General features: G+C 43.0%; 2 protein-coding genes across 4 annotated transcripts in view; both read left to right on the top strand.

The window, feature by feature from the left end:
• The first annotated feature begins 5,540 nt into the window (after nt 1–5,540).
• On the top strand, nt 5,541–38,629 carry ITGA6 (integrin subunit alpha 6). 3 transcript variants are annotated; one of them, XM_065412868.1, is made up of 24 exons: nt 5,541–5,600; nt 7,160–7,433; nt 9,577–9,708; nt 11,145–11,261; nt 12,500–12,713; nt 13,389–13,582; nt 13,720–13,822; nt 14,740–14,844; nt 17,747–17,842; nt 19,470–19,531; nt 21,095–21,252; nt 23,357–23,515; nt 24,499–24,614; nt 24,731–24,920; nt 25,008–25,091; nt 25,338–25,417; nt 25,573–25,650; nt 25,758–25,860; nt 27,549–27,722; nt 30,453–30,551; nt 31,450–31,560; nt 31,645–31,743; nt 33,029–33,154; nt 38,031–38,629. In XM_065412868.1, the coding sequence occupies exons 1-24, from the start codon at nt 5,556–5,558 to the stop codon at nt 38,190–38,192; spliced, it is 3,081 nt and encodes a 1,026-aa protein (XP_065268940.1). In that variant the 5' UTR covers nt 5,541–5,555; the 3' UTR covers nt 38,193–38,629. The 3 variants fall into 3 exon arrangements, with proteins under 3 accessions (XP_065268940.1, XP_065268941.1, XP_065268942.1); XM_065412869.1 differs by lacking the exon at nt 11,145–11,261; XM_065412870.1 differs by lacking the exon at nt 11,145–11,261 and having other exon boundaries at nt 27,549–27,673; nt 30,449–30,551.
• Nucleotides 38,630–72,003: 33,374 nt separating this feature from the next.
• The window catches only part of PDK1 (pyruvate dehydrogenase kinase 1), a 27,681-nt gene continuing 27,595 nt past the window's right edge, over nt 72,004–72,089 (top strand). Inside the window, exon 1 of the mRNA XM_065413359.1 lies at nt 72,004–72,089. This exon is cut by the window's right edge and continues 32 nt beyond it. Within this exon, the coding sequence (XP_065269431.1) occupies nt 72,004–72,089 (86 nt within the window).

The following is a 72,089-nucleotide window of genomic DNA, read 5'->3' on the forward strand; positions in this document are numbered from 1 at the left end:
AAAAAATAGGGGGGGAAACTGAGATAGTTTTGAGTTCTATTTGTGTTACCACAGTTTTCATTAAAGTTATAAAGGATTCTGCAAGCATATAATGCTGCAGTTCCATCACACTCACTTGTTAAGTTTCTCAAGTGTTATTGATGAAAGCAGAAAGAAATTTATATTAAAGTAGTCTTCTAGTTAGTATTACATATAGACTGTTAAACTGGAAATCTATTGCTGGTTTGTTTGATTTGCTTGATATTGCAGTAGTTGTTTATAATTTTTTAAGCACTTCATTGGACTAGGTTTGATGAAACTAGGTTGCTTCCATTTATCTATTTGAAATTCAGACTTTTTTCAGTGAACAATGATCAGCAACAGTTCCCCCTAATAGTGTCTGGATGGCCAATTCCCACCTCCTCTCACTTATTAGCAATGTATACATACTGCAGATGTGTGTTTAAAAAAAATTAAAAAATCATGGGGCGGATCCTGCTCTAGCTGAAATCAATAGGAATTTTGCTGTTGTCTTTGGCGGTGGGGGGAGTAGTATAGTTCCCCATATACTTTTGGAAAAACAAGTAAGTTTTGTCTCCATAATTCTGTCTGAATAGAATGATTATTAGTGTTGTACAGCATTACTCTATAAAGTACTTTTAACTATAATGAGCCATGGCTTCAAGCACACACAAACAGACTGGTTGGCAGGGATTGAATTTGGGACCTAAGCACTAAGAAACGGGTCTCATTCATTTGAGCTAAAATGATACCTCGGTAGTGGGATTCAGTTAAATAGGTGTTCTTTCATGCAGACCTGGAGTTAAAACCTTGCTCCTCCAGTGCCGTAGCATTAAAACATGTATGTTCTCTTCAGATTTGGACATCAGGTTGGGAGAGTGATGGAGCAAATCCATATATTGTAAGTCAGCTGATGATCAGTGTTTGAGGTTGGAGGAGGAAACATAGTCATGACCAAAGGCACCCAGCTCAAAAAAGTAGTTGAATTATTGGTTCAACTAATGGCACTGTCACAGGGTCTCAGCCCTACCTGTGAGACTGACACTTTGTTCCGCAGGTTGGTAAAATGAAGGAGGTCTGGTGACTGTGGCTGGGGAGTGGTGGGGTCAAGTAGTCTGATCAGGCCTGGGTTAGATAAAACAGAGGCCTGTGGAGAGCCAGAGGGAGGAGGCCTGTGGAGAAGGCAGAGCTCTTCTTGCTGGTCAATATAATTAAACTCTGTGAGAACCATGCACTGGGATTGTGGGAGAAAAAGGATTCAGAAGAGGATCGCTCTCCTTCATAGCGGTCTGTAGAGTGAAGGTGAGAAGGCCAAACTCTAAGCAAGAAGTCCTGGGAGTTACTGCTGGGAGAGCAGACCGATAGGGCGGGGAGGCTGGGCCCAGCCTGAGACTGGGGCAAAGAACCTTCTTGGTTTGAATTCCATTTGTTTTATGCCCCCTTGTTGGCAGGACTTAATTAATTGGACCCCAGAAGGGGAATCCTGTTCATGGTATCTTGGAGTGTCTGGTATGGAGTGAGGTGCTCTTTGGAGAGGGGGAAAAGGAGGCAGGGCTGCTGCAGAGCCACCCCAGTCCATGAAAGTGGAGCTATGGAGGGGGCAGCCTGGCCAAAAGCACCAAAGTAATAATTCTCTCCATTAGTTTTAATTTGGAAAACTCAGATTCTTAATTACTGGGCTATGATTAGAGTTGAGGTTGAATAGTCGCCTTGTATTCAGTTAGGAGGTAACAGTTCAGCTTTATTTAGCATAAAGCAAACTATGTCCAATGATCCTTAACAGAAGTTTTGCCAAGGGTGATATGGTAAGACTACTATTATTAGTTCATTTAATTACCTTGCAATTTCATTGGCTAACAGAGTGCCCCTGGTAGTATAACCCCCCCCCCCCCCCCAAATGAATGTAGACTAATGCACCATTGAGTCTGATTCTGCAACACTCTATCCATGTGGAGTAGTAACTTATTTGCATTCATGGACCCTTTGAGGTTATTTGCCAGTAATCAGCCCTAAGTCTGCACAACTGAAATTGTAAAAAGTTAAGGTTCTGACAGCAGTGCTAACTTGCTATACATCTTCTATATTTTATGGCTTACATTTTATGACATAAATGGTAATATATTAAGTAGAAAAATCCGTTACAGAACCTGAACCTTTGAATCTCTGGTGAGCACCCACATGTTGCTCCTGTTAACTCAACAACCTTCAAAATCAGACTATATTTATGAAGGTGTCTAAATATGGATCTAGAAGCCTGACTGTAGGTACTTGTGTTTTAAAGGTTTAGTCAGAGCCATTATGCATTAAGGGGGAGCTTGCAATAAATAGGCAAATCATCCTCAGAAAAACTCAAGAACTCACTTAAACTCCATTTTCACAGTAAGCATTTGGTTTTTAATCTTTATTGTTTCCCCTGCCAAAATAAACATCATTTTTTTTTTTTAAATCCTCTTTTGTTCTGGTTCCTTGGGAAGAAGGGGTTTTGATCACCAGCAAAAGAGCTAAAATAGACTCCAGAATGCACACAGCTGCAGAAACAATTATATTTCTCAACATAAGCTCACATTTATTTGTTGTTGAAGTTCCTTTTATTAAAAAAAATGTAGAATAACAGTCCAATGACTACTCAAATGTAAAAAAGAGATGATCAATCTGTAATGATACTCACGTGCATCCATCAGAACTCATCTAGGCAACATACAATCTGTTTCATTTGGACTGCCTCAGCCAGGATGAAACTCGTTCTGGTGCATAAGGCCCAGCATCACTAGCTTTGTGTATCTCTCATCGTTAACTAGAGATTGAGCTTTACTTTGTGATGGTAGTACAGTAATTTCTATTATGGACTTCTGCTATTTAAGAATGGTATGCAGAGTGAGTAGAGTGCATTGTTCATGCATTGGGATGCTTGACTTGAACCTTTATAGTAAGTTTTGCTTGATTTATTGAACTAAAGATTAATTGAACGTTATTAGGAATGAAAGAAATTAAAATGTAAAGTTAATAGTTCTCAGCATGTTTACAATGACCTGTGCTGCAGTGCCTGAAACTGTCTTTTATCCCACTCTGCTGTGCTCTACAGGGCAGACATGTAGTGCTGCAGCATAGTTTAGTTCCAGCACATTTTAATACCTTTTTGGGCACTACTTGAAAATGCATTCTAGAATGTACCAATTGTATCGATCTAATCTACACCTGTTTCACTAGAGCCGGTTTATAATGTGCATGATTGTCTTGTGCATCTGATAAGATTTAAGATTTACAGCACCATTCAGCAGTAATTTATGCAAGATGATTCAAGATTTTTCTTGGTTCATGAACCTGGTACAGTAATAGTCTCGAAGGACAAACAGCAGCTGCCTAGGCAAAAACCATTTGAAAAATGTTTAGACTTTTGGGGACTACGCTATTGCAACCACAAGCTGATAGTACTTAGATACTGGATTTTTTTTAAAAAAAGGTAACCTGGAAAAGAAAATAAAGGTATGCTCTCTTTTTGCTCCTTTATGATGTGTAAAGAAGACCTGAAGCAATTTTAATAGAGCTGGGAATTTTGCATTGATTTTTTTTTTTTTTTCATGCAGGTTCTGAAAAACTGAAATCTTGCAAACTTTTTTCCCCATTAGGAAAATCTAAACAAAATATTATGTTTCAGGTTGAACTGAATAGAAGCATTTTAGTTTGAACCAATCAAAACATTTTGTTATGGGTCAGTTCAACATTAATATATGTGTGCGTGAGTTGCCATGTTGCCTCATGTGAGTTCTAGTTTGGGTGCCACATGCCCTCATTTTTTTTTCTGTGGGCTGGGCTTCCAGGCTGGCCTACATCTTCCATGATTCACCAGGGTCTGACCTCTTGTTGAATTGATATGATGTGTTGTGGGAATGGCATGCGCAAAGAAACTCATGGGAAATGTAGTCTGGCCGGGGAGCCCAGCCTCTGGACACAAGACACTCGAACTACAGCAAGTTGTGGCACATTATACCAAAGCAGGTCAGGAGGACACAGATTAATGTTGAGTTGAGCCAAAATTAAGCATTTCAATTCCAGAATGTCAAAATGTTTAGTTTTGATCAGAAATGTCAAAATGAAACATTTTGAAGCAAATTTTTGGAACTCAATCCTGTGAAAAATTTTCTTTCAATTTTTCATCCTGATTTGGGAAAACAAATTTCCAAATACTGTAACAGAATTTTCCATTGGATGTAAATTCTGATTTTCTACCAGCTCTAGATTTTTAAATTTTCAGGGTTTTTCAAGGTCACCTTCTGTTGAAGCTTAACTAGCCATAAAGAATCCAACTTGATTCTCAGATCTAAGGCTGAATTTGCTTGGATGGCAATTAAGGAAAAATATTTGTAAACTGAGTATATTTGATATGAAATCATTAGATGATAATTGGAGAACCTCACAATGCCATTGTTGCACAGTCAGTTTTCATAGAACCACCAGGCTTTGAGAGAGAGACAATTTTTAAATGATCTACTTAAAAAAAAAAAAAAAAAAAAAAAAAATAGAAAAATTGTCATGGTGTATGCCATCCTCCTTCAATAGTTTACAAATCAGATCTCTACTGACATATGATCAAAATAGCATCCCCTGATTCTACTCTTGTTGCTTCTCTCAAGTCTTAAGTCCCTCAAAATATATGATTTTCTATTTCTCCCTCAACAGATTGCTGGTTGGAGCACCTCGGGAGAGAGCCTTTCCATCTCAGCAAGCCAACAGAACTGGAGGGTTGTATAGCTGTGACATTACATCCCCAGAGACGCATTGCACACGTGTCCTCTTTGATGAGAACGGTAGCCTCTTCCATATTTTTCTTATCAGATGTAGGCTTCAATGGTCTTTCCCACTGAATATAGCATCTTTCTTTTTCTTAAAATCACTGATCACAAGGAAAACTTAATTCTTATTCTCTTTAAATGCTTTTCTTATTTATTTTTTGAGTGAAAACAAGTCTTAGCTTAATTGCTAAAACAATATTGTTGACTTTGAATCCAGATGTTTTGCTTATGATCATGTTCTTCAGTAAGTGTAAGTTATATCTTAATTAAAAAAAACACACACAACAAAATCCTTTTTCATTGATATAACTAATCCTCCTCATCAATTAAGGTTTTGTGGTATGGGTAAAGTGTATAGACAGTGCCACCTAAAGGCTGTTTCAGGTACTGTATGGAGTTGTTAACAAATACTGAATTAAAATTAACAAGGAGTCCTTGTGGCACCTTAGAGACTAACAGATTTATTTGGGCACAAGCTTTCATGGGCCATAACCCACTTCATCAGCTGCATGGAGTGAAAAATAAAGTAGGTTATGGCCCACGAAAGCTTATGCCCAAATAAATTTGTTAGTCTCTAAGGTGCCACAAGGACTCCTCGTTGTTTTTGCTGATACAGACTAACATGGTTACCCTCTGAAACTGGAATTAAAATTGTATGTTTATAATCAAAGCACAAAATGTTCTGACAAGAGTTAACCATAGTGTGTAAAACTGTGTTGTGATAATGCAGCTGATCCAGCAACGGAGAGTAAAGAAGACCAGTGGATGGGTGTAACTGTCCAAAGTCAGGGGCCAGGAGGAAAGGTGGTGGTAAGTCTATAGGACTTGAATATTTATTAGTATTTGCTTAGGCTTATGCTGCATGTTTTAAAGTTGTCTGCTTTTCTATACCTTTACAGAACTCTTTCTAGGTTTTGTTGCTATTAGGTTCCTAAACATAAGGAATTAAATTTTTTCCTAGAGGAATGAGGCACTGCAGATAGTCTGAAAGTTTTTTCCCCCCCCATCATGACAACTCAGAAAACAGCAGAGTTTTTGAATGATTTTCTAATTCTCTGAATTTTGAATTGGTTTGATTTCATGATCCCAGTAATCTAGGGTAGACAGTAGATACTAGTAAAGCATCTCTGTGGCTGGTGTTACTAAAGTGTGGTTTTAAAATGAAAGCATAAAGTACTTTTCAATTTTTTAAAAATGTTATCCTTCAAATTCTTTTGTATGAGTTCAGGAGAAATGTCACATTTTCTTGGACTTGTTGTCAGTATTAGTAAATACAAACCTCCGTCTGAGGTTCACCATGGGTGAGTGATAACTACAATGGAATTGATGGCCTCTAACAGTGGATCTGATGATTGTTTTCACTCCAGGATTGTGGAGTGAAATCACTTTTGTAATTCTACTTTCTGTTAAAGATGCTAATGATGATGAGTCATATACCCTTATTTTCAGTGGTGCAGAGGGAAGAAACTTTCATAAGATACCACAGAATGATGCCATAGAGCTTTGTATCTTAATGCTCTTATTGCTAAATACACTACTTATGGTAGTACAGTATATCAGCTATGGATCAGAAATGGGGGCATGGCGAGGAACCTTCCCCCATGTTGCTATGCTCATGCAAAACTACCACTTCCAACCTTACTACCCTCCAGAATTGTTTGCAGTGGCATTGTAGCCACCAGTTTCAGGATATTAGAGAGACAAGGTGGGTGAGGTAATATCTTTTACTGGACCAGCTTCTGTTGGTGAGAAGGACAAGCTCTTGAGCTCCACAGAAGAAGAGCTCTGTGGAGCTCAAAAGCTTGTCCTTTTCCCCAACAGAATTTGGTCCAATAAAATATATTACCTCACCTATCTCGGCTCTCCCTTACCTCCAAAACTGTTAGTTAGTAATGCTACTGGAGGCAGTATTAACTTGCATGGAGGGAGGGGCAAATTCACCTTGTCATCAACAGGGAACCAGTGACAGCCTGGCTTCTGCACAAACCATGCTGCCATTTCTGGGAGAAGCAAGCATGCCCCCCGCCCTCCAACCTATGTGAAATATTGAGTATGTGTATAGTAGTGCTGTGATCTGCAAGGTTTCCAATAACTTTACATGGGTTAGCACAGCCTATGTGGTGGTGGTGTTTTTTCTTCCCATCAGCATGCAGACGTTACAAGAGGATGTGACTTAACTTCTGAGTCTCTGTTGTCAATGTTCTTTGAGACATAAGTTCCTAGTTTGTATGCTTATTGTTGCTAGGGGAGCATGTGGCTTATAGAGAATGGCCTTCTCATTATTTGGCTTTAATGATAATTTTGCAGGAAAAAAATACGGAAGGCATAAAATATTTTGCTTATCTACAGTATCTTTGTTTTTCTTGCAGACATGTGCACATCGCTATGAGAAAAGGCAATATGTAAACACAGTTCAGGAATCTCGTGATATCATTGGAAGGTGCTACCTGCTGAGTCAGGATCTCACTATTAAGGATCCTAAGGATGATGAGTCTGCTATGGATGGTGGAGAATGGAGTTTTTGTGATGGCCGACTGAGGGGCCATGAGAAATTTGGTTCATGTCAGCAAGGTGTAGCTGCTACTTTTACTAGAGACTATCATTATGTTGTATTTGGTGCACCAGGAACTTATAACTGGAAAGGTATGACCCTCTCTTCTCCCATTCTAGATTTTTCAGCATTTACCCCGGTTTTGTAAATGCTAAATTATTAGCTCATGTCACATTAAAAACTTGTAAGGCAGAGCTCCCCAATGTATGGGTGCGCCCTCCTGATCGAGGCACAGAGGAACGTTTGGGATGGTGTGGCAGGGGGAGGGAGAGCCACCCAGCCCCGCTTCTGGCCCCGGCCCTGGCTGCCTGCCTGGGGATCCACTTCCAGCCACAGCTGCTGGCCCTGCGCCCATGGTCCCAGCTGCTGGCCTTGACCCTGGCCAAGGCTCCGCTCCCGTCCCCTGCCTCCAGCTATGGCCCCAACTTTGGCCCCCTTACCCCGTCTGCGTTCCCCCCCCTCCTGGAGTCGTGGCCTCACTCCAGGCCTCGGCTCTGAGCGGGCACGGGATAAAAAATTTGGGGACCAGTGTTGTAAGGGGAATTTTAAAAAATTGGAATAGCTAATGGACGGATTAGATAAGTTAACATGCTGTTGTAGGAAACCCCTACCTTACTGGTCTTAATTTTCATGCAGGATTCAGTGCTTGTTTCAAAGGGTGGAACTTTCACACTGAGTGTGTATATACATATTTTTAGCATTATTTGGCCAACATCTCATTTTTCTGCATTTGAGCAATTATTCAGACTAATGTCTGCACTAAAACTTTTATCCTAATTGAGATCATTCTTTTGTGTTTGTGACATCAGTCATCTTCTGTAGAAACTGGGGGTACCTTTCAACGTGTTTAAAACCTGCAGCCGTGAGTCTCAGAGCCTGGGTCTTCAGACTCAGGGTGGGGGGGCTCGTGCTATCATGCTAAAAACAGCAGTGCAGAAGTGTAGGCCCAAAGCCCAGGGAGGTGGGTGAGTTTCGGAGTCCAAGCTCCAGCTTTTGAGCCACAACGTCTGGACTGGCTCGTCCGCCTATGTCTGTAGTCAGTCTCTGAAACTCGCTGCTGCAGGTTTTTAAAACTCAGTGTAGACATACCCTAATATATCACACATTCAGTATGGCAGGATCATGGGAAGATGATAGCAGACAGAGCAAATATTTAAACATTCAAGGGCAAATCCTTATGTTTTTACTCCAGTAAAACTCCATTGACTTTAATGGGTGTTCTGCCTGAGTAAAAACTAAAGACTGTGGCAACTGGCACATATCACCTAGCAAATGTTGCAAAACTCAGAAAAATAATGGATAGATTTTTATCCTTTGGTTTATGTTGAGAAATTTTCAAATGCCCGGCCTGTTTTTTTTTTTTTTTTTTTTTTTGAGAGAGATTTCTTTTTGCACATCATTACACCAATAGCTGCAAAATACGTCCCTCCCCCTCCTTTAGAATGCCTGTCTGATCTTTGACTCCTGTTATACAGTGTTCTTTCACACACCTGTGTCTGGCACATGAACCATGCAAAATATTTGAGTTAAGCTCTGGCACAAGGTATACTTTTTGTGAAGACTTAATCTTCCAAATATCTGTTTCTGTCAAGAAAATTTGAACAAGCTGAAAGAGCATATTGAGTTCAGAGACTGCTTTGTTAATTGCAAAGAACTGCTATGGCAATACATCAGTTTTATGAATATGCTTTCATATCATGGAAAAACATGTCTGTACTTGGCAAACTGTTAAATATGCCTAACTAAAGAGAAGCACCCATTTTGATTAGGAAGAGGTGTGAGATGTAGCTCTTTTTCTCTTAAAAAAAGGATGTTACCTAATTTATATTATTGGCTGCATTTAGTGATAATTTGATAGTAAAATTACTATCAGTATTTTGAAATCTTGTGGATCTAGAAGCTTTCTCTATAATGCCTTTGCTGAAAGGGTGAAATGATATGCTGAGTGAAGAGGGTTGATGATCAGTTTATTCAGTGTTTTTGTTGACAAATTTAATAATGTATACCATATTTTCCAGATCATTGCATGGCACCATAAAGTTGCTGCATCATGAGACCCATATGTATACAATACCATGAGATTTTAAAACATAACTTCAGGCTGTGTGCTATTCTTCCTCCCAATTCAAACATGATCACAAGGACAATGTTGCTAATGTCAATCAGGAACCATATATCTATTATTTTTCTCTCTTGTCATTCATCCATTTTTATTTTACCATTTCATTCCTTCAGGGGTGGTTCGTGCAGAGCAAAAGAATCAAACATTTTATGCTTTGGATATCTTTGATGATGGGCCTTATGAAGTTGGTAGTGAGAGTCGCCGAGCTGAGAATCTAGTTCCTGTTCCAGCTAACAGTTATTTAGGTAGGATTAAGCACAGATGGTAAAACTCTTCAGACTTCTTGAACACTCGCTATCCAAATGGTGTGCAATACCATAAAATACAAGCAGAAAGCAATTATTTTATGCCCCTGTAAAATGCAACCCATATTTGGTCATTCACATCCTCCTCTACATTTACGGGCTAGCGTGAAGTATAAAATGATACTCCGTTGAGGTACCTATAAGAGCTACAAATGTAATGAGACATTTAAGAGCTGTGATGAGGACCTGCAAATTCTCAGTATGTGGTTATAATCACTCTCTAACAGTAAGTACTGTCTGTGGATTCATACTCCTAGATCACATGGCCACCAGCATGTAGAATTGGGAGCTGTAGTAAAGCCTGAGTTTCTGAGAATAACTGTTAAGTCAGCATTGTGTGTGTGTGTGCTGAGAGCATAAACATTGCACCCAACTACCAGTCCCATAACTCCTAAGGCCTCTTTGTACAGCTAATGGCTGTCTTAAATAACTCAAATACAACATGGCAATTACGGATACGTTTTTAAAAGCTTTAATCATTAGCATGGATTGACACTGATAAAAATGTAGTGTGATTTTCATGATGAAAAGCAAAAGAAAACTGTCCTGCTTAATGCAAACAATGAAGAGGAAAGGCCAAATGAGAGATGCTATTACAAACCAGAAAGAATAAAGGCTGAATGGGATCTTTGAAAAACTGAATAGTGTCAAGAGAAAGAAGTGTCTTTCTGCTCCAAATGCTGATTTGTGTGACACTTCTACACCAGTACTCTTTATGTTTGCAATGGGTTTAAGTACGTGCTAGTAAAATGGAGCCAGAAGAGCTGGTGATGGAAAGAGAGAGGGATTAATTCTTAGTATCATGTTGGGGAGAGAGCATTGCCAAGGAGAGAGCCACTTAGAGTGAAGAAATGAAAGTGAGAATGAGACTTGTTACAAGAAGAAATAGAACATCAGTTGCAGTTAAACAGGAATCAGATCAAGAATTTGTAGGTGCTGGAGACCATAAATAGTGATGGTAAAGAGATGAATTCATAGCATTTCTAAAGATCTAAATGATCCATTTGGATTGAGGCAGGAATGCAAGGGCTAGGGATGTTATGAAGGAGCTTTCATGCTGTTGTGAACAGAATAAGACTGCAATAAGCATGACAATAGTATTTTTGTCTTCCTGTTCATCAGCATTAAATTTTCATAACAAGGCTAATGTTGCATTTATATCCTGGAGGCTTTGTCACTCTAAAAACTCCTTTGCTTGATTTGACACGTCTTTGGAATCAAATTAACTTCCTCTTTCATTGGTAAGTACTGCAGTGCCAGCCTGGCATTAATTGGCAGTTGCTGTGCCCTAGGTTATATGTGATGTGCAGTTATTTTTACTGCCTAACTACCATATTTTTCTTCTTTGATCTCTTCCCCCCCATATATGTTCACAGGTCTTCTGTTTTTGACAAGTGTGTCTGATACTGATCCTGATCAGTTTGTATACAAAACATTGCCTCCCAATGTAAGGGTGGACAAATCCACTGGTGTGATGATGAATAGCTACCTAGGTTTGTTACCTGAGGTGACAGTATATATGGTCTTGGTCATACCTTCTGTGTGTGTGTGTGTGTATCCAGACTTTGACATAATCTTTATTTATTTAATTTCCCCCCCATTTCAAATTCATTCAAGTAAAGCATGTAACAGCAGGGATTCAGATGAAGGATAGCTTATAAAGTAAGGGGCTTTGGAGAGGACTTGATCTGTAATGTAGCTCTCAAAATATACTGTAGCCTTCTTACCAAGCTTATCTGAAACTCTGTCTTAATTCTGTAATTGAGAATCGGAACGGCAGTGGTGAAGGATACCAAGAAAAGGAGACTGGGGGCTTGATATTTACTTCCCTTCTAACCTAGATTTTTCCTCACAATTTGTATGACTTTTGATATTTAGATTTATAGCACAAATTCATGCATTATCCTAATATATGTATGCAGTAATTCTGTTAAAATATGTAAAATAATAATTCAATGTATTAACTTTAGAATTTAAACTGAATATTTAGGACTGCATGCTTTTTAAAATTTCCTTTATAGACATAATTAGCAAGTTATTGCTGATTTCACCACTACTGTATACAGCAGATTCTCAAATACTGTCTAACATTAACATAAAATACTGTGCTTGTACAATGTTTTGCATGTTTATAACAGAAAATAACATTTGTATGAAATTCATAAGTGTTCATTCTGTTAGAGGCTAAGTACTTAAGCTCTATTAAAGTGGTTAGATTTATTAAATTGGTTTTAAGTTATACATTTTTAAAAAAATATCCACCATAACCATGTGTAGTGTCTGTAAAATGTACAGATGGTTGGTGTGTTTGCGTGCATTTACACGCACATTATAGACACATACAAAAACACATCCATAGAGTATCGGATTTGTTTGACCAACCATCTGTACATTTTACAGACGCTACACATGGTTATGGTGGAGATACAGAGACATGTCTGTAATATTAAAAACTTTCACTTAGGGTCTTTTCTTTCTACAGACATTACATGGATATATGCTTCATATCATTCTGTATTCACACTTGTGTACTATTCCATTTATAAGGTGTTTATTGTTATAGCTGATTTAAAAGTAAATGAAATTGGTAGCATGTAGTGGATATACAGTATTTGCTAAACTTGGTTTCAGTAGTGCTACCAGGCACCACTTTAATATAGTGCATATATATTATTTTCAGCTCTAACAATAAAAAACTCTAGCTATTGGTTTTTGTTTTCTTTTGTTCTAGGTTTCTCTTTGGACACTGGTAAAGGTATCGTTTCCCAAGAAGAGACAACTTTTGTATCAGGTGCACCAAGAGCCAACCACAGTGGAGCTGTAGTTCTGCTGAAAAAAGATACCCAAATTCCGAGAGCACTCTCGCTTGTGCATATATTTGAAGGAGAAGGGCTGGCCTCTTCTTTTGGCTATGATGTTGCAGTTGTGGACCTCAACAATGATGGGTAAGGCTCTTGTTAAGCTCATGCTATTAAATCCTAATTTTGTATTGCTGCAGTGCATTGTATGTATAGCGTACCTAAAGATGACTTGCAAATGGAGGAAAATGTGGAGGAATGGAGTTGTGTGCCCTTCCCCCTGACTTTAGGATGTATAGGGAAGGCTTTCCAGTTTGCTTGTTTTTTCTGCTTGATTTTCACATTAGCAATATAGGGCATACTAAGTCTGGCCTTCCTTTTCAGAGAAGTACACTGGGTGCTGTCTCCAAATTTATTTGAAGGGATGTGACTATTGAATAGTTTAGACTTGTTTTCTACTCATTGTTAGAGCAATCCAGCTAGATGAAAAGTTGACTGAAACTTGAATGGGTTATATGTAAAAGAAACCAAGCAGAAAAAAAAATCACATTCAAGCAAAAATCCTTTTAGGTCTTCTTTATACAGCACAGAAAAGAGGGGGAAAGCCACAAACTCAATTTGTTTCTTTAATAAAAATTGCCAGGTTAATTTTTCACTATTGAACCAATTTAATGTGCTTCCTAGTGACCTTTGCTCAGCAGCTGCCTCTTTGTCTGACCAACTTACTTACATTATATTCAGCCTGTAGTTTTTAACTTGCCAGGAATTTTCACTTATTTCTCAGAATTCTTTTAAAATTTCTGTACTTTGTTTCATTTAAAGTTGGCAAGATATTGTTGTTGGAGCCCCACAGTATTTTGACCGAGACGGAGAAATTGGGGGTGCTGTGTACATCTACATTAACCAACAAGGCAAATGGGAAGGGGTAAAGCCAATTCGTCTCAATGGAACCACTGATTCTATGTTTGGTATTGCAGTTGAAAATATTGGTGATATTAATCAAGATGGATTCCCAGGTGAGAAAATTGACCTGCGAAGATGAATGTCCATATATTTTTTTTCTAAAACTAGATTCAGAGCATCTTACTTTATCATGACTGTAACCATTCATCGGGATAACATTTAGCTAAATCTCCTAATTCCTTTTCAACAGATATTGCAGTGGGGGCACCATATGATGATTTTGGCAAGGTGTTCATATATCATGGATCCAAGAATGGAATAAATACAAAGCCAGCACAGGTAATTAAACACCCGTTACCACCTGTGCTCAGCCTTGCAGAGCATTATAAGCATCAGAAGTTTTGTTCCACAAAAGTATATAATACTGGGCAACCTCCACAATAGGCATTGCTCTGTGCACTTTCTGCAGGCCCAGATCCTTGGCTACAGCAAAGCTCAAGAAGGTGTCTGCGCAAAAGTGGCTTTTAGCTCCTTTTTCTGCTTCCCCCAATCCTGGACTGGCTGTGTGTTAAAGGAGCCTGAGGATTCCCAGGAAGCCATTGTGGCACACAACAGTCACCAGGGCACAGGGAAGCCCAGCCATATACTCTTTGCTGGCAGCAGGGAGGGGTGATGGTAGAGGATATATCATGGTGCTTAGATACCACAGTGATGGGAAGCTGCATAAAACCCTGAGATGGACATCTAAGCTACCCAATGATCCTACTACACTGGTACGATCTTCCTGGCTGGCTACCGTGGCTTTAGGGTTAATTTGCACTCCACACAGTGGCCATATTGCAGTGCATGCTTTGTGCCAATCTGGCCTATAATATTTAAGGGCCAAATTCAGACTTTCCTTGCATCTGCCAGACCTAAGGTCTGGAACGGGAGCAAGTGCCACCTGAAAGGAGCACTTCTTCAGAGGCATGGCATTTTGGAAAAGTGCAAGTCATCTGCTGCTTTTACATAACTGAGAACACAGGTTCAAAAGGGAAGAGTGCAAGTGAGCATGTTCTATTCACCAGCCAGTTATATTTTTCTCATGCTGGATTCCCCAAATGGTGGAAACCCAATGCACAAACAGAACAGAGGAAAGGAACATGTGGATTTGTATGCCCCACTTCTCCAGATTTCCTAGATTTTTGGAGTATAAAGCAATGATAATTACTTAAATGTCTTATTCCCAACAATCTGTTTGATTTTAGATTCTTGATGGCAAAAAATCCAGTGTTCAATATTTTGGTTATTCTATTACTGGAAATATGGATCTCGATAGAAACTCCTACCCTGATATTGCTGTTGGGTCACTTTCAGATTCTGTCTCTGTTTACAGGTGTGTACTGTATATAGTATTTTAACTAAATCTAGATTGGTTTTCTAACGAACTGCTTTGAAGAGATGAATGGTTTGATTCAGGTTTGTAATGCATTTTTTTTTCCCTCCAGAGGTTGAAAATTATGCTGGGGAAGAATACACACATATCAGTCTGATCTCTTTTGGGTATGTCTACACTGTACACTTAGCCCAGGCTCTGACTCAGAGTTGAGTCCAAACTACCCTTCCATCCACACACAAATCAGTTTGACTTGGATCAGCAAGCACTCAGGGCCTGGTTCCAAGGATCCTGGTAGGGGGGTGGGTCAGAGCCCAAGTCCCGCTGGGACTGAGGTCTAAGCTCTGTCATTTTGCAGTGTGGATGCTGCTCAAGTCACACACCTGGGTGAGAGGATGGTGTAGAGCAGTATAGACACATTAGCATATTATCGCTTATTAGCATGGCTGTGAGAGCCAGATCCAACACTAAACACAGGTTTACAATGTAGTGTGAATGCTCAAGCATGGACTTGGAAACACTGAGTCCACAGGCCTGAGTCTCGCAGACCTGGGCTTAGTGTGCAGTGTAGACATACTCTTCTACAAAACTGGCTGAAAGATAACCTAATATCCCTGAGGTTTAGCTTTTGTTATGCGTTTCTCAAGAAAACGTAGCAATGTTTAAGAGAACTGTAGATTATGAGCTCTTGGAATGATGCATGTAAGGTGGGATAATTATAGTGGCTATTGGGCAAATCCTGCATGCATGCATGCATGCCCACCATGACCAAGTAAGGCCTTAACACTGAGGAATCTGTGCATTTCTGCTGTGTGAGGGGTGAAGGGGCTGAATTCAGAAAGCCCATGTAGGTAGCTCTTAAACCTGTGACATGTGGAGCTCTGCTCCATGGGGCTCCCTTCACACCAGTGTGCAAGGAGATATTGTGTGAGCGACAGGGTCAGTGGATCTACTATTGCCTACCTATCATCCCTTGATTGGGGCAGGGACCACCTTTTACTCTGTATCATGTTGAGCATAATGTGGGACCCCCATGCTGACTGGGGCCTCTAGGTGCTACCATAATACAAATAATTATAATCTTCCCCCCAGGCTCTCTTGCAGATGCGGGTGCAGTAGATGTAGGGTGTACTGAAGCCCTCAGGTTACATTAGTGGCCACAGAACAGTTTGGAATCTGACCTCTTGCTGACCTCCTAAGCCTATAGCCTGGTTACTCAGGCTTTGCACTGGGGATAGGATTTGGCTTCAGAAAGATCTAATTTTGCCATTTAATGTAATTCCTGTCGTCATACGGAACCACTAACATAAGTAGGAAGGGGAAACACGGGTAAGACTTTGAGGTCTGAGTCAAGTTTGAGGTCTCAGTCCTTATCTTCAAGGCACTCCTGGCCAAGGCTCAGGATATCTAAAAGATCGCCCCGGGATGAAGATTGTCTTTGACAACTCTGCTCCTCAGGGGACAGAGCTTTCTTGGGGTCGGTCTGAGACTGGAACAAACTCCCAAAGGACCTAAGGACCATCCCATCATTGACTGTGCCTTCTCTAATATAAGCATAGCAGCATGCACATAATTAAAAGTCCCTAAAAATACCAAGAAAAGTACAAAAACAAAACACTCGACTGCACCCACAATTCTCCCCCTTGGCAGAGGATGAGAGCAAAACCCATATGTGATGGACTTTAGTCATGTCATACAATACTTGTAAAAAGCAACAGAGGGTCCTGTGGCACCTTTAAGACTAACAGAAGTATTGGGAGCATAAGCTTTCATGGGTAAGAACCTCACTTCTTCAGATGCAAGAAGAAGTGAGGTTCTTACCCACGAAAGCTTATGCTCCCAATACTTCTGTTAGTCTTAAAGGTGCCACAGGACCCTCTGTTGCTTTTTACAGATTCAGACTAACACGGCTACCCCTCTGATACTTGATACAACACTTGGTGTCTCTCAATACTATGCTGATGAGGGCAATCTAAGTACTTATATAAACAGGAGGTGAGGACACGAATCTGGTGTGGTGTAAAAGGGGTGAGTCAGTGAAAGAATTCCACTGAAATAAGCACAGCTGCATTCAGCTTCTAAATATTCAAAAATGTACCTACTGGCCCTGTTCTGCTACAATTAATGGCAAAACTCAGAGTCATTTCAGTGGGAGCAGGGTTAGCCATTCTCTTCATCTGTGTAAACAAGCCTATTTTTAAAAAGAAAAGAAATGCACTCCTCATGTTTAAAACATAAAATAAAATAAAGCTGCTAATGCAGCATTATGCCAGCAATCCTACATGCATGAAAGTCAGGAAGTGAAAAATTATGTTTGTCTCCGCAGCCATAATTCAGCCATCCACACTGCACATTAAAGTTGACATATATGTTAATCTAAATGACTTCTGCTACCCACTGTACACACACAGGGTCTGAATTACAATTGCTGGGGGAACCATCACATTGAATTTCCTGACTACTTGTGCATGTAGAATGACAACCGTAACATTGCATTAACATAGAGATTTAAAAAACATTAATACAAGTCACGACCTTCGTGGGTTTTCAGGGTTGTTCAGCTTCTCTACAAAATGCTGAAGAAGAGCTCTATTTTAAGCTCCAAAGCTTCTCTCTCTCACCAACAGAAGTTGGTCCAATAAAATATATTCTCTCACCCACCTTGTCTCTTCAAAATGCTGTAAGTTTTATTTCTAACCTTTCTGAAACTCAAAACATTTATTTGAATAGTACTAGGATGTAGGGAATCTTCACAGCAAATCAATGCAAATATAAGAGTCTGCTGCTTCTGTTAAACTCAGAGTAACGTATAATTTATTTTACTAATTGTAACTTCCCCCCCTTCCCCCCCTCTCCTCACATCTGTTCCCCCCCTCCGCCCCCCCCCCCCCAAAAAAAAAAGATCTCGGCCTGTTATAAGCATTAAGAAAACCATCAAGATATCTCCTGACAAAATTGACCTGAACAGAAAGACCTGTTTGGAACCCAGTGGAATCTGGTAGGATATTTATTTTGTTGTAAGCTTTGGCATATTGAGTGCTTCATGTTTTCGGTGTAATGGGGATGGGCATGCGGACCCACTGAGCTGAAGGGAGGCACATGCAGTATGATTGATAGATGTGAAACATATTCTGATCTTCTTGTCCAATAACTGGCTTTGCTTCTGAAAAGTAAGACCAGGAGAATGGGTTTCCATTGGTTGCCATCTATGTGCATTTATTCCGTGTCCTGTAACTTTTATAATTTAGAGCCTGTAACTCTTAAAGCTTTATCCAGACTGGAAAACCTATTCGTTGTATGGCAGATTCTTAATCAAGATCCCAAAAGGCAAAGGTTAGGTAAATAGGGGATAGGAGTAGTAGACTTCTTCAAGATGACATCATGTTGGGCAATAATAAAATTTGATGATACTCTTCCTTAGAAACTTACATTTTAAAAAGTTTTTAATATAACTTCAGTGCAAGAATGAAGTGGTTGGTGGGTCATGTATATGTGTATTGGTCCCATGGTGTCCCATGTGATCTATCACTCTCTGTTTCATTCAACATACATGCATATTTTAGAGAGCCTGGGATGGCTTTTAATCACTGGCACTAAATGGAAGTTTAAAGACCAAAAATAAATAACTTTTCAATGAACATTGACACTTTGTAACAAACTAAAAGTGCAAACTACCAGAAGAAAAAGAACAGTTCCTTTCAATCTGAGTAATACAAAGAAGGGCTTGATTCTTCTATACTTATTCTTAATGAAATATTGAGGCTGCAGGACCACTGTAAGAGGGTAGAAGGCATGGGGTGTACTGGTGGTAACTTGTGAGTTACATCCACAGGGAAGTATCACATGGGTGTTTTATATTAGGAAAGCTGAAACTGGAAATACCTCCCCATGTATCAGAAAATAAATTAGAAACCAATCTAGTTTTATAGAAAAACAGATCTTGATAAACATAATTTGGTGCTATTATCTCCTCATGCACTGGCTTTTTATAAGGTGCTCTACAAATAGTGACAGTCACAAGAACCAATTATCTACTTTAGATATTTAATAGCTAGAACTTTCCAAGTGGAAGAAGACTTCCGTAGTAAAGACCCATTAGCAGACAGTAAATAAATAAAAAATAAAATATGTTTTACATCCTGCTGCGGCACCAGTGTAAATGACTACACTGGATGCAGCCAATAAAGAATCAAGCCCATTCATGTTAAACAGTCAGACTAAATATTTCCTACCCAATCACTGGCTCAGGTTTCAGTCTCCTGTAGTGTCATAATCCAATTAGTTCTCCAAGAGATCCTCCAGCAAATACAGGAAAGACAAGATTTTTATTTATTTAAATGTGAAAAACAATTTGCTTTTGTAAAAACTTCTTGAAGCCTTTTTTTATTTTATTTTATTTAAAATATCTGAAAGAGTAAAAGCGAGAAGCACTTTTTCTTCTGGTTTTGTAATTTACCATTCACTGAGAAGTAAAATGCCAGTTCTGTTAATTCATATAATATGAATCATATTATAAAAGCCAGGATAACGGACAGGTGACTGTATTGTTTAATGAAATATTCAAACTTTCAATCTGTTGGATCATCGCTTCTTAACATTAATTTTAAATTCTTCACTCTTTACAGCATGGCTGTTGAAGCATGTTTTGAATATATTGCTAACCCCAAGGACTTCAATCCAAAAATAAGTAAGTAGTTATGAATGTTTATCTGCTTGTCATGAGGTTTTTTATTTGCTTGTTTTTTAAGGCTATTTAATGTTCTGGGAGAACAAAGCTGTGGTCAGTAAAAGTTATCTGCAGAGGCAGGTATGTAAATGATGTAACACACTCACGCTGTGTCTGCCAGATCTAAAATGTAATTCAGTACATGCTGCCAGTACTAGCTGTCACTCGAGAGCTGTAGCCTGAGCTAACAGAAGTGTAGCATTCTGTAGAAATGTAATTAAGTTGTATTACTAAATTGCTTGGGTGAAAGCTAGATTTTGACTGGTTCAAAGCCATGTAGTGTATGCCAACAAACACTCCCAGAAGAACTGTAAAGCCTATTCACACACCAGTGTCACTCCATAAAATATAAAGTTTTAAAATCCTGTTTGATAAGTAGTATTTGCTGTTTGTCGAGGGACTTTTCCTACAAACTTACTACTAAGGGTGTTCCTCACATGAATCGTTCCTTGGAAGCAGCAATTGGAGTAAGGATTACTTGCATGTGTAAGGATTTGGAGGCCTGTGCAATAAACTTATAAAAGTTTAAGAGACCAATTTCAGATGTTTTCTATTTTTTCTTAAGTGAGCAAGATACTGCTTTTGTTGTACCATGGGAAGGTGTAGGGATTGTGGTTTTTTTTTGGGGGGGGGGCGGGGGAGGGGGAATGTTACATGGGAGGGCTTTAAAAATTATTTTTTCTCCTGACTCCTCATCTCCAGTCTGTGTTTATTGGGGACAAACAGCCAAATGCCCAAGGAACTGCTTGAGTACAGCACTCTAATGCTGAGTACGGCACAGATCCTGCAAACACAGGAGAAACTTTATGCTCATTAGAAGCCCTGTTGACTTCAGTGACTATACATACCTAAGCATAAGTGTTTACAAGATTAGAGCCTATCATAGCTGCTGCTTGGCCAGGCCCTGTAATATTAATTCAGCTCTGTGGGTACAGGGTAGATTAAAACTGAGCAGGGTCTATATCTATCAAAACCTCACTTGGCTAGAAGGGCACTGACCTGCATGGTAGCTTAGATACCACAGTCTCTATATAAATACCTAACAGTGGATGCTGTTGTCTCATCCAGTCAGGTGCTTGTGGGGCACATCAGGGAAAAAAGAGAAAGTTTATGTGGGGCCTTCACAATGTTTTGTGTTCCAGCCTTGCCTCTGCTGGCTATGCAGTGTATTTACCATTTGTATTGTCACAGCAGTGTGCACATGGGGGACAGGAAACTTTTCTTTAAAAAAAAAAAAAAAAAAAAAAAAAAAAGGCAGCTTATTAATTGTGAAAGCTCCTTTTGGACATGTGCAGGGAAAGGGAAGCTGGCTGTCAATTGGGAAATGGCCAAAACAGGCAGATAATTAAGGTTATGCTTCAAAGATGGCTTTGCAAACAAAGGAGAGTAGTTAATAAGCCCAGTACTGGACAGTGTGTAGTTCTCCTGGCTAATATGACAAGCCCACAACTCATAAATTAGCATTCTTAGTGCTATAATATTTCCTAATTGTAGTTCTGTATTTTCCTTTTATTTTTGATCTAGAACTTAACTATACTTTTGAAGCAGAAAATGACAGGAGGCGGTTAGGCCTGCCATCTCGAGTTCAGTTTTCTGAGCATCTGTCTGATCAGTTCATTGGAAGTATAATTCTAGGAGGACAGAATAGAAAAGAATGTGTGACAACCTCTCTTGTGATGCAGGTAAAGTGATGGGAGAGTATTATATTTTTGATTTATACCCAATAGAAAAACTTCTATCCTGGGCACCAGGTACCTTTTGACATAACTTTAAAGTATGACATACAAGATAAAGCCAGCACCACTTTCTTTCTTCAAGTGTGTGTGTGTGTGTGTGGGGGGGGGGGGGGGGGAAACAATCAGAAAAAACAAAATCAAGCTCAAACTGACCCTGACTCTCTCACGAATGCTATCTCCTACCTCCCCAAAAGCCTGAATTAAAACATATGAGCCTTGTAGTGTGCCCTGAAGATCAACAGACTGAGGCTTTCAGAACAAAGGAGAGGGAGTAAATTACAAAACTGAGGACCCTCATGGAAGACCTGTACACAAGAACAATGGCTACTCCTAGGGGAATTCTGCACCAAAAAAATAAAAATTCTGTGCACAATATTTTAAAATTCTGCATATTTTGTCAAAATAACACAATAGAATCATGCCAGTTTCAATTATTTTGGTAATGTATTTCAGAATACTTGTCAGATAGTATGTCTGTAACAATACAGACCAAAAAAAAAAAAAAAAAAAGATTCAGGAAACTCTTTTTGACAAATAGACTCCTTACTAAGTACATTAATACATAACTTTGAGTAATAATTCATTTAAAGTAGAATACAGAAACATATTTCCTGCACCCCTCAGAAGCCGAGCAAAGGCTTGGGGGAGTCAGGGGTAACAGAGGAGCTGCGGGAAAGAGAAGGAATCTGGGAGTGAACCTGGAGGGTTGTTGTGTGTGGGTGGGAGAAGTATGGAACAAGTTTATTTGGGGAGAAGGGATTGTTACGGAGTTAGGGAGCCTCCCTCATGCAGACCCTGACTGACCTCTAGCCTCTCCCATTCAGTCAATCACATCTGCCCCCATCCCCTGCTGCCCCTCCTCTCCCTGTCTCCATGTGGCCCTGCAGCTCCCTTCCCATTCAGCCCCTGGCTCAATGCTGTCACTCCACTGGCTCCTGAGTCAGCTCCCCAGTCTGTCCCTCCCACTAGCCCTTCTGAACCCCACTCTGTGATCCCCCAGCAGCCCCATGTGCCCCCCTCTGTCCCTCCCGTGTCTCCTCACCTGGCCCCCCCGTGAGGAATCAACCTTTCAGCCAATGGCTGGCTGCTGTCTCTTCTGGTGCCACAGCCACCCCTGGTGGGTGAAAGGCGTAATTGTATTGCATCTCCAGCAGAATCTATATTCTGCGAAGGAAAAAAAAAAAAATCTGCGGAGACCATGAATTCTTTACATATGCAGTGGCACAGAATTCCCCCCAAAACTAAATAGCCTTGGGCATTTAATGCGGTTCTTAGTGGACGGAAAAAGGATTGTTATGGAGGACGTTGTCCGTTATAAATTTATTTTCCTGGAGGACTCTACCATGGGGCCGAGCGTGAGGGGCAGGAAAATGATCTTTGCACTCCATGCCTAGTCTGCGACCAAGCAACAGCCTTGGAAGTGTCACTGTTGCAAGCCAATTTTTGCTTCACTTTTCTTTCCACAATTGAATGAATCCTTTACAGCTGTGGTTTTCAACCTGTGGTCTGCGGACTCCTGGTGAACTGCAGACTATGTCTCAGGGGGCCGTGAAAGGTTGCCATTACAATAGAACAGTGGTTTTCAACCTGCGGTCCATGGATTCCTGGGAGTCTGCATACTATGTCTAAGATTTCCAAAGGGGTCTGCACCTCCATTTGAAATATTTTAGGGGTCTGCAAATGAAAAGGTTAAAAACCACTGCTCTATTGGGGGGGGCGGGAAGTATGTCCACTGTTTCCTCTTCTAGTGGATGGTTATTAAAGATATGATGCTTACCTCTGTGTTCCCAGATGTTATTCCTAGTGATCATTACCTGTGAGAGAGATCATTCGTGAACCAATGGGCCTGGGGTTCAGATGGCCCTTACCAGCATGTCTGTTGTTAATGAACATGTCTTTAAGTCAATGAATACATTCAATTTTTTCCCTTGAGAAACATAGTGAAAGAATCTTGCTTGCACTCTAAACAAAACAGTATATTGCTTAGTTACCAAATCTAGTGGGATTTTTTACACTGTGTATTAAATAAGCTATTTCAAATGTTTAATAGGAAAATATCAAAGATAAACTACGTCCCATTCCTGTATCGGTTGGCGTTAAAATCAGCGGCTCAGAATCCAATTTACCATCAAAGAGAAGACAAGGAAGATCACTTCCAGATCTTGTTCCAATTCTAAATTCAAATGAACCAGAAACAGTGAACTCAGAAGTAAGTCTCTTCTTGAATAGATCTTTGGAAGATGATGCAAAGTGGATTGTTAAGCCAACAAAACACAAAGTTTGTATGACAGAAGAGTGGACAGGTTGGGTTATTTGCATAGGTAATTAGTTCCAGTATAGTCTTTAATATTCAACTCCAATTCAGGAATATGCATGCGTGTGTGTGTGTGTGTGTGCATGCATGGCACATGCACGGCATATGCACTTGTATCAGAAGTCACTGAATTAAAGGCTGTAAAGAACTAAGCTATGACCAAAGAGAAGTAAGTGAGTAGGCACATGACATACAATTAATTTATAACCTCAGCTGTGGGATTATATGGGCTCTCATCACTTGTGGTAGCAGAAATTTAAAATGTGCTCCTGCATCCTCCTAAAACAGAAGTGAAGATGGCACAGCTGGTTAACACACTAACTTTGCACCCCACAAGGCTCAGGTTGAAATTTAGCTTTGGTCACAAGTGAAAATTAATTGAGTTGTGTCATCCTTGTGAATGCGTCTCCCACGTCACACGAGCACTATGCAATTAATGTTTGCAGCGTCAGGGTACCCTGGAACGATTGTCCCTGGAACTTGGGGTTTGTCTACACTTCAAGCCAGGGCTGTAGTCCCCAGCTTGAGGAGACATACCTGTGTTTGCTCAACTCCCATTAAAGTAATGAGCAGGAGAGGCACATATCACTTTGAAATAGTGGGCCCCAAACTGACCCAGATTTTGTATTTCCACATGACATGATGCTGTCACTTAGCAGCAACAAGATAAATTTCCAGCAAAGCAATAGTGTCCCCATCTCCTTACAGCTGAAAAGGTGAAGTCAGACTAAGGCCATGTCTGCGCAATGAAGGGTGTATGAAGTGTCTGTGGATCTGAACTAACTGTAGCATATGTCAGCAACTGTGTTTTGTTTTTTGAACATAGATTTTAGTATTGTCGTATGTCCTAAAATAAACTACTTTTGGCTTTTATATAGGTGCAGTTCTTAAAAGAAGGATGTGGAGAGGACAACATATGTAATAGCAACCTAAAACTTCAATACAGATTCTGTACCAGAGAAGGAAATGAAGGCAGATTTGCTTATTTACCAATGTAAGACTTAATTTATACATTAGCAAAAATTAATGCGTTTGGATGGATGTTTGGAAGGGACGTGTTTTTTTTTCCCCCCCTTAATGTGTGAGACTTGTTATATTTTGTTTCCATAGTGAGAACAATGTTCCGGTGCTTGTCCTCAAAGATCAGAAGGATATTGCGCTAGAAATAACTGTGACAAATAATCCATCAGATGCAAAAAATCTCCAAAAAGATGGTGAAGATGCCCATGAAGCTAAACTAGTTGCAACTTTTCCAGATAGCTTGACCTACTCTTCTTTCAGAGAGCTGAGGGCTTATCCTGTAAGTATTCCAGAAAACCAGGACAAAGGTATATTACATATATTTAAATACTTACTGTGTTTTGACTTCTGCACATCTTTAATTCAGGAAAAACAATTAACTTGTGGTGCCAATCAAAATGGTTCTGAAGCAGTGTGTGAACTTGGAAATCCTTTCAAGAGAAATTCCAATGTGAGTGGCTTGTTTTTTCTTTTTTTAATTAAAGATGGGCCTAATATATAAAGTTAGATTCTGGACCTAGTCCTGAAGTTTCCCTAAGTTTAAGAGTGTTTATGTCTTTGGGGTTTGATTTGGGGCCTATCCCTGTTTTCAACGTTTCAGAATTCTATGATATATTTTTTTTCATAAAACAAAGTTTTTGCTTACAAAAATATATTCACCTAACATCATACTGTGTGGATTTTTTTTCTTGTTTAGGTAACCTTTTATCTGATTTTAAGTACAACTAAAGTTAACGTTGACACAACTGATTTGGATGTTAATCTGAAGTTGGAAACGTAAGGTTTTTTGTTTTTACCTTTTCTCTTGGTGTTTTCCCATATACTTGTAAACATTAAGGAATGGCTTCAATTTGTTTTGTAAAGGCAATTTTACTGTAATGTGAAAACTGTTAAAATTTAAAATAAACACTGCCATTTCCTTTTCATTATAGAACAAGCAATCAAGTTAATTTGGCTCCAATTACTGCTACTGCTAAAGTGGTTATTGAATTGCTTTTGTCACTCACTGGGTAAGTGTTTATAGTTAGCATAACAAATCAATGTGAGAACGAACCCTTTGCTGCAACCCGTACTAAAATATGATCTCTCTCTTTTTTTTTTTTTTTTAATTGAACAGAGTTGCTAAGCCTTCCCAGGTGTACTTTGGAGGTAATGTAATCGGTGAGAGTGCTATGGAATCTGAAGATGATGTTGGAAATGTAATAGAATATGAATTCAGAGTGAGTTGATCTAGATTATTAAGAAATCATGATTGATTTTTTTTTCTGACACTTGTGTTAATATAGTATTTTAAAATCTGGCTGATTCGAAGATGGCTGCCCTAGCACCTGAATCACCACCATGAACCACCTCCCTCTTCACTTCCACAACACACAACCTGACTGATCCATCAAGACCGGGGCTTCCTCCAGCCTTGAAAGTTCAGGTTCACACTTCCAAAAAGCATCTTCCATTTGTTTGTGTGCAGTCCCTTGCACCTACAATTTTCCAGCATAAATATCCATGCCTACAGGTAACAAAACTTACATACACAAAACCCATCAATGGTATGCCCAGTGTTAGTGCTCAGAAAGTGTGTGCAGATATTTGTGCATATAAAGCCGAGCATCCACAAACCAGCTGTGTTGTGGCCCTTTTTGAAAATATGGCCATGAGCTCACTCTCTTGGCCTTCTGCCTTTTAATTACTAAGACAAGATCTCATATCCACGCATCTCAAATGGTCTGCAGGTTCCTGAATGCTCCAGTGTTGGCAATGAACATTTTTGCTCCATGTATTTCCCTCCATCCACACATTCGTGCTCCACACTTGCTCAGTGTAGCCCATTCCTTTTTCTCAAGACTGGCTGCTCTTGCACCAGAACCACCCCCTTGTTCCCCACCTTCCAAAACACATCCTGACTGGCTGTGGTGTGTTTTTGAAGCTGGAATCCTGGTCTGCTCTCCTCATACCCCCAGTGGACACATGATGAGGTTGTTAATTTGTGCATTCATGGTCTCTGTTCGAGGGTTGGAGAGAAGGGTTTCAGGGGAAGGGAAAGGAGCATGTCTCAAGTTCAGAAGCACCTAGATCCATTTTCTTTATCATTCGTGTCCCTGCCTTGGGCTCCTGAAGACTTCCTTCTGCAGTTCTCTTTAATTATAGCTGATGCAGTAATTAGAATACTTGTTGTAGTTTCTGTGGCTCAGTGATGACAAAGCTCTAGATATTGCAGCATTGCTCTCTGACTAAAAAAAACAACAACAAAAAACAACTACCATACTGCTGGAGCAAGACGGACAGAAGTGTAATTCTGTGGCACTATAAGATGTTCCCTTATAGTTTAATCCTCCTGCTTGTCTATAACTGAGCACATTTTTGCTACTGCTAGAACGTTCTGGCTCCTGTTGTGGTCCTACAGGAGAAAGATCCCACTTATGTTTTCAGACAGTACTGGCCCAGGGAGCAGACATTCCAATTGTTCCTGCACTGGAAAACATTTTAACACTAAATATGGCTGCTATCAGCCAGGCCAGCCCCAGTCTTTATATATGCTTTTGCTTACTTTATCACCTTTGTATTCTGTTCAGATCTCATAGACTAAGTCTTGCAACTACTCTAGTTTTATTTTTATCAATAGAACTTTTAAATAAAATCTAGTTTCTCCTGATTTTGTTATACAGAATTGTATGCTAGATCATCCAGAACATCATGCTGTGATAATTTCTATAATTAGGAAGGTTAGCTACCTTTTATTTCCAATCAAAAGTTGTTTGGCAAATCCCAAATGTATGGTATCTTCGGAATTTGTGTTTTCCTGTGATTTTTCTTAATGCCAGAAAAACTCTTCTTCAACAAGTGTCAGTGCAGATCTGTAACTGTAAATTCCAGTTTATAAGAGAATGTGTGGATTTTATATTCCTAACAGATAACTAACTTGGGTAGACCACTTAAAACATTTGGCACAGCTTCCTTGGACATCCAGTGGCCAAAAGAAATCAACAATGGCAAATGGCTGCTTTATTTGATGAAAGTAGACTCCAAAGAATTGGCGAAAATCCCTTGTGAACCTAAAAATGAAATAAACTTTTTGCGACTTAAGGTATGTTAATGTACTTTCACCTGTTTATAAGCAAGTTCATGTAACATTAAAGCACAACAGGGAATGTGTTAGTAGGATACTGGTGCCTGCCTTGGAATGCTTTGTATCTTCAGTGACTCGAGAAGTGCATCAATATCCTATGCTAATTTACATCCTGCCATAGCTATTAGACTATGGCTCCTTCATTTTACATTTAAAAGCAAAGCCATTTTAAAACCTAACTTGTATTTTAATAAAGCAGAGTCCCCTTCCATGATGGAAAAACAGTTCATGGTGAAGAGATAAGGAAAAACGGGGCAACTATTTATACTTTTTTAAAGCTGGCTTAGATTGCTTGAACCTCTTCTTTTTCCTGTTCCTCATGAGCTCAATTGACCTTTTGCCAGCAGCCAGTTTAATCTCTGTCTCACCTTCTGCTGCAGCCCCTCTGGCAAAATTCGTTTTGCCTTCAGAGGAGACTTAGGGTTGGTACCTAAGTTAGATTTTCTAAGAGGGCCACAAAGTGCTGCCTGAAAGAGCTGGGATCCTGAAGGAAGGGAAGTTTTTGAAACTGCTAGACTCTGTTCTCAGCCTGCCCTTCTCTACTCTCCATCATCTTTTCACCCTCTCCAATAGCAAGCTTCAACTGAAGAACTGCCCATCTGCTCCTTAAACTCCAAGTATTGTGGCCAGGCTGTAGGAGAAGCCAGTGAGGAGAGCCAGGATCAGTCCTTTGAAGAGCAACAGCCACATACCCTCTCAGCTCAGATGCAGTGTTCAGCAGCAGTAGAGAAGGGTCTGGGCTTCTTTTAACTTCAAAGTGTACAGAGGAGAAAATGGGCAAGAAGTGGGGAATGGATGGTTTGATACCAATGGAACTACTCACATTCTTAGTTTTATAAATGTCCAAAATGGAAAAAAAATTCCCCCCTCCCCTTTTATTCTGTCTGTTATAGTAGTTTTCAGACAAAAAGAATCACACACGCTTATGGGATTTCTTTAACTAGAAAATGTTTTTTTTTCTTCTATCATTTATTAATAGATAGATTTCACTTAACCCAATGCTTGCTTTAAAAGAGCTTTCAACAGAATGGGTGAAGAAGGACAAACTAAGTGTCTGCTTTTACGCTAACTTACTGAAATTTGGCATTATTTACCCAAGAACAAATGGTAGACAATAATAAACATCCAACCAGATCCTGTGAGCCCTTTGCACACATTGCTTGCATTGAATTCTGTGATAGTTCCACGTGGAGGAAATTGCAGGATTAAGTCCAACTTTTTTTTTTTTTTTTTTTTTTAAAGTGGATATAAACCACAACTATAAAAGAACTTTTAAAGCTAGGTATATAAATAATCTCTTCACTGTCCGAGTAGAATGGGATGCATAATGCATGCTTTGTTTTGTACATGTAATGTACTTCTAAAGTGTGTGTGCCAAATTCTGTCCTCATTGATATCCTTGCAATCCCACTCCATTTCAAACTGATTACATGTGTAATGGGTATAACCGAGAGCAGGATTTGTCTAAGGGACAGATTGTGCATGTCTTTCCTTTTTAAAAGCATGACCTGACTTGCCAAACAAATATTAAATTCACATGCTTCTACTAAACAACGTGAACTCTCTACGTGTTTTGTAAAAACTTGCAAGTTTCCCATTGAAACCTAATTAGTAACTCTGGGAGTGTGTACATGCATCTCTTATAACCCACTTTGCCAGGCCTTGCTATATTGGTGAACCAGTGGAGTGTGAAACACTTTTATTGTACATACCCAGTGAACAAATTTAACAGGAGCATATCTGCCTACTTTGGAATATATGCAGTGTTGTTCAGGATATTAGAGAGACAAAGTGGGTGAGGTAATATCTTTCATTGGACCAACTTTAGAATCGTTTTTTTCCCTTAAGAGTGTAGTAGGAATAGCACACTCATTTGTTGGTGTGTTAAAAAATGAAATGGCTTTGAAGCCGAGTGCAAGTGAAACACTTTGCCTCACTGCCCTTCATTTTTGTTTTTGTTTTTTTAAGTTACTGCTTAAATCTTAGTAATTGCTGTGATAGCATTCAGTGCTAGCAGGAATGCATAGACATACTATCTGTGGCAGCAGCGCTCAGATATGGAATCCTGGTGGTCATGTGGCAGACACCTACATTTGCCTTGTGTGACACCCGCACTAGCCCTACTGTCACTGTGTTCTTCTTTCATCTCCATATTTTTACTTGGAGGGTCAGGTTTAGGAAATACCCTTGTGATGCCACCAATTAATGGAGGAATGAACAGGTTTCAGAGTAGCAGCCGTGTTAGTCTGTATCCGCAAAAATAACAGGAGTACTTGCTCTAATAAATTTGTTAGTCTCTAAGGTGCCACAAGTACTCCTGTTATTTTTGGAGGAATGAACGTTTTGCATTGGGGCGAAATAGCTTCAGATTTGTCTGTATTTATTCCTAGGCCTGCATCTTGAAACTGAAGCTCTGTTCAAGTCTAAAAAGGAAAACTTTTTACCTGAGCTATGTTTACAGTATATAAATCCTTGAAAACGGGATTATATTATGAGAACTGCAATTGACACTAAACATGCCTGACTTTTGGCCAATATCTCTAGCCTTTAGTACTTGAATTGCTTTTTAACACCTCCAAGAAACTAAATATTTAAATGCCCAATATTCAAAGAGTCTTTTGCACATTTCTATTTTGCTTAATAATCAATTTCATATCGTTTATCAATATATAATTCTTTGTTTTAAAGGAGTCCCATAGGTCAAGAAGGAAACGTGAAGTTGAAGAGAAGCAGACTAATAATGGCAAAAAAATGTCTTTATTTTCAGAAAGAAAATATAAGACCCTGGTAAGCATTTCCATATCAAAACAACAATTTCTCTTCCATCTCTTTACCTTCCCTTTACTCCTACGGAACCCTTTTAGGTTTAGCAGAGTGAAGGAAGGTACTTTGTTGTATAGATCAGGGTTCGGCAACCTTTGTTGCTGGTTTGTTTACCTGCCACATCCGCAGGTTCGTCCAATCACGGCTCCCATTGGCCACAGTTTGGCGTCCCAGGCCAGTGGGGGCTGTGGGAAGCGACACGGGCCGAGGGATGTGCTGGTCGCCGCTTCCCACAGCCCCCATTGGCCTGGACCGGCGAACTGCGGCCAGTGGGAGCCGCAATCGGACGAACCTGTGGACACGGCAGGTAAACAAACCGGCCCGGCCCGCCAGGGTGCTTACCCCCTGGCGAGCCGCGTGCCAAAGGTTGCCAATCCCCGGTATAGATATTCTGTTTGACTTTTATAACTTTTTAAATATTTTTCTCTTCTAAATCTGGCAAGTATATTGGAATAATTTCCAGACAGCTGTAAAAGAACAATTTAATACATCTCTCTAGATTTAATTAGCAATGTATCTAGGTAAGCATTTAGATTTCAGAAATAGACTTTAAAGGGGAGCGGGATAACTAATAAGAACAAAGTAAAGAAATCGTGCACAGACTGATTCCTACATTTTGACAGATATTTGGTTGACAGTATCCATTCCTATCTTATCATTGAAATTAATAACAGTTTTGCCATTGATTTCAGCAAGCCAAGGATTGGGCCTTCTAAAGGGACCACACCTTTAACTACTGGACATACATCCTCCTGTTTCTTTGCTACAACTATTTTAACCCATCTTGTAATTTTTCAAATATTTTTCTGTAAAATGTGACTTTTGAAGTGTGTGTATATTTATTTATATATATAAATTACAGGACTGTAATGTGAATGTACGCTGTGTGAATATAAAATGTCCCTTGCAAGGCTTGGACAGAACGGCATTGGTTGTACTGCGTTCAAGATTGTGGAATAGTACTTTCCTAGAGGTATGTTCTATTGCTATTCTTGAGACATTTTTGCACTCTCCTGTCTTTTCTCTTCTAATGTATCCTCATTATATTTTGAAACAGGAATATTCTACGCTGAACTATCTAGATATCCTTGTTAGGGCTAAAATCAGTGTTCCTGCTGCAGCTGAAAACATTAAGCTCACAAATGAAGCTGCTCAAGTGAGTTTTCAAAATTTCTTTAAGATGGGTTGTAGTGAAGTTTCCTGTGTATATAATATGTATTACTCCTGGGGGAATTCTGCACCACTGTGCAAGCGCAGACTAATGTCCCCTGCAGATTTTACTCTTTCCCCACAGTATAATTGATTCGTGTGCCCTCCCAGGCAGTGGTCCCAAGCGGGTATGGCAGGAGCAGCCAAGGGAGATGTAAATCACCGCCTTAGGGGGTGGGACTGGGCATGCCTGTGAGAGACTGTCCCTCTTGCCCACTATCCTGGTGAGCTTGGTGCTAGGGAGAGGCAGGGCTGGCCCCAGCCCGCTCTACTTCCCCAGCTCCCAGCGCTGCGCTTCCTGCCGCCGGTGAGTGCGGGGAAAGGATCGCCCCCTGCGCTCATCAGCAGCAGTGGGAAGCGGAGAGATGTGGCCCCGGCCATGTTGCTCAGGTTGGGGAAAGGACTGGTGGCAGGAAGTGGAGCGCCGTGGCTGGGAGCTGGCGGAGTAGAGTGGGCTGGGGCCGGGCTGCTCCACTGCTGCTGGTGAGTGGGGGGGATCCTTTCCTGCGAGCCCCCTCCCCCGAGCAACACGGCTGGGGCTGGGGCAGGGGCAAGGGAAGTGGAGCAGGCTGCTCCTGGCCCCTCGCTAATCCCCCATGCCACTCTGGGCCTGTGGGGCCCCCAAAGCTCCTGCCTCCCAGACCCGGGGGGGCTGCGTAGGGCACCCAAATGGCTTGGGACAGCCCTGGTTGTGTGATATTCAAACACTTAATAAAATGACAGGCCCTGCTTTGAGTTGGGCAGGTTTATTTTTTAGCCCCTCTTTCCCGCAACCTCATCCACAAAAAAATTTTAATTCAGGAAGGGTTCTAGTGAATGTTTAGTTTAATCCAGTACTTTCCCCATAGACTCTTTTCTCATTCTGTCTTTGGCATAGAGCTTTCAGCTAGGGAAGAGTTCAGTACTTCTGGGTTGTAGGTCCTATATGCTTCTGAGCTTCCATTAGTTTGGAAGAATTCACTGGCACACCGGGCTACATTTCACCTGAGTATGTCCCATGGAATCCCCAAGAGCCAGACACGGTCAACTGCTGCTCTTGAAAACTGGGTGGTAAGAAATGCTTCAAGTAGGCATATAAGAATTGTAGGAGACATGATGTCCTCTTCAGACTAGTGACTAGCCTCCATAGCTCAGAAAGCTCAAGGAACTGCTGTAGAAGTGAACTTTGGGTTACAATTAGGAACTTGTTAAACTTTCCATCCCCCTTACTCAAAACTTTTTCCCTGCCTTAGGTGCGACTTACTGTCTTTCCTGCAAAGACAGTAGCACTTCATACAGGAGTGCCTTGGTGGATCATCTTGGTGGCTATTCTTGCTGGAATACTGATGCTCGCACTGTTGGTGTTTTTACTATGGAAGGTAAGTTATTTTACAAATCACTCTTATCTTTCCAGGTACAGGTCAACATATGAAATAAGATAGAAAACTAGTTAAGCAACTCCAAAAATGCATTTTCAAAATATTGCTATAGGGACACAGTCTACTTAATCATTAAACAAGTTTCATTTCATGCTATTAGTAAAAACCTTACTGAAAATTTAATTTAAAAATCAAGGTTTTTTATTTATTTATGGCAAATGACCAGTGAAGTTGTATTTTTGCTTTGTAGTAAAAATTAATAGTAATTTCAGTTTCTGCAACATTTGGGCTGAAAAAAAAAAATGCATGGCAATGTTTGTTTAAAACAAATGTTTATGGAACATTTCTGTTTGTTAGATATTGTACACAAACTTTTATAAATCCTAAATTGGGGGCAAATTTTGGCGATATGTTAACATTATTTTACAATATAAAAAGTTATTTAACTTGATTGGTATGTGGATTAGATCTGGTTGGGGTTTACAGTTCAAACCACTTCAAATTGGCCTGTTCATTGAAACTGTCAAAATGCATGTATCACAAATTAGTACTATCTACAGTACTTGGAACAGTAAAGCGTCTTGTTCTGATAAAACATTATTTGGATATATTCTTGTGGCTTGAGAATATTATGAAACATAATAGATGCCTATTAATACCCCAGACAGAATGCATTGTTCCTTTATGTAAAATGTGCTGAGAAGTTAATAATGCAGACATTACTGAAAAATGTTGATTGTAGATGCTGCATTATCTTAAAACCTACTTTCTCCCTTTTAAGTTAATACGAGATTAAAGCTTCGTTTATAAAGTCAGAAACATAAGCATTTGGCCTTCACCTTATTCTTTCATTCTTGGTGGCTTGGTTCTTAGGCTCAGTGTCCCAGTTGCATATCACCTAAGAATTCCTTACAGAGCCACCATTGTCAGGGGAAACCAGTAGTGGGGCAGGAATCATTTTAAGTGGAAGAGTACAATCCTCTTATTCCTGATTCCCATCCACACTCCAAAATTCCTAGCTAGACCTTGTTGCTAAGGAAGCAAATTCCTGGATTAGGAAAATCCCTTCAGTCCTTGGTACCATCTGGTGCTCTGACACTTCTACTATGTTTTCAGAAGATACCCTGAGGAACTTCACTTGAAAATAGCTTCTCTGAACAGCTGCTGTTCTTTGCTGACCATAAAAGGTGCTCTTGTTCAGAGTTTCTAAGGTGCTCTTCAGTTCCCTTTGGATTGTCCTGTTATGCTTTCTTCCAGTAGGTACATCAGCCTCTGTCGCAAAGTAACAGCACATAACTGCCAAAAAAATTGCTTCTGATTCAATTTTTAATAACTCACTTGAGGAGCTACATTTTGACTGCTAAGGATTATGATTGCACACACGTGTGTGGTTTATAAAAGAGATCTATCATCTATGTATCTTATACTGAAAGGAGAATTAAAACTACTAGAGAAAAGTCAAAGCTTCTTGAGCTAATAGAATATAATATGCCTACCTCACAGACAGATTAGTCAGAAACTACAACGTGGTGTAACAAATTCTCTCTCTCTCCTAGAGGAGGAGGAGGTGGGTTGTCGTTTTTTTTTTTTTTGGTTCTGCATAGAGGGACATGATATCCTGGGAAGTGTTTTGAAATACCTTTTTCCACCCTCACCTATGTTCACAGTTGATACTCTTGTGAAAGGGATGGTAAGAATTACTGTCCATTCCATTTGATTGTCTTGTGAATTGGCTTTAAAATGGTTTAATAGGTTGTCACTTTTTTCCTTAACATACCAATCCATAAAATTGACTAAATACCTTGCTTCCTTGTAGTGTGGTTTCTTCAAGAGAAGTAAGAAAAATCATTATGATGCCACATATCACAAGGCTGAGATCCATACTCAGCCATCTGATAAAGAGAGGCTTACTTCTGATGCATAGTATTGATCTACTTCTGTAATTGGTAATTGATCAATATTTTTTAATTTCTAGCTATGGGACATGCTATGGTTGTGGTGGCTAACAATGGGAAGCTTGCTGCTGGGTTTCAAAATATCAATATCTGCTTGCTTACTCTGTTTATAATCACCTTTTTCAGTGCATGAGAAGAGACACAGGCTCTTACATATTACTTTGAATGCTTTTTGTTTGTGTGTTTCAACAAAAAATCCTAACCACTACAGTGGAATTCTACACACTGAAATAATAACTTAGTATACAAATGCTCGATAAGTATTTTAAAGTTTCAAACTTTACACATGGTAACTACAGAGAGTAAAGTTTTAAGATGTAAAATAAAATTTACTGGTTTTGTGTTAGTGTTTCCTGATATTTGGATGTTAAATAAATTGCTTTATTAACTTCTTATGCATGCTAAAAGCCTTGTGCTGCTCATGATGAAAAGGCATTTCCTTATAATTATTTTTAATTGTTGTGGAAACTGATAAAGGTTTAATGGGTTTTTGGTTACTTCTTAAGACATTCTAAAATATACTCTGCTGTGATCTGAACACGTTTTTTTTCTCCTGAAAACTGTCAGATGTTTTATGCTTTTCATAAATTTTGCTCAGCATAGGAAATCATAAGTGTGTGTGTGAGTGTGTGATGCTGCTGCTGCTGCTTTGGGATCTAACTAAAATCTGTCAACACTGTGCACACAGTGAAAGGGTAGATAATAGAGATGAGCTTGAACCAAACCTTTGAACAGCCCCAGACTTTGGAATACTGGTCTCAACTTTTTCTCCTACCATTTATCATCTTTAAAGTGACTATTTTTTCAGTACTATATAATTAAAGAGCAATATGTCTTACGAGTTTGCAGTAGACCACTGAATTTAAGTATTCTGCTCAGAAAGCTTTTGTAGTAAACTCTCTCTACTCTTTGTCTGCATATCTCTTCATTTCTAAGGCCTTGATCCTGCAAAGCCATTCTCACGTGCTTAACCTTGACCGCAGTGGGACTGTTAAGTGTGTGCATATATAACTGTGAAAGACCAGGGCCTCAATGGTGAACTGTTCATCACAGCTTTTCTTCATTCAGTTTTTAATGGAGAACATCTCCCACTCTGACCCTGCAATCTTGCACTCTTTAAATAGATTTCCCTTAGAGACTTGGAATACCCTGGCCAACTAATCAAATGCAATGCATCCCTTGACTCCTCAGTTTGAGTCTACAGATGAATGAACAAAATAAATTGTACCCTATAATCAGTGAAGCCAATATTTGATTAAAATAAACAAGACTCACTTGATAAAGATATTTGTAGTTACCAAACACATTATGAATATAGTTGTTTGTTTAAGTCTTAGGAGCTTAAATCACTAAATGAGGAGCTCAAAAGCTGAGACCCTAATCTAATGCCTACTGAAGTTAGTGGGAGTTTTTCAATTGACTTCAATGGGAACTGGATTATACCCAGATTCAGGAAGGTACTGCAAGCACACAATTAACTTTAAGAATGTATTTAAATGCTCTCTCAACTAGGAATTATCACCATTTCAGATTAACTGCACCTGTATTCCTGAGGTCACTCACTTAAAGGTTCTGAACTCCCAGCCATCATCTCTTGTGGGCAGCTCTTCTCTTTCCCTCCTGACCACGGGTAACAAGGCTTCTCAGTTCCCTCTCTACACTTTGATATTTTGAGCAAGACTGCCTAGACAGGCTAGCATCTGCACTTTGCTTTCTCTCCAAAGGCTATGAACTGTCCGCAGTTCGGTAGCACACAGCTCTTCCTAAGCAAACACATTAATAAATGTGAAAGCATTACAGAGAAGACATTAAAAACAATACAAAGCTTACCAGAGGTCACTCCTAGGTCAGGCTCTGATGTGTGTCAGTCCTTCAAAACACACAACTGGGTTTTCCATGGTTTACAAATTCAGAAGAACCCATGCTGGGCAGTTCAGCTGTTTCTTTATGCATTTTGGGCTTGGGATCTCATCTCCAGGAACAGGTAATCAGCAGAAAATATCCCATTCCTCTGCACATAAATTTAAAAGGCTAAGAGTTTGTATAACCAAAGGTTGGGGAGTTTGCATTAACCTCTCCCCCTAGGTATTCCCCAGAAAATTCACTTCACACTTCTTGTCCCAGAAGTCCATTCTTGTGTGGCACATTTTCCATATAGTCCTTTGATCTCCCAGGCCTCACATCACATCTCCTTCCTGACCCACACAAACTTTGCAATTAATACAACTGCCTCCAAAGATACTTACTTAATTTGATAAGGATTTTTCAAGGAATTGCCATATTTATCACAGGGATGCTTTCCTGAACCGGGGTTTTAATCTTGCAACGCAAAGGCCTAGTCTACAGATACAAATTAGCTATGTTGCTCAAGTCTGTGAAAAACTGCCCTTTGTGAATTAACTGCCAGTGTAGCTGCAGCTAGGACAATGGAAAAATTCTTCCATCTAATTACCTACTGCCTCTGAGAGAGGTGGATTAACTACAATGGGAAAAACCCCCTTCTATCGATGCAGGAAGTGACTACGCTGCAGTGCGATGGTGGCGCAGCAGCAGCAGCACTATAGCATAGACATACCCACACCCACACGAGTAATCCTACAGAAGGCAACCGGAATTAATGCACAATGCTGCAGGACTGTGCATCTAAAATTAGCCGTACAAAATTAATGGAAGGAATTTGTTTTACACTCTTGAATTGTTGGATTGTGCAGTTTGCTTTCACCTGCTGCTGCTAGTTGTAATTTATAGACTTTGGCTCAGTTTCACATGTGCATTTTTTTTTTTAAACTTTTCAGTTACCATGCCTGTCACTTCTTTCTTGAGAGAAGCCATTTCTTTTGTACTAATGCAAGCAAAGAGTTTGACATTTATACTTACAGTACTTTGATTGTAATTTAATCCTAAACTGTTCCCTTTCCCAGTGTGGATTCTTCCAGCGCTCCAGGTACGATGACAGTGTCCCCCGATACCATGCTGTAAGAATTCGGAAGGAGGAGCGACAGATCAAAGATGGGAAACATAAAGAGAATCTTGAGAAAAAACAATGGATTACAAAATGGAATGAAAATGAAAGTTACTCATAGGGAAAAATTTCCCCCTCAACTCCAAATTCAGATTTTAATATTTCTTCATTCATGGAATACTGATGGACTCAGACCTACATTCAATATGGACCTATATTTTTGATTGTAGATATTTTTACTTATATTGAAGCTTTTGTTTTGCACAGCTAATTTTTAAGATTGCTTGACTGATTTATCTGCATTATTTAAACTTCCAGATAGTCAGAGACAAGAGACAAAATTGGTGCATTGAACTGAGCATTCTATGAAATATGCACATTTAGTTTATAATGATGTCACAAAAGGTCCTTTTCTATGTGCAAGGAATGCAGGAGCTGGTCCCAAATATATTTTCCAAACTTCTATCACAATATGCAATCTATTATAAACACACTGTAGCCTTGACACACTTTATTCAAATAGAATTTGGGGAATCTGTGAATGTGCTATTCTAGTTATAAGAGACTGCAGCTATGGTAGTTAGGGCTTAACCTAAAGTGTCTTAAATTAAATGTGCAATAGGTCATGTTGCTATGTTTCTCACACCAAATATACACAGGTTTAAAAAAAAAAAAAAAAAAAAAAAAAGCTTGAAGATTAGTTGTATGTTTTTGTATATATTTTAGTAATTCTTGTATTTATTTTTTTATCAGCAACCATTTGTCTTTGACTAATTAGGCCAAAGACTTTAAGTGAACTTTAAAATTGGTATGGATGTTCTTAAATAGGATATGAAAGTCCAGTTAGACGTGAAGCTTTCACTGCATTTAAAGAGTGCCAGTGCTTTTTTTTAAAAAGTAAATTTCAATCACTGACACATCCTTGGAAATATAAACATTCATGCCAGTAGTTTGTGGGGGCATTTTTTCTTATTTCTGTTTATGCAGCAGGATTTAGGAAAGATGTGGACAAATTGGTGAGAGTCCAGAGGAGAGCAACAAAAATGATAAAATGTTTAGAAAACCTGACTTATGAGCAACAGGTATATATAAAAAACAATCCTGGGCATGTATTTAGTTTTGAGAAAAGAAGACTGAGGGGGGAAGGGGGAACCTAATAATAGGTCTTCAAATGTTAAACGCTGTTGTAAAGAGAACAATGATTAATTGTTCTTTGTCTTCTGAAGGCAGGACAAGGAACAATGGGATTAATCACAGCAAGGAAGATTGAGGTTAGATATTAGGAAAGAAAAAAAAACAAAACCACTTTCTAATTATAAGGGTAGTTAAGCTCTGGAATAAGCTTCCAAGTGAGGCTATGGAATCCCCTCAGAGGGGGATTTTAAGAACACCAGTCAGGCATGGTCTAGGTTTTACTTGGTCAGGGCTTGACTTCGAGGCCCCTTGCAGCCCTTCATTTCTATGACTAATTATGTTCCTGTAACATAATGTGTGTGTTAATTGAGAATATTTAAATTTTCTTTTGTACATCCAAAATGTATAGGTTTTTCTATCTAATTTTTATACTTAATACAAAAAGAAAGGTGCTTCTGGAAACAATTTTCCAGCTCTGTATGGATTTCATGTTTAGAGAAAGGTGTGTCTACTACTGAAAATGTTATATAGCACTTGAAAGAAAACATAAGCTCCTATCTGTCCTTAACAATGGATCTGCACTGATCCCTTTTGAAACTACTGAGTGATGTCCTAAATATATCTAAATGTTAATTGTAAGAATAGTGACACAATGTTGTGCTGCTCAGTAACCAATTGTTGTAACATAAGAGCTATTTAAAGAGTTTATTGGGTTTTTTAATCTACATTCTAAAATGTTGGTACTATTTAAATAAGAATTAAGATTTCTTATTCCATATTAAAAATACTAATGATCTGTGTGCATAATTGTTTTGCATAGGGATGAGAATTATGCAAAAACTTGTAAAAGTATTTTCTTTACAAGCTGCTGGCTTTACCTTCCCCCAGAAGTCCATTGTTCTAATGCAGACTGCTGGGGTGACTGAAGCAAGCAAGACTGGTCATCAATTGTGTGGGTGGGTTTTGTTTTGTACTACAATTCATTTCTTTCAGTGTCAGGCTTTTTGAAGCTTTGTTTCTTTAAAAATGTTATTTTAGAAGCTGCATTCTTTTGCTTCAAGGTTAACAGGTCCCATGTATAATTTTCCTCCTCCCCCCATCATATACTTCCAAAATTACATTGTGACCCCTGTTCTGCAACATTTGTGTGTACATAGCTGTTTACTGCATATTGCCAGTCTGTCTCCCTAATGAGAGCTACAGCAGTGTTTAAAATCCCAGCTCCTTTGCCCAGTGGCTCAAAACCCCAAGAAACTGAGCTCATCAGTTGCTAAGAAGTGAGAATTTTGAGACTGTTGCAGCCCTTATTAAAACAAAACATAGGGTTAGGTATGGGGCACCCTCTTATTATAAAAAGCAAAATAATAAATGTCTTGGCAGTGTTAAATTTAGGACTATTGAAAATATCGTCTCATGTCATGTCACTAGTATACTATCCTCTCATACACACAACTAGTAATGCTAAATCATTCCAGGATCAGAAATTACCTGTGGATATTTGTATAAAAGTGTGAATTTTTTTAATTAAAATACACATTGCCTTGATATTGCTAGTATATTTCTTCCAGGACAAGTTTCTTTTATCGACTGAATTGTTAATTATGTAACATAAAATAAGCATTAGCAACTGAGTTTCTGTAAGTGGTGCTTAGATTTCACAGCTCACCAATGTGTTATAACTAAAGCCAGCCTGCTCTATATGCAATTTTCAGCACGAATTAAAGTGAGAAATAGGAACTATACATGATGATGAACCATTTAATTTGTTACTAGTCTACTTAAAAATCACTGATTTTTATAGATTAAATTATCTATAAAAAGGGGAAGGATTTACATGCTACATTTAGATATTAATGCCAAATCCTACTGGCCTCACCCCCTGCAAGTAGTCTGATACAGAGGCCTTGTATACATGAGACACTTTGACTTTCTGCAGCCCAGTATCCTCACAGTTCTGTGGCACATGGGCTGTCCCCTTGTCACAGCAGTTTGCAGAGGTGGCTAGCTTGCCCCCGTGCACAGCTGCTGCCTCCACTAGAGCAGTCAGTGGCCGGTTGCTTTGCTCCCACCCATATCTTTGCTAACTAAGATTTTTTTAGGGCAATAACTGAGCACCTTTTAATATCTCCTTCCCCATGTAACCTAGGCAGAGGGGAGATAAGTCAATTTACTTGCCAATTCTGTAGCACAGAATTCCTTTAATTTAAAATGTTTGCACAGATCATGAATTCCTATCCTTGCAAGAGACTACAGCTGGACTTTCTCTAGGAACCCTCACAGTAGAAACAATAGATTTCACTTTTTCTCTCTCTTCTTAGAAATCCAGTACTAGTCTTTACCATAAGATAGCTACCGGCATGTGCACACAATTTCAAATTCCTTTTTGTGAATAAACACTCCAAAGATCAACCAGCAGTTATAATGCACCCTAATATCACTCACTGTTATATTCTTTATTTTAAAGGAAAATATCTAAAGAGCTTACACCCAGAAGTACATGTATCTATAAAACCTTACAAAATAAATACAGGGATAGAGATTGGGACTTTTGGAGATCTGCTATCACAGAGGCTCACCCTGGGTATTATACTGATGATTAAACAAAACATTTAGTTGTAATACATCAGGGGCGGGCAAACTTTTTGGCCTGAGGGCTGCATCTGGGTTCCAAAATTGTATGGAGGGCCGGTTAGGGGAGGCATAGCCCAGCTCCTGCCCCCTAGCTGACCCCGCCCCCCCCATTCCCTATCCCCTGACAGCCCCTGGATCCCTGTCACCCCATCCAACCTCCTCTCTCCTTCCTGACTACCCCTGCCCTCTGACCGCCCCCAGCCCCTTACCGTGCTGCCGGGAGCACCGGTGGCTGGTGGCGCTACACCTGCGCCACCCAGAGCAGCAGGACAGGCAGCTGTGCTGCCCGGCTCGAGCCAGCCACACTATCCCGCAGCACAGAGCACCAGGTCAGGCCCTGGCTCTGCAGCTGCGCTGCCCCAGGAGCTTGCAGCCCCGCCGCCCAGAGTATTGCGCCGGCGGCGGGGTGAGCGGGAACAGTAGGGGAGGGGCCAGGGGTGAGCCTCCCAGGGCAGGAGCTCAGGGGCCAGGCAGGAGGGTCCCCTGGGCTGTAGTTTGCTCACCTCTGTACTACATAATCAGTTATTTCAGCATCCTCATTACTGAGCACATACAACTTCAAGAAAGAACAAACAACCCCCCACAATAGTTACTATAGGCACTAGGCTCACACAGTGTCTTTGGTTCAATGATGTAATACCTCCACTCTGCAATTCCTCTTTTAGGGTGTTTTACCAGTCTCAATCTGCATTGCCTTCTGTAAAACTACAGGAAATTGTATTGAGATCCAACCCCCAGGTTGAGCCTGGCTTACCCCTGGCAGCTCTATTTCCTGGATTTGACTGGCGCTCAAACTGACTGACGGTTTTGTACCCCCAACAGCACTCACTACTGAGTGGCCAGCCGCTTCCAGCTTCTAACTAAGGGGAAAATGTATATACATGCAGGAATATCTGCCCTTAATGAAGCATTTGCCAGTACCAAAACAGCTACTGAGCAAGGTTAACTTCCTGCCCTCCCTATAGTGTGCTGAAATAGCAACTACCTCTTTGCAGTCATTTAAGGCCAGGGGTAGTCAAGAGGCAGACCACAGGCCAAATCCAGACTGCTAGATCCTTTTGAACAAATCCCAACAACTTTTTTCCCCCTTTTAATTATTTTCTCTGGAGTCTGGACCTTGACCAAGAAATTTGGATCTTGACAAAAAATAATTGACGACTCCTGCTCAAGGCTCTGTACAGCCATCTTACCTGGGAACGTTTATATATCAACTCAAGAACAAGTAGAAACAGCAGCTGTGATTAAAGCAATAAGTGTTTCTGGCTGAACACTATGAAAGAAGAGAAAGAAAAGGGGGGGGTACACCAGCATCAGGTAAATTGGTAATTGGATGGCAGAGCACAGAAGTAACAGTCTAGATCCGAGGCCGCTTTCGCAGGCTCTTCCAAAGGCAAGTGATGTCCTCCCTCTTTGCAACCAGCTGTCCCTGGCACAGCCAAGTCTTGGAGCTAAGTTGGAAAGGTGTTTTGAAATATACTCCATCTCTCTCGACAGTGATGCAGCCCCAATGCAGAAAGTCCAATAGTGGACTTTAAGCATCCCTTGGAGAGAGAGTCCAAGGATGAGGACTCCATGTTGGTCCCTAGGTAGGGTTCTCTGCAAGACAGGAAAAAAAAAGCCAATAGAGCCAGGTGGGAGTGGAAGAGAGATAAAAAGGCTAAGAGAGAGTCATCCTTGAACACAGTCTCTGCCTCTTCTTCTGAGGAAGGAGACCTTTCTGATCCAGGCCTTAACAGGACAAAGGAGGGGGGAGGAGGGTGAGCTGAAGAACAGGAAAGGTTTTTGCCCCCACCACATTTGTTACAACATGCAAGAATATGGCATTCACTATTAAAATACAGCCTGATAAGGAGGTATTAGATGACAAATGGTGCCAAGGACCACCACTGTTAGCCTTAGACAACATTCACCTGCACCTTCCTTTCGAACAGGGAATCAGATAAGTGAGAATGCTCTGACAAGGGAAAGCGGGTACAGACACACACACACTTAAGAAGGTTCTTTGATTTTCCTGCAGGAGACTAGCATCAGTTTGACACCAAATCCAGCTGGCGGTGGGAGTGTGGGAGCAGACTGTACTTGACACTGGCCTCTCCACACCTACTGCCAGAGGTTCTGAGGGTTGGCTGAGATGCCAGGTTGCCTGATGCACCTTTGAGTCTATCTGGAGGGAACCACTTCTCAATCCTGTCAACATATATGCCCTGAAACAGGTACAGAACAAGTGACTCTACCAGCATCTTCCTTCCTCAGCACATTGGAGGATCACAAGAGAATCATCCTTGGCAGGGACATGACCACCCTGGAGATGCAGGACCAGATTGGGAAAGAGGTGCCAGGCTCCTACAGGGAGATTGTCAACTATCACTCCTTGATGGATACCTGCCATGACCAACCACCAGATGATATGGGCTCCTTCACCATAGTTAGTGGTATGACTAAGCCTCCTCCGCTCTACTAGTTGGACGACATATCCTGATCCAAGATCCTGTGGGCGCACTTCTCCAACATCTAGGTTCCTCCCTAGGGTTAAGGTCCCAAACCCTGGTTAGGGCCAGTACATGGCTCCAGGCTAGGGCTTAGGGCCAGAAGGCAGCTTTAGATTAGGGCTGGGGCCCCAGGAGAGGGTTAGGGTTGGTGATGGTAGGTGGCGCCTAGAGCCAAGTTAGGATTTGGGGTGGAAAGCAACTCTGGCCTAGGATTAGAACTCAGATTCATAGGGGACTGTGGGCTGAGGACGGTCAGGTTCCTCAGGACAGGATTAGGGTTGGGGCTGGGCCTACAGTTGGGGAGCTACTGTTACCATTAGTGCCAGTAGCCCTGAGATATAGTTAGGGTTGGGGCTAGCAAGCAGCCTCAGGTAAGGCTATGGTTGGGCGTTTGGGGCTAGTCTTACTGTTTAGGGCTGGTAGGCAACTTCAGGTTAGGGACTGAAGCTGGTAGCAGACTATAGGGGAACCTCACCTAGGATTAGTGACAGTAGGTTGCCCCAAGATAGGGTTATGGTTTGGGCTGGAAGGGGCTCTGGCCTAGGGTTAGAGATTGGGCAGATAGGGGATAGGATAGTGTTAAGGATGGGAATGGTATGCATCCCCAGACAAAGATTCACTTAGGGCCAGTAGGTGGTCACATGTTAGGGTTAGCTGGTGGCCCTAGGTTATGGTTAATTTTGGGCTTGGTAGGAGGCCATAGGCTAGGGTTGAGATTGGCTGATGGGAGACATGATAATATACTTATGTATAAGGGTAATGTCTAGGAACTTAAACAATGGTACTTTCAGGAAGTGAGAGAGGTCTATATATGTGGAGAAAAGGCAACATTCATGCTTTTTCTGTTTTGTCTCTTCCTTGAGCAGTGAGAACACGGTGTCAGAAGAGAAGCGAGTCCACAGATACATGAAATAAACTAAGAATATTACAAACGAACCAAAACACTCAGCATACCAGATCCTGTCCCAAAGAAAATGGACATGGGCTGCCATGTGCTCCAACAGCATCTATATATGTCAGCAACAGATGAAGAATTCAAGTAAAAATCTTAGCTGTCCTCCCAAAGATTCCCCTCCTCCTCACAAAAAGTGTTATATATTATAGTTATTTTTTCAACAATTGTGATTAAAAAAAAATCAGGAGAAGCAATAGATCAGCATATTGCCAAACTGTGCAAAATAGCTGACTCATGCAATTATTATTCCTGGGGGAATTATGCACAACTGTGCCTGCACATAATTAATGAGATGCACATACTTTTAATTTTTTGCACAGAAGAAAGCTTCTGCCAAAATGTTGCTGCAGTTCTGCCTTTTGCTCTCCAGAGGGCACACTGGTGCTAGAACACAGCAGTAGCTCCCAGCCAGCTAGCTAAGAGAAAGAGCCTGCCTTCTTCCCAGTACCTGTCAGGCCAGGTCAGGAGATGGGCTATGGGGAGACAGTGTGGGGTGCTGGGGGGGGGGAGGAGAGATCAGACAGAAGCTCATAAGGGCTAGTGGGGGGAGGACAGACTGAGGCAGGGGCTGAATGGGAGTGGAGGCACTGGGAGGAGGGAGGTGCAGGGCCACATGGTGATGGGAGGGGGGTGCAGAGCTACATAGGACAGGGGAGTGGCTGGGTGGGGGCACAGAACCACAATTGTTTGGGAGTGGATGCCTGAGTGGGGGTGGAGGGACACATGGGGGCAGGGGCAGATGTGCCTGACTGAATGGGAGAGGCTAGGAGTCAGCCAGGGTCTGCATGAGGGAAGCTCCCTAACAATCCCCCACCCCCCAACCTGTTTCATACTTTTCTCACCCAACCCAACAACCCTCCAAGTTCACACCCAGGCTTCTTCTCAGCAATTTACTTCCCTCTCCCTCAGCTCCTCCGTTACCCCCTGACTCCCCCAAGAAGCCTTTGCACTGCTTCTGACGAGTGCAGGAAATACGGTTCTGTATTGTAGTTTACATGAATTATTACTCAAAGTTCTGTATTAATATGCTTAGTAAGGAATCTATTTGTCAAAAAACATTTCCTGAATCTTTTTTGTTCTCTGCATTGTTACAGACATACTTGTTGACGACGGGTATTTTGAAATAAATGACCAAAAATAATTGAAACTGGTGTGATTATAATGTGTCACTTCGACAAATAAAATATGCAGAATTTTAAAATACTGTGTGCAGAATTCCCCTAGGAGTAAATTATCAGCTTTTAAAAGATTAATTAATTTGTGATAGATTAGCAAGAGGGATGAAAGAGGCAGGAGCTCAAATGAGAATGCTCAAAGAGTCCACGCTACTCTACCGAGAGCTATACACATGGGAAAAACTCAAGAACAAACTCGCATCTAAATGCAGAGAGTAAGTGGAACAGACACAGGTAATGCACTATGTAACAAAGAAAAAAAAAATACACGAAAACTCATGCGAGACCAAATGCACAAAGCAGAGTACATGGAAAAAATTCAAAGGCAGACCTGTTCGTATAGTAGAGTAAAACTATGGAAAATGCTCCACGTGTGGGGTCATAAGTAATAATTGGGCAAGAGAAATTATACTAAAGCTTGCAGACAAGAAAACCAAAGAAAAACCAAACCCACCATATTGAGGAAGTAAACAGTGACTCAGGGGATGAGATTTTGCATGTATATGACACTTGTGCAGTGCCAAACAGCAAAAGTTAATGGTTTGTAAAGCTCAGACTAGCACCAGTTGCTAAGAAAGGCAACAAACACACAAACCAGAAATTGAATGCCAGATAAACAGTGGGTCACCAGTGAATGTGGTAAGCTACAAAGACTTCCTCAGCATTATGCAACAAAGGAAAAGCAAAATCAAATGAAAGTTACATGATGACATGATAAAAATACCATGAGGACAACATAAGTTACAAGTAGAACAAGAAAGTGGTTTGAGCATTGGCCTGCTAAACCTAGGGTTGTGAGTTCAATCCTTGAGGGGGCCATTTAGGGATCTGGGACAAAAATCTGTCTGGGGATTGGTCCTGCTTTGAGCAGGGAGTTGGACTAGGTGACCTCCTGAGGTCCCTTCCAACCCTGGTATTCTATGAAAACGTACACAGGCTGAAATTTCAGGTCATACAGAAGAGACTGCTTTCAGCTAAACAAGTGAATTCACAAAAACCTAGTGAAATTAAACCTGGGACAAAATGACTCATACAACAGACACACAAGCAAAACTAAAAACATATCCAGAGCAGACAATTCACTGTGGCATACCTGCAGCAAACCTACTAAAAGATTACTGTGATGTTTTTAAAAGGACTGGGATGTCTTCCAGGCACATTACACCTGGAAATAGGTAAACCAATTCAGCCAGTACAGAATCTGGGATAGGAAACCATTTGAGTTGAAAGTGACCATAAACCTCTAGAGAGCATTTTTTAAGAGCCACTGCTTAGGGGACCCAAAATGCCTGTAAGCACATGCTGCTGAAATTGCAATGCTACAACTTGTGTGCACACTACAAGAAAGGAACTGAGATGTAAGTAACTGACTTCTTATCCAGAGCAGCCCTGCAGCATGAAAATATGGCAATAAACAAGAATAGGAAATCCTCAGCCTGACAGAAATACAGAAAACCTCGAAGATATAGAAAGCATCAGCCCAGATAGTTATGTGCCAGTTTCAAGACAGGGGCTGGAAAGAAGCAGAGAACAACTTTCTGACCTTAGAAGTTATGAAACCATAAAGTACAAAGATTTACAAGTGCCCACATCCCCCATTCTGTCAGGATGGGCAGACACCAAGGGAGAAACTCCACCTGCCCCTAAATTTACTCGAACTATTGAGATGAGCATGCCTGATACCATCATATATACAGGCAATAAAATCATAGTACCCAGGATTATGGAGAAGAGAAACTCTCTCAAGAATACATTGGAGCTATTCTGGAATGTATCCAGAAGCCTGTATCCAGAATACATGTGGGGGAAATGCAGACCAAGCAGCATAAAGGGACAATGAAAATACACAGCTTCCCCAACAGACTTGTGTATTTTCTTGTTCCTGGTAAGCTGTCAGAGGCAAAATGCACCCTTCTGGATCCATGACACAAGCTTCTGCTTATGTCTATGCTAGCAGCATTACCTGCATCTCTGGCCCAAACCATCCAGGACTCCAACTCTCTCACTGCACTGGGCAGTTACCTACTTAACTTAGTCTGCTCACCCATCTGGTCTGTGTGTCAAGTTGTAATCACACTGTTTTCACATGTTCTGCCCCAGCTGGCTAGCAATCGCTGAAAGTTAGTGTTCAGGACTTTGGTCTTCTAGTCTCTCTCTCTCCAGGGTAACTCCATTCATATATTGACAGTTCTCGATAGTTCATTAATTTCACCCCAGTCTTGCCTACTCTCTCTGTGGCTCCTACCCAGTCCCAGGAAAGAAGTTAACCCCTTCAATCCCAGTAGGTAGCTATATCATCTTGAGTGGGAAAACAGAGTTACACATATGTTATAAACATAATACTGAAATTTCCCACATTCTTGATGCTACCACCTCATTACAGAATACTATTTAGACTTCTGAGAACTAAGTGAACTATCAAACCTGACACAATGACCACTATGGACAAAGCTGTTACATATTCTTCATAGTGATACAATTATGACATCTTGCATAAAATGCATTATAATTAGAAGTCATGTGAGATGTCACTGAAAAGGTTATGATTTGCTGAATGATTATCCTATTTGTATGCATGTATCATTTTTGTATCTGAAGTTATGAACATTAACTATGTCTCTATTTCAAATGTAGTTACACCTGGGGAATGCCCACTAGACAAGATGCTTTCATTCTAGATAGTGGGTGGGGAAGGGCCTATTCAGGGCAATGAGCCATTGGGAAAAAACAATAGGCCCTAGGATGAGCTCATCTCCCATCTGGGGAGCCTTCCGGAGAACGCTACAGACAGCCTCCGAGTAATGGCTGCTATGACTTTACGAAGACATGTGATGTGACCACGTCTCTAGATTCCATCTTTGGGATGTCAGTGTTTTTCCAAAGACCAAGCTTTGAAACACAGGGCTACTGCCCTATGCAAAAGCTATACCAGGCGGGGAGTGACATCTGGTGTTCTTTGCTCCCCACACAGGACTCCTGAAAACATCTGAGGAATAAAGACTGAACTGGGGGAAGTGCTGGACCCAGGCTAAAGGGATTTTTAACCTGTGAATGGAACACCTGGGGATTCCAAGCTGAAAGCAAGTGCAGCTTGCCCCTTAAAAATCTGCTATTCATACCCAAATCTATTTAGTATATTAAGTTTAGTTTGCGTTTTTTGTCTATTTACTAGGTAATCTGCTTAGATTTTTTTTTTTTAAGTGATAGCAAACAGATCAATCTTTTGTAGTTAATAAACTTGTTTTTACTTTATCTAAACCAGTGTGTGGGAATCATAACTTGGGGGCAAAAGGCTGTTGCATATTCCTCTCCACATCCATGTAGGGGGCAAAATTTATGAGTTTACATTGTACAGTTCCCTGTGCAGTATAATTTTGGGTTTATACTCCAGAGGGGGTCCATGCCTGAGGAGCTGATAGTTGCTCTAGCAGTAGCCTTCCCATGCAGGGGGCTGGTCAACGAACCTGCATGTAACTGCACCTGGGTGTGTCCCTACCTGTATGTATGCTGGTGAAAGGGCAGGCTGGAGAGGGCTTTGCAGCTTGTCAAAGCAGTAGGGCATAAAAGGGAGCCCAGGCTGGTGGGCTCAGTGGTACCCCAGTTCCAGGTGGCACCCCGGGGAGAACCTATCACAAAAGCAATGAAACATTTCAGCAGGTCTGGTATCCCAAACTACATAGCATCAAACAACGGACTTCATTTTACTAGCAGTTTGTGTGATTTACCCACATATCACAGGATATCAAAACCATCAAATGCAAAGTTAGAAGCAGTTAGAATTGCTAAGACTATTAAAGAAAGCTGCAAAAAGCAAAGAAAACAGTAGCTACTTTATTTCCCAATACTGCAGCTATCCCAGGAACCATAAGCAAAGCAGACCTAAAATACTACAGACCTGTGGAGCAGCTAGAGCTACAATGTGATGCCTCAGAGAGAGGCCTAGGAGCAACACTGATGCAAAGCCAGCAGTGTTACCTGTCAGCTCTGTGTTCTTGGGGAAGCAGGGCGTAGTACCCAGCATGTCTGACTCATGAAAGACCTTCCCCCCCCCCACCACCTCTGCTTGAACCAAAGCTGATCAGAAGAAAGACTTACAAAAAGCAATGAAAAGGCCGTGGAAGACACACCTAAACTCCTGGGACAAGGGTGACAGGATTAAGGAAACTCCCCTAGCCTCATTTGCATCAAAGATGGGACAGGGAGGCATCTCCATTAGCATACAGAATGGAGAACAGAGATTCCAAGGCAAGAACCGCACGGAACTCTGGGACCAGAAAAGCAGGGAAGCACTGCATGATGGGGGATCTCTGCTCCAGATGTTAATGAACCCATGAATGCACACACCCAGCTCAGTAGTTATCAGACGAATTCTAGTAATAAATCCTTTATTGGTATCCAAAATAGCGAAGGTCCCTAACTGCATTGTGGGCTCCCTCCAAGGAACAACGCCCATAGCCAGGAATGATCAGTTCCCACTGTCTAGCCTGAACAAAACAACTTTGGCATACTCCATTGAGCCATCAGTTTACCCATAAACAAATATAGTGTTCTCCCTTGAACCATTGTTGTTTCCCTACAAAAACCCCTACCCATGCTCAAGTGTTCTGATGCCTGGATCCGAAATCTGCATCAGTTCCATTGGGACTTCATCTTCTCCTGACTGATCATGCTGGGAGCTCTGCCTGTCTCCAGTACTCCGGAACCGCAGCTATTATCACCACCTGGGACCCCCCACTGATTCAAGCTTCATGGAGTGGTGAGAACCCATCTCTCTCTCTCTCTCTAGGTATAGCCTTCTGACCCTGACTTGTGTGATCAGTTATAGTTTTCTAAACCTGACTTTTATAATCAAGTTTATATTAGATTTAATATTATAAATGTTTTGTTTGTTTGGCTCCCCTTGTATGGTTATTACCTGGCAATAAAATAACTTTCATGGTTAAGCTGGTTGCTTCTCCCCCACCCCCGAGGGTGGTTTTTTTGGCTTCCCCATTAGCTCTGCAGCAACGCTCCTTGTACTTAAGCTAAAGATCCCTGCAGCACCCAAAAATCCTGTGGGGTTTGCTCATCAAGTGGGTTACTACCAGAACTATAACATGAAAGTGGGGATAGGGACATGCTGAACCTGGGACATATAAGGGCGGCAGATTGAAAGTGCTGCACGACCCAGCCTGCTTAGGCATACTCTATTCTGGTGTGGTGCCCATGGCATCAGGGCCGGCTTTAGGAAGTGCAGGGCCCAATTCAAACATTTTCGGTGGGGCCCCGGCAGGGATGACTAACCAAAACAACAACAACAAAAAATTAAAAAAAAAAGCCTTTCGTTTCTTCCATGTATTATTTACTTTCCATAACTATATAAATAATAAAATTATATATTATGTACATTGCGTCATATATGCTGTTGATCGGTTATTAATGAGCTCCGTTTCACATGTGTGGGTCCCCGCCATTCCCTGGGGTGGTGTGCACATGTGTGGGTCCCAGCTGCTCCCTGCCCCCCTCATTGAAGCAGGTGTGCAGGGTTACTGCCCTGGGAACTGCAGGGCACCAGTGGACATGGGGCTGGCTGGAGGCAGGGCAGGGGCTGACTGGAGGTAGGGTCTGGCTGCAGGCAGGGCAGGGGGTGTGGGGCTGGCTGGAGACAGGGGGGTGTGAGGCAGGCTGGCTGGCTTCAGGCAGGGTTGCAGGGGGGTGTGGCAGGGCTGGCGACAGAGGAGTGCGGGACTGGCTGGCTTCAGGCAGGGGGGTGCGGCAGGGGTTGGCTGGAGACTGGCCAGGGGGTGCGGGGCTGGCTGCAGGCAGGGCAGGGGGTGCAGGCCTGGTGCGGGCAGGGGTGTGTGTGGGGCTGGCTGGCTTCGGGCAGGTCCGCAGGGGGGTGCGGCAGGGGTTGGCTGGAGACAGGGCAGAGGGTGCGGCAAGGGTTGGCTGTGGGCAGGGGGTGCAGGGCTGGCTGCAGCCAGGGCAGGGGGTGCAGGGCTGGCTGCAGGCAGGGGGTGTGGGGCTGGAGGCAGGGCAGGGGGTGCAGCAGGGGCTGGCTGCGGGCAGGGCAGGGGGTGCGGGGCTGGTGCAGGCAGGGGGTGCAGCAGAGGCAGCTGGAGCCCCGGCCCTTTAAATATCCCCCGGAGCCCCCCGCTACCCCAGAGCTCTGGGGGATATTTAAAAGGCCCGGGGCTCCCCTGCTTCTACCGCCCTGGCCCTTTAAATAGCCGAGGGAGCCCTGGGAAAGCGGCGGGGCTCCAGCGGCTATTTAAAGGGCCAGGGCGGTAGAGGCAGCGGAAGCCCCAGACTTTTTAAATAGCCCCCAGAGCCCCGCAGCCCTACCCCAGGGCTCCAGCAGTGGGGCTCTGGTGGTAATTTAAAGGGCCTGGGGCTCCAGCCCCTGCTGGGAGCCCCAGGCCCTTTAAATTGCCCCCTGGGGAAGCTGGGCCACGCCGGTACACCGTACCGGGGCTTGGGCGCGGGGCCCGATTCAGGGAAATTGGTTGAATTGGCCTAAAGCCGGCCCTGCATAGCATATGAGGGTGGCAGCTTGGAAATGCTGCTTGACTCAGCCTACTGGGTCCAGGGACATATAAGGGGTCAGCTTGGGAGTGCTGATTAACCCGCTCCTCTCAGACACGCTTTGTTAATGTGTGTTCATCACATTCTGGGGCTGGAAGAACCCAGGCCTTGCAGGATAGCTCCATTGGGAGGGAACTTGCAGAAGAGAGACGTAGAGCTCCATATGAGAACACAAGTGACACAAGCAGTACATTGATAGAATTACACCCCACCCCCCGAAGAGTAACCCTAATAAATGCGCATACCCAGTGGTGAGCTGGAGCCGGTTCACACCGGTTCGCGCAAACCGGTTGTTAAATTTAGAAGCCGGTTTAGAACTGGTTGTTAAAGGGGTGGGCAATTGGGAGAGGGAGATTTTTCTGTCATTAATCCGGCCCGTGGGACAGTCCTATCCGGCCCACCTGAGCTCCCGGCTGGGGAGGTTCCCCCAGCCTCTTTCCCGCCTTCCCCCCTCTCGCAGAGCCTCAGCGTGACGCACTGCCAGCACCAGCGCTCTGGACCGCTCCTGGGCAGCCCTGCAGCTCCTGCCGCTTTGAGCGGCATGGTAAGGGGGTGGGGCTGCAAGCTCCAGGGGGCTGCACGGCATCCATACACGCATGGTAAGGGGGCTGGGGCTGGGAGGAGGGGTTGGATAAGGGGCAGAGAGGGGGCTGAGGTTCTGTGTGTGTGTGTGTGTGTGTGTGTGTGTGTGTGTGTGTGTGTGTGCGTGTGCGTGTGAGAGAGAGAGAGAGAGAGAGAGTCAGTGGACGGAGAATGGAGGGGGTTGGGTAGGCGTGTGAGTTCCGGGGCTTTTTCGGGGTACTGGTGGATGAGGGGGTCAGGGCAGTCAGGGGACCGGGAGCAGGGCGAGTTGGGTGGGGGGGGGTCCTGGGGGGAGCAGTTGGGGGGGGTCTTGGGAGGGGGTGGTCCGGAGACAAGGAGCAGGGGGGGTTGATGGGTTGTGGGTTCTGAGGGGGGCAGTCGGGGGCAGGACGTGGGTGGGGGTCGGATTGTGGGGGGGAGGGAGACAGGCTGTTTTGGGAGGCACAGCCTTCTCTAGCCAGCCCCCGATACAATTTTGCAACCCCGATGTGCAGGGCCGGCTTTAGGAAGTGCGGGGCCCGATTCGAACAGTTTCGATGGGGCCCCGGCAGGGATGACTTAAAAAAAAAAAAAACACCACGTAAAAAAAGCCACGTGGGGCTTGTACTCACCGGGCGGTGCTCCGAGTCTTCAGCGGCGGGTCCTTCAGTGGCGAAGACCCGAAGTGAGTGAAGGGCCCGCTGCCGAAGATCCGGTAGGGAACCGGTTGTTAAGATTTTGGCAGCTCATCACTGAGCGTACCCCAAAGTAATGGGCAAATCTGGTAACAGCAGACCATAACATTTACAAGTAGAGCCCTGGCAGATACAGAAAGGGGATATGCTCAGATAGAAAAGGAGCCATTAACTGTGCTCTTTCATCACTTCACCTCTGAGCAAAAGGTGGACATGCGGACTGATCACAAGCCATTAGAAAGAAGCGTGAAGCAATCACTGCTGAGTGCACCCAAGCAACAACACATTATTGAGATTTCAGAGCTATGAGGCGAGGATAAGGTTCTGCTCAGGAAGTCAGTAATGTTGGCTGATATACTGAGCAGAGCATACTTCCCAGAGTACAATACAGGACAGGAGAGAGTCTATTAACATGCTCCAACCTTTACATTTCTGATGGGAGGCTCCAGAGAGCAAAATGATTCATACTCTAAGACTTAGCAAGAAGCATCCAGAAGGTTAAACCCTACTACAAGGTGAGGGATGAGCTGTACGTGCAAGATGGAATTTTGTTTAAAGGGGATAGAGCAGTAATCCCAGGAAATCTAAGAGCTGATGTCATGAGATGGATACCCACTTCGCACTTGGGGACAAAGGCATGTCTGAGATGAGCCAGAACATATTTCTACTGATCAGGCATGAGTGCCCAATTGACAGCATACATGGAACAGTGTGAGATCTGCAAAGAGTATAGTGATTGACAACAAGGGACTCTGCAGCCTCATGAAATCCCATCCCTACTTAGGGAAAGGTCTGAACATGGTGTCACAGTTCAGGGAAACTGCACCTGTATTTCCCTTTAGTGCTCCAGCAAGGGCACCCACTCTCAGGATCAGGACCGGCTCTAGGCACCAGCAAAACAAGCAGGTGCTTGGGGCGGCTCATTTCCAGAGGCGGCATTCCCACCATCCTCTTCCAGGAGGTGAGGCTTTCAGGTGTTGCAAGGAAAAGAGAACCTGCCTGTGTGCTTACTCACTATTCACCGGGTTTACTGTACAATTGTCCGCTAGAAAAGAGAAGCTGGGTGCATGGAAAGCTAGAAGGAGCTCAGGTGCTGGGAACAGAGCCCGGGGCTGGACCAGACAAACTTCTGCAGGGTCTAGTTCTCTTTAAGATCTTGCCATCCTTACTAATGGGACTGACCCCACTGGCTCCGGTGGAACAATTTGTGGGGTAAGGATTACTCAGGCTAGGAAGGGTTAGCAGAGCCACTTTCAAAATCCCAATGGAGCTGAGATCAAGAACCTCTCCGAACGCAGACCTCACTGTTTCCAATCAGGTTTGCCTCTCTGGGCTTGAATCCATGTAGGGTTTAAACAGAAATCGGTACGGTTTCCAAGCTAACCAGTTTGCATCAAACTCAGAAGCCCTCAATCCTGAATTTTGGGGGTGTGCAAGGGGCCAGCACATCTGGAAAGAGGAGAGCACATAGGGGCTAGCACAGACGTGTAAGCCAATGCAGGGTCCCTTCACTGGGATGCCTTGTAACCGCAATGGTTTGTAATGTAAGAACGCAGTAAGGCACCTGAGGGGAGAGAACAAATAGCTGGTTTATGGATCTCCAGAGTGAAGTTCAGTGTGATAGCTAGATCCCACGTGCATCGACCCTGTCCTCTAAGCGAACGTGGACTGGAAGAGGAGAGAGAGAGAGAGATTTAGGAGCTGAACAGTCCAGGTGAGGTTTTTTCATGGCTCTGGGACAGACTGAGTGGCACCCCCAGACCCGTTGTCCTAATCACCTCCCCCTCCCCCCCACTTCCCTTTTGATTTGTAGGATATTTCCCGACCCTAGACATGAGGCATTCGCTACAGGAGCAGGTCACTGGAAGGAGGGTGGTGATGGGAAAGCGGGGACTGGGGGGCCAGGGGACATTCCTTCCAATTAAGGTGAAAGGGAAAGACACCAGGAGCCTTTTACCGAAAGGAGGGAGAAGCGGGGGAAAGAAACACTCGTGGGTTTTAGACTTTGAGTGAAACTCTGATCTCGCTTCCAGTCTGGGTGGGAAGTGAAGTTGGAGGGGCATGCGCTGAAAGAAGAGCAAATGCAAAAGAGATTCTCCTTTAATAAGACAAGTTGCCCCCAGTAAACCAAGTAACGAATACAAGCCCCATCTTTCTTTTGAATCTAAAAGATGCCCTTGGAATGAAGTTAAAGAGCCATCATCAGCCATTGCTGAGCAGAGTGGAAAACAACGCAAATCAGGTGCTGTGCAAACATGTTTAAAAGCCAAAAGAGGGCGGCGGGGGGGGCGGCCAAAAACTTTTTTGCTTGGGGCAGCAAAAAACCTAGAGCCGGCCCTGCTCAGGATTCCAGCTCCCCAGCTGTTGCCTCTTTTTGGTGGAGACCCACATCTCACTCCCTTCGGACCAGGGTATGTCCAGGCCACACAGTTCCCTGCCTTCACTGTGAATTTCCCAGCAAAGAGAGTCTGCCTAAACAGACCTGCTTGCTTTCTCTTCAGATACTGGTACCAAGGGGGTTGCTGAAGATATAAGTTACCACACAGTACTTTCTAAGCAAAAACTACTTTATTAGTATGTTTCTCTATAATACTTTTAATCTTAGGAATAAACTTACCAGAGTTCACACTAACATGAATTCTGGCAGGCACAGTCCTTCCAACTCTACCCTAAGGATTGTTGCCCTTTGCGGAGCAGGGTCCTGCCAATGTACTGATTCAAGATGGCACCAAGTCAGTTTAAACTCAAGCTATTTATCCAAGAGTCCTTTCCTGGTCGGTTGGCCTCTGGAGAATCCACTTTGAACAAATATATACACCCATCTCTCCAGGGGAGTTGCTCCAAAGGCTGATAACGAAGGAAGTTAATTAGCATCCCTCTCCCTACTAAAGAAGGTACATACAATGCCATACCACCACATACACAATTGCATTTGTAATACAATGTACCCCAAGGGTATTAAGTTAAACCTTGCTGAATTAGAATTCAGCAAGATTTGTTCAGAACATTACAGCTACTGTTACATAGACCTGTACACTTTTACTGACAGGAACTATGTGGTCACAGTATAATAGTCCACCATGAGAAATTGGAGTATCTGGAAGAAACTCAGGCAAGAACTGTGTGAAACAAGGCACATTTTGCAAGGTATGGCACACCTGAAACATTCTGCTCTGACAATCTGTGCTCAGTATACTACAACAGAATTCAAAAAATTTAGCACCAAATGGGAGTTTGAGCACAAGACGTCTTCCCCATGGTACCTAAAAAGCAAATGGGAATGTAGAGTTGGTAGTAAAGTCACAAGATATTTGTTGTGCAGAGGCCTGTATTCTAAGCCAGGGGTGACCAATCTGAGTCTGAGAAGGAGCCAGAATTTACTAATGTACATTGCCAAAGAGCCTCAGTAATAGGTCAGCAGCGTCCCCCCCCCCCCCCGCAATTAGCTCCCCCACTCTGCTCCCAGCGCTTCCCACCCACTCACAGCCCCGCCGATCAGCACCACCCCCTCCCTCCCAATCAGCTGTTTTGTGGCGTGCAGGAAGCTCTGGTAAGGAGGGGGGAGGAGCGAGGGCACTGCAGGCTCAGGGGAGGGGGCAGGAAGGAGTGAAGTGGGGGCAGAGCCTGTGGCATAGCCGGGGGTTGAGCAGTGAGCACTGCCCAGCACACTGGAAGGTTGGCGCCTGTAGCTCCAGCCCCGGAGTTGGTGCTATACAAGGAGCCTCATATTAACTTCTGAAGAGCCGCATGTGGCTCGGGAGCCAAAGGTTGGCCACCCCTGCTCTAGGCTGGCCAAGGTAACAAAAGTCCAACTCTACCTGTTATAAGCAATTTTATGTAAGTCATCAAAAACTAGAGACAGACAGACAGATTTAATTAGTCCAAACAAAAAGGCCTGCTGATACAAATGTAGGATTGTTTACCAGATGGGATCTTAAGACAAGAGAAGTGTGGACTTGAACTCAGTGAATCAGATGTATCTGAAATTAAGCCTAATTGGCAGACAAAATAATGAGGGTGTGGCATATTCCACCCATAACTCACTTTTGTAGTTGTTGGTGTCACTAGGCATCACCCTAGGTAACTCGGGGGGTTGGAAGACCCGAGAGTCGATGAAGCCCCCCCGCTCTAGGCCAAAGTGAATCAAAGCCCCTGCATGTTAAACTTTACTAACCTCACAGGCCAGCAGCTGGGAAGCAGTAGTGATAAGGGAAACCTACATGCTTCTAGCTAAAGGACAAGATTACTTGCAGAAAGAAACAGTGAGAACAAGCTGCACAGCCAAGGTCGTGTAATGTAGCCAGAGGGAGAAAGGGGGAGAGGTGGGAATGGAGGAGGGGGGGTGAGAAAGGACGGGGGAAGAAGGGAAAGGCTTAGTTACAAACTGTATAAAAGACAAAGGCTGCTTATGGTGGTGTGCTTGATTTGAGACGTGCCTGTCTCCTTGCACCACTTTGAGATCTCAAATAAACTTTGATTGCTTCTTCACCCTGGTGTGTTTATTGGTGTGACGCACACCGGGCAACAGACCCCGCTGTTGCTGTCCTAGGGCACTCTGTGCCGGCAACAGTTTTGGCGCCCAACGTGGGGCTCGAGGCTGAAATTTAGCCTTGCCCGGACCCCTCTCGGAGGTCGACGGATTGCGGCGACGACCGACGCCCAGCGCGCACCGGTGACTTCATCGGGGGCCTTGGCGAAGACGTGGTTTGGTCTACCCCGGAGGGCACAATGGTGCAACGCGCTTGAGTAGTGGAGAAGCGGCTGCGGGCGACGGTGGGGAACCGGTCCCGTGGATAGGGCGATGGTGAGGAACCGGTCCCTTGGATAAGGTAGGAACAGTCCAGTGGTGTGGACTTTTACCTGTTTTGACCTGGGGACGCCCAGTGTCTCCCTAGGGTATGGGGCAGGGACAGAGTACTCCAGGCAGGGCAAGGTGTACGCCCTTAGAATGCATTCTGGTGAACTGGAAAGTGTTTGAATCGGATCCATTGACTAAAAGTAGATTAAAAAGCTTCTGTACAGTAGACTGGCCTCAATATCAGCTAGAGGACCAGGAAAGGTGGCAACCGGAAGGATCACTTAATTATAACACGATCCTTCAATTACTTCTGTTTTGTCAGCGAACGGGTAAATGGAATGAACATATGTATGTACAGTTGTTTATGTTGCTAAGAGATAGGTCAGATATTTTGCAAAAGTGTAATTTGACTCCGACAGGTTCGGTAGTAGCTACTGTTAGTCCCCAGAACCCCCCCCACAGCTGTAATGGCAGGTCCGGTGTCCCCTTTGGCTATAACACCCCCACCATATAAAGACAAGGTGTCTCAGGTCCCAGAGATTGCCCCCTCGGTGGAATTTTATCCGTTGATCACCGAGACCGTGGTGTCCAGACATGGCTCGGACAGGAATCAGGCCACTACTATGCAGGTCTATACGCATGTGCCTTTTAACCCAGTGGACCTAGGAGCCTTTAAGGAACAGGCAGGGGAATTTTCAACGAATCCAAGCAAGTTTATCTCGGTCTTTGAGGGATGCCTGGCTAGACATAAGCCTGACTGGGATAACTATAATATCCTCATGAGGACCCTGCTGTTGAGGAGGAGGAAGGAAAAAAAAAAGCCAAAAACTAAAAAGGTTAAAAAAACGGGGATTGGGAGCTTATGAACAATATCAAGCCAATTTGGCAGAAACCATCTAAGGAGGTCAAAGAAGATGAAATAACCCTCACCTTACCCCCCCGAGAATGCGTGGATAATGACCCTTGCAATTGAGCCCTCAGCCATGCAAGCCCCAGAGTGGAGCCAGTGGAAGGACAAAAGGAGGGTTAAAAAGCAGCTTTGCTGGACAGTAATGGCCCAGGGATTTAAAAATTCCCCCACCCTTTTCGGCCAGACCCTGGCCAGAGACTTGGAGGAGTGGGACAATGAGGACAAGGTCCTCCTCCTGCAATATGTAGATGACTTGTTAATTGCCGCTGTGGGTCTAATCCCTTGTCTTAAAGCCACTGTGAGCCTCCTGAACTTTGTTGGACTCCGAGGATATCGGGTAGCACAGAGTAAGGCTCAAATTGCCCTCACAGAAGTACAATACTTAGGGTTTCACATAAGGCAGGGAGAGCGCCAGCTTTCAAATGAAAGAAAGGAAGCTATCTGTCAAATTCCTATCCCAAGCAATCGTAAACGGCTCAGGGCGTTTCTGGGCATGGCAGGCTTCTGCAGAACATGGATCCCCGAGTTTGGACTGTGGGCTAAACCCTTGTACGAATGTGTTAAGGGAGCGGATCATGACCCCTTTCACTGGTCCTCAGAAGCCGACAAAGCATTTAAGGTTTTAAAAAGGAAAGCCATTGGACACCAGAGGTTGTACCGAGTGGAATCCTCAAAAGTGGGTGTGCTTGTCCTGGTTTGTTACTCCAAAGCTCTGTATAGAAGTTATTTTACTGGAAGGGTGTATAATGGCAATGAGTATGTGTTCATTGTTGGGAAAAGGTGTATGAGTGAAGAGTGGAAGTGTCCTTTGTAGGTTAAAAGAAGCCAAGAAAGGGAGAAGGAAAAAGAACAGAACAAGTTAACTGGAAAATATAGCTAGCAAGCTCAGTCCAAAGATAAGATGCTGGCCCCATCCAAGGACATTGTTCACAGCTAAGACTTGGCTGACAACCAAGAAAAGGGGGGCCTGAATGTGCCCAAGCAACTATGAGATCTGCAAAATACTGCCAGGCATTAATGAAATGTGTTAGGTTTCTTTTCTCACAGATAAAAGAAGTGCTAACCAAAGACCCTAGCAGCCCTGGGTCTGCCGGACTTCACTAAGCCGTTCCAACTGTATGTGCATGAAAGGAAAGGGGTGGCCCTGGGAGTGCTTACTCAGTTATTAGGCACCTGGAAACGTCCCGTGGCATATTTCTCTAAACACCTGGATCAAGTTGCCAAGGGGGGGCTGGCATGTTTACGGGCGGTCGCAGCAACTGCCCTAGTGCTTGGGGAAGCAAAGAAACTGACACTGGGGGGAATTGTGCAAGTGTATACTCCCCATATGGTCCAAGCCCTGCTGGATACTAAGGGTGGTCTCTGGCTTACACAGGCTCGGGTTGCTCGATATCAGGCAAAGTTTGTAGAAAATCCTAAAGTTACCCTACAGACCTGTCCCTCCCTTAACCCAGCCACCCTGTTACCGGAGATAGAGGAGCAGGAACATGACTGTTTGGAGATCATAGATGCCCAATACTCCAGCCGCCCGGACTTAAAAGATCAACCCCTCCCGAATGCTGATTATGAGTGGTGTACCGACGGCAGTAGTACTGTTATAAACGGACAAAGGAGGGATGGCTCCACTCCATGGAAGGAAAAATCCTCCTACCAAAGAATCTAATACGGCCAGTGCTACAGAAACTACATCAGACCACCCACGCTGGCAGAGAGGCTTCCCTACGGTGGCCTGATGCTTTGCCCCTTGTTTTGCTCCGAGTTTGTGCTCTCCCTAAGGGCAGATTAGGGCTTAGTCCCTTCAAGATTATGTTTGGAAGGGCATGGCCTATGAACGGTACACCGGTTCTGGCAGGGGAGTGGGAGGTAGGCTGTGGCTTTTTATCTCAGTATATGTGCTCTCTGTCTGCTGTTCTCTGTTCTCTCCACAGGTATACCAGAGATTTGCAGCCTCTCCCGCTGGATGCCCCTGTCCACTCCCTGCAACCTGGTGACTCCATTCTCGTTCGGACCTGGAAGGACGAGCCTCTCCAAGAGAAGTGGAAGGGACCCCATACCGTCCTGCTGGTCTCCCACACAGCAGCAAAGGTCGAGGGACACAAGAACTGGATTCATCACTCCCGTCTGAAGGCAGTGCCCGCTCCTGAACGGTGGACCGTCCAGCCTACGGAAAAGACTACCAGCGACGACCTGGGACTTAAACTGTTATTCAAAAGACAATAAGGTCTACTGGAGATACCCTGTGACCTCTTTGGACAGCCACAGCACACTCCCCGCAAAAACTCTAAGCATTGGTTGTATTTATTTTCACAGGGCCGGCCTATCCTGGTGGCCTGGTCCCTTTGGTTTTTACTCTGCCTGCTATTGGTAATTGTTATTTTGTGGGTATTGGGGGAATTGTAATTGTTAAAACCCAAGGGTCACCTGTCCAAAAATGAAATCAGGTCCAGGGTCTGCCCCTGTGTTACTCTTTGCCATGGGGCACTCCTCTCATTGACTCCCGTTTCCCCCCAGGCACATGCGGGATAGAGAGGAATCCCTAAAACAAATACGTATGAGGCCCTGAAGGTTTGCTTTGCCCAAGAGTTTAACCTCTCTAACTGCTGGGTATGCTCCCAAATCCCGCACCACGTGGCAGGGTTACCTTGGAGGGTAGTCCCCAAAATTTGGTCAGATATCTGTTGGGGATGGTTCAGTAGGGGAAGAAATACCTCGGGTACCCCCTTGTCACAAAACTGTACCATTAAGGGACGACCCCTGGAAGCCACAAGCCAACTCAACGCATCTCCCTTCCCCTATTAGGCTGCGGTCAGTGGCCCCCGGGTTTGGTGTGCTATCGACAGTTCAAGTCTAGCAATCACACCTGGACCGCTGGAAATAGCACCTGTCAGTATTATTTATCCCCTGACAGTAACGCTTCCATCCCTGTCTATGTTAACGGCAGATCCGACTCTACTGCCCAGTTCGGAATGTTTAGTGACACCCAAACAAGTAGGTGGAGTAGTGGTTATAATGGCTTGGTAGGGAATGGCCACTCCTTCTACATTTGCAGTACCTCCGCCTATAAGTGGCTACCGCATCGGTGGTATGGAAGCTGTTATCTAGGATATCTTGCCCCTCCCCTTCGCGTCCTCCCTAAACTGCCCCCTGGCCACCCCAGACAGCGTAGATCTTTGTATGCCACCACAGATCATATTAAAGAAGGAGACAGGTTGGGTATGATCCTCCTCCCATCCTATGGGGTGGGACGGCTAACCCAGTTTTATCGTAGGCTCTCTGTGTTTCTCACCAAGTATGCCAATGAGACCTTAGCCATAGAGAAGAGCCTTAACTCAGGGCTTTACCAGCTCCGGTTGCTGTCCCTGCAAAACAGACAGGCCTTAGATTATGTTTTAGCCGCCCAGGGCGGGGTGTGTGCCCTTATTGGGAGTGAATGTTGTACTTATGTCCCGGAAAACTCACAGGACATTAACAAGCACGTCCTGTCAGCCGAACAGGCTTTCGAGCAGTGGAAGGCCCAGGAACAGGAACCCACTCTATTTGATACCCTCTGGAGCTGGCTCCCTAGCCTAGGGGGCTTGGGAGGTGGTATTGTCCGCCTCCTGCTTACTGGTCTCGTACTTTGTTTCCTCACCCTAGCTCTCTTCTCATGCCTGAAATGTTTAATGGTTAAAGTATGTACCACCTCTAGAAGTCAAGACACCTCCTTTTTCCCTTTAATCAATGATCCTAAGACCATGGCCTTAAATCGTATCTTGTCCACAGAATATGAGAAAACTCAGCCAAAAGTTTGTTGAGTATTCTCAAAGGAGGGAGTTGTTTGTGTCACTAGGCATCACCCTAGGTAACTCGGGGGGTTGAAAGACCCGAGAGTCGATGAAGCCCCCCCGCTCTAGGCCAAAGTGAATCAAAGCCCCTGCATGTTAAACTTTACTAACCTCACAGGCCAGCAGCTGGGAAGCAGTAGTGATAAGGGAAACCTACATGCTTCTAGCTAAAGGACAAGATTACTTGCAGAAAGAAACAGTGAGAACAAGCTGCACAGCCAAGGTCGTGTAATGTAGCCAGAGGGAGAAAGGGGGAGAGGTGGGAATGGAGGAGGGGGGGTGAGAAAGGACGGGGGAAGAAGGGAAAGGCTTAGTTACAAACTGTATAAAAGACAAAGGCTGCTTATGGTGGTGTGCTTGATTTGAGACGTGCCTGTCTCCTTGCACCACTTTGAGATCTCAAATGAACTTTGATTGCTTCTCCACCCTGGCGTGTTTATTGGCGTGACGCACACCAGGCGACGGACCCCGCTGTTGCTGTCCTTGGGCACTCTGTGCCGGCAACATAGTCCTTAAAACAAGACTGCTGGGGGAGAATCAAGCAGGCTGGCTAGGAATTGGGCAATCAAGGAGTGAGCTTCACCATCATGACTACCATCCTCACAATCTCTTGGGGGTCACAATGCATCATGACACCATTGGGCCTTTGTCATCCTGCTCCTGAGAGATATTCTGCCCAGACTGGGCCAGAGAGGGACCTAGATGGTATCACCACTGACTCTGACTTAATCCTGAGCATCGCCTGGCATGAGACACTCCGGTTCCTGCTGTTACCCCTTCCTTTGTGTGTTTTTTCCCCCTTCTCCACCTGATTTGTCTTTCCTATCCCTCTTCTGTTTAATAAGGGTCTGACTTAGCTGGCCAAGACTGCATACACTGCTGTAAGGCTGTGACCAGAAAGATCACTAAAAGCAATGCCCTCAACAGCCTGATGCTGGTACAAGTTTGCCAAGTCTCTGGGTGCTGGGCCTGTGTTTCCTCTAGAACAGTGGTCCCCAACCTTTTTGTGGCCAATAGCATATTCATGTTTTCAGAAGAGTGTGGCGGGCACCATCAATTTTTCAAGGGCTATTTTGTATTTGTACATTAAATAATACGAAAAACATATTTAATATTACATAATACACTTCTACCCCGATACAACGCGACCCGATATAACACGAATTCTGATAGAATGCGGTAAAGTAGTACTCCGGGGAGGGCAGGGCTGTGCACTCCGGCAGATCAAAGCAAGTTCGATATAACGGTTTCACCTATAAAGCGGTAAGATTTTTTGGCTCCCGAGGACAACGTTATATCAAGGTAGAGGTGTATATGAATCCATAAGATAAAAAAGGTAATTTTACATGTAAAAAGGTATTAATTAAATTATTCAGCAATGACTTTCACTTTACCATGTGAATTTGCTTTTTTATCTACCTGTAAGAAAATTAAGGAGTTTTTACAAAATAAATAATCAAACAGTTTTCATCTTATTTATTTTTAAAAAGTAAAACATTGTTGAACTGCTGGTCCAAATATATTTATTATTCTTACTTTAACATAGATTGCCAGTTATGGTTAATTAAAAAAATATTCTTTGTATTGTTACTTGTATCTGGATTTCAATAAAACAAACAAATATTAAAAAAGTTAAAACACAAGTTAATCATACGCACTCATCAGCACTTAATGGAAAATAGGTATAATTAATTCACGTGGTTTTTCTAATAAAGTCAGTGTGATTTTTGGCACTGCATTTCTTCAGCCAATTTTTCATAGTTGGGAGAGTAGGATGATATTCCCGTTTGTAAGCAAGATGGGCATCTATAAGCCGAGATCTGTATTTTGATTTTATGATGTTTGTTTTTGAAAACAGAACTTCGCATAGATAAGTGGAACTGAAATAAAAAAATATAGCATACAAAATAAAATCTTAAGGCAGGAAACTTTTTTCGGTCAACCAGATTCCAAAAGTTTTCATCTGTTGCCCAGCATTTTAGAACAATATCATTTTGAAGGTCCAAAATCTCCAGTTCCACGTCTTCTGTTCTTACTTGAATGAGACTCGCAATTGATGTAGCCATTTCTGTTACCTCTATTTGGCAAGTAAAAGGATTCACAAGAAAGGCAACTACAGGCTCAATGATAGTGAACTGTTGAAATCTCTTTTCAAATCGTTCCAGAAGTGTTTGATGTGGATAACAAATGGTGATGGGTTAAAATCACCATCGCATACCATTTTCTTCATACTTGGGAAATGTACGAGAGACTTCGTCTTCATATGTGACATCCACAAGATCAGTTTTGCTTTGAATGATTTTACATGAGCCACATGTTTGTCTTTTCCCTTGAGCTCAAGATTTAAAATGTTCAATTTGTCAGTGATGTTGGCAAGAAAAGCCAAGTCCATTAACCAGCTGGAGTCTTCTAGTTGCTCGAAGTTCTGATTTGTGGACTTCAGAAATTCTTTGATCTCTTCAATTAGGCTTAAAAAACATGCAAGAACTTTACCTTTGCTCAGCCATCGTACTTCTGTGTGCAAGATCAGATCAGATTGTTTATCATCAAAATCTTCCAACAGGGCCTTAAAAAGTCTGTGTTGCAAAGGTTTCGCTCGAAAAGAGTTAATTATTTTAATAACGATATTCATGACATGTTGAAAAGAAAGAACTTTGACACACAAAGCTTCTTGGTGGATAATGCAATGATAAGACAAAGTTTGGAAAGGATTCATTCTTCTTGCAGAGTGCAATGAATCCATTGGCGCTGCCCATCATTGCTGGTGCCCCATCAGTGGTGATCGCAGACAGCTTGTGTAGTGGCATACTAATTGATGTTGCATATGATTTGAATAAATTATAGCTGTCCTCACCCTTTGTTCGCCCTTTCATAGGCAATACTTTTAGTAACTCTTCTTTTACGGTGAAGTCACTAAATACCACCCTCACCATAACTGCCAACTGCGCTGTATCCGATATATCTGTTGACTCATCGAACTGCAGTGAAAACCAGTCACATATTTCCAAGTCATCCTTTAGCTGAGTTTGCATGTCGCTTGAAATTGCATGTATCCTCCTCGTAACTGCGTTGTCTGATAACTGCAAGTCTTGTATTGCCGACAAAATCTTACGCTTGTTAGGAAATCCTTGAAACAGGCAATCAGCACCACTCAAAAATGCTTCCTTCAACAATTCACCATCTTGAAAGGGTTTTTTCTTCTTTGCGAGCAGATGAGCAATTTCAAAGGAAGCAATAGTAGCACTTTTAGACTTTACCACTTGTCTAGTGAAAACAGATTGCTGGGCAGATAGAAGAAAATTAATCAACTCAAATCAAACCTCTCTCAACTCAGATTTAAGTGGATGGCTAATGTCAAAAGAGCCATGATTAGTTTGGAAATGGCATTCGACATTATGTTTTTTTGGCACTGCAACAGTACCACCGCACAATAAGCAAACACATTTCCCTTTATTTTCAATAAAACAATAGGATTCTTCCCACTCTGCGTTGAAATAATACGTATGTTGTCTTATTTGAATCACTCATTTTGGGGCAAAATGTTAAAAAAATAATAAATCACAAAGCACAAGAAAACAGCAGTATCAGTGCAGCAGAAGAATACTCACATACAGGGCCGGCTGCAGGCACCAGCGGAGCAAGCATGTGCCTGGGGCGGCACATGCTACGGGGTGGCATTCCGTCCATTCTTAGGGCGGCAGAGTCCAAGCTGGTTTCCCCCCCTCCCCCCGCTTCAGCAGTTCGGGTGGGTTTTTTTGCGCGCTTTGGCAGTTTCGGCGGCGGCAGTCCAAGCCGTTTTTTGGGGGGGGGGGGGGGGGAGGGCCAGTTCTGGGCAGCGCGGAGAGAAGCCGCGGCCCCGTGCCTGCCGGGGACAGAGAACACCGGCGCCCGCAGCCCCCCCGGTTTCTCTCGCCTGCTGGGCACTAGGCGGGCGCACATAAATGTCCCGGTGGGTGCAGGCACCGCATTGGGGACCACTGCTCTAGAAGTAAGGTTGCAAGTAGGAGTCAGCACTAGAGAAAGAAGCTGCATTTCTCTCTTTCGTCTGGTCTTTTCTCCTCTTGTGCGTGTCTTTGTCTTCTTTTCTAAGACTTTAAACAACAGCAACAACCACCGCTCCAGCTAGGGTGACTAGGTGTCCCGATTTTATAGGGACAGTCCCGATTTTTGGGTCTTCTTCTTATATAGGCTCCTATTACCCCCAACTCCCGTCCCGATTTTTCACACTTGCTGTCTGGTCACCCTAGCTCCAGCTCATCTCAACTAACTTTCTCTTTCAACTCCCCTCCCTCCAAAAGGGCAATTATTACCATCTTCTAATGCCATCTAAGAAACTGTCAGACAGAGGCTTTTTCCTTAAAAAAGTTCTATAGCTAAAAGGAGTCAAGGATATTGTTAAAATCAAAGCCTTACCTACTCCAGCCCAAAGGAGGAACAACGGACAAGAGACTGCCAAGCTAAGAGTTAAGCAGTCTGCTACAATCAAGGAGACAAGGACTTGAGGCTACTATGCACAGGTGAATATGTCTGGGTCTAACCATCAAATAGTCACAAAGCAATGGCAAAAGGCAACAGTCCACGTTGCAATGGGACACAGGTCATATGAGGTAGCTACAGCAAGAGAGATGAAACTGAAGGCAACTGCGCAATATTGACAGACAAACAGCATACCCAGACAGTCTGGGCAAAGGCCATCCAGAAACAGAAGGACATAGTCTCTGACATCAGCTGGCCTGATGCACAAGCAATAGAAGAAACTAGGTACATGAGCAACACAGAGGACCAAGGCACAGTTCAACAGAATGAAGATAGTTTACAGTAACCGGGTGATGAAACCAAGTCCCTCACCAACAGCAGCCTCCATTCGGGGCCAACCATAATCCCTGCCAGAGACCTTCTACTGGGCTCAGTCCTACTGTCTACAGAGACCATAATTTGTCTCAATTCCTACTCCTAGATTGGTATGATCATCCATGGACTATTAGTTGCCTTTATAGTTAGTATCCCTAACTACAGATAACATGCAGTCTGTAAACACTAAACACTACCATCAGTCCCATGCCTAATACTGGACCACAGGTACTAATCTCTGTGGACTATCAATTGCTTTTGGTTAAATTTAACGTTATGACCTATTGCTGGCTCCAAGCACATGTTACACTTTGAGGGTGGGTGGGGGGTGTCCCCCAATCTAGGGTTTAGAGATGAAGCTGAATGATTATCCTGTACAAGGGTTGGTGCCAAAAGGCTATGGTTATTTTTGCATCCCACTAGGCTAGGGATAGTGATGGAGCCAGTTTGTGGGCCTGGGCCAGGGTTAGGATGGGGACTAGATGGTGGGACAGTGCCATAGTTGGTATTAGGGCTGAATGATGGCCAGGGGCTAGGAGGGCTTGGGACCAAGTGGTATTTTCCATTTAGGGTTAGTGGTGGGTCAAGAGGGTGCCCCACAGTTAGGTGACAGCTCTGAGTACTAGATATTTCCTACACAAAGAAGCCAAGAGTGGCACTTCCAACTCTTACCTGAAGGAATAAATACTTCTCTCACCAACTTGCACCTTAAAAACTGTGGGCAAACTTTGCATAAGCCACAGCTTCCCACACCAACATCTGAAAGGCCTTTTTCCCCCCCTCTCCTTTCCCTGAAAGTCCCTGTTACCTCAAGTTACACTGATGTCTTTTCAAAATTTAAGGTAGTAAAAGACGCATATGGGGCAAAGTTCTATCTTAAATCCCCTTTTATTGGCACCCAACAGGAAAAGAAGTTCTCAGTAGCTCTGAAGACAAGTGATGGGAGGACTCTGAGTTACTACAGAGAATTCTTTCCCAGATACCTGGCTGCTGGATCTTGCCATGCTGAAGGTCTTTCCCCAGGTCAGGTAGGTGAAAAAATATCAAGGCCTCTGCCATCCTCTGCAGCATGGGGCATGTGTCACTTGCAGCTTTAAGCTAGTGTAAATGGTGGATTCTTGTAACTAGAAGTCTTAAAACCATGATTTGAGGACTTTGGTAACTCAACCAGAGGTTATGGGTCTATTACAAGAGTGGGTGGATGTGGTTCTGTGGCCTGCAATGAGGAGGTCAACCTTTCCAGTCTACTGTACCCCTTTCAGGAGTCTGATTTGTTTTGCATACCCCCAAGTTTCACCTCACTTACAAAAAAAAGTGTCACAACATACTATTACTGAAAAACTACTTACTTTCTAATTTTTACCATATAATTATAAAGTAAATCAAACAGAATATAAATACTGTACTTACTTTTCAGTGTATAGTATATATAGCAGTATAAACAAGTCGTTTGTATGAAATTTTAGTTTGTAGTGATTTTGCTAGAGCTTTTTATGTAGCATGTTGTAAAACTAGGTAAATATTTTGATGAGTTGATGTACCCTCGGAAGACCTCTGCAGGGGTACATGTATCCCTGGTTGAGAACCACTGGACTAGATGATCATGATGGTCCCTTCTGGTCTTAAAGTCTAGAATAATGATGTTATATTGTTTAATAAATTAATATTAAATGCATTATTTTTGTGCTAAATTAAAGACTTCAGGTACAGGGGAAGTTTCTTATTTGGTATTACATAGATTTTAAGGCCAGAAGGGAACATAATGATAGTGTTATCGGACATCTTGCGTAACACAAGCCAAAACATTTTATAAGGCTATTTATTTGGTCCTCAAATTATTCTCCAGGCTCTTCTCTGAATACTCTCCAATGTTACAACAGCCTTTTTGAAGTGTGGACTGGACATAGTAATGCAATAGTGGTCTCACCAATACTGTACACTGAGGTAATATCCTATGTACTCATCCATTTCTGGGTGAAGGTGTCAGAAAAATATTTCTTTTAAGATTGTCACTTGAGATGGCAGATTCTAAAAATGAAACGTACATCTATCTCTGAGCTGTGAAGAATATGTATTAAAGTTACAACACCCAACAAGAATACACTTTTATATAGAAATCCATGATTAAATCCAGTCTTCCTGACGAGTGATTTAAATCAAATCCACCCTGCCTACATCCCAAACTCCTCATCCCCAGCCCCACCCAAGAGCCTGCACCCCCAGCCGGAGCCCTCACCCCCTCCCACACCCTAACCCCAATTTTGTGACCATTTTTGGCCTGTCATAAAATTTCTATTCCCAGATGTGGCCCTTGGGCCAAAAAGTTTGCCCACCCCTGAAATAGAGCATATCTTTTAGAAAAGCAGCCAAACAAGAATTATTTCAGGGAAGTGCTATGGCCTGTGTTATATGGAAGTCAGACTAGATGATCACAGTGCCCTTCTAGCCTTTGAGGGTCACCAATTTTGAGGAGAAAAAACAGGGGCATTAAGTCACCGTCACAAAACCATTTTATGCACGTTAGTTAATGAACTAATTTGCTTTGTAGTAATTTTTTTTTATGGATTTAGGGCTGGAGAAAGGTCTCTAGCCAGCCCTGGCAAATTAACTGTATGACAGGGCAGCAGTAGGGCAAACTTGCTACAGGCACTTCTCTGCCAGCATGCCTCATCTCTAACGGGGGGGGGGGGGGAGACACGGGGAGGTCAGTCTCCACCCCAGGGCTTTCTTGCCTATGGACAAATTTATCAACCCAACTCACCGGAGCGTCCCAAGCAAGTAAACTACTGGCTGCTTAGCAAACGCAACGCCTCTCTCAGCGCACAACGGGTGTGTGTGTGTGGGGGGGGGGGGGGACGACTGTAAGTGACATGGACAAGTTCCCCGGCATCAACAGGAGCCCCCAGCAGGGTCAAGCGGGCCAGCCGTGACAGAGCGGAGTTCAACGGGGGTCCCTGGCTAGGTGCGGGGCCGGCCTTCCCCGCTAGGGCTCGCTGTATGGCCAGGCCCGGGCCGAGCCCAGGGTTCCTGCCTGGCGTAGCGGACGGGGGCGGGACTGGCCCCTCTCTGAGGTGGTGTCTAGGTCGGGAGGCTCCGCTAATCAAACCTCTGCGCCATTCCCGCCCCCACCGGCGGGGCGCGGCGCCGAGCAGGGAGGGAGGCGGCGCCCGGCCGCCCGTTCCCGCCCCCGGTTCAGTGCAGCGCCGGCCGCCCGCCCGCTCCTCCGAGGGACGCGCAGTGCAGGAGGCCGCGGCCCGGGCAGGAGCCGGGGCTCCGGGCAGCTGCACAGGCGGGAATGGTGGCCGGGCCGGGCTGAAAGGAGCGGAGCCGCGTCTCGAGGCTGCCATGAGGCTGCTGCGGGCTCTGCTGAGAGGCGCCTCCCCGGCCGGCCTCCCGCAGCAGGTGGATTTCTACGCCCGCTTCTCCCCGTC

Source organism: Emys orbicularis, chromosome 11 (assembly GCF_028017835.1).
Source record: "Emys orbicularis isolate rEmyOrb1 chromosome 11, rEmyOrb1.hap1, whole genome shotgun sequence".
Lineage (NCBI taxonomy): Eukaryota > Metazoa > Chordata > Testudines > Emydidae > Emys > Emys orbicularis.

Excerpts from the sequence above, each read along its gene's own strand:
- ITGA6 (XM_065412868.1), top strand. The coding sequence starts at position 5,556 with ATGGGTGTAACTGTCCAAAGTCAGGGGCCAGGAGGAAAGGTGGTG. Across the intron at positions 5,601-7,159 it reads GGCCAGGAGGAAAGGTGGTG|ACATGTGCACATCGCTATGA; the intron begins GTAAGTCTATAG and ends TTTTTCTTGCAG. Across the intron at positions 30,552-31,449 it reads AAAGAAAATATAAGACCCTG|GACTGTAATGTGAATGTACG; the intron begins GTAAGCATTTCC and ends TATAAATTACAG.